At 38.8% G+C, this 72,089-nt stretch overlaps 1 protein-coding gene across 4 annotated transcripts; it reads right to left on the bottom strand.

Annotated features, from left to right (window-relative positions):
- Nucleotides 1–1,506: 1,506 nt before the first annotated feature.
- Nucleotides 1,507–52,465, bottom strand: UGP2 (UDP-glucose pyrophosphorylase 2). 4 transcript variants are annotated; one of them, XM_060169384.1, is made up of 8 exons: nt 52,380–52,465; nt 36,776–36,903; nt 35,825–35,932; nt 6,163–6,348; nt 4,709–4,842; nt 3,701–3,998; nt 2,368–2,565; nt 1,507–1,818 (listed from the first exon to the last, which is right to left on the bottom strand). In XM_060169384.1, exons 2-8 carry the CDS (start codon nt 36,887–36,889, stop codon nt 1,522–1,524), a joined length of 1,335 nt encoding a protein of 444 aa, XP_060025367.1. In that variant the 5' UTR covers nt 36,890–36,903; nt 52,380–52,465; the 3' UTR covers nt 1,507–1,521. The 4 variants fall into 4 exon arrangements, with proteins under 4 accessions (XP_060025367.1, XP_060025368.1, XP_060025366.1 ...); XM_060169385.1 differs by having other exon boundaries at nt 52,366–52,454; XM_060169383.1 differs by lacking the exon at nt 52,380–52,465 and adding an exon at nt 52,234–52,359.
- Nucleotides 52,466–72,089: the final 19,624 nt, after the last annotated feature.

Genomic DNA, 72,089 nt, shown 5'->3' on the forward strand with positions numbered 1-72,089 from the left:
ATTCTGCTCCCCCTAAACCTACTCTACCCAAAGCCTTCCTGTGTCTCAGTAAATGGCAATTCCATGTTGCCAGTTGCACAGGCCAAAAACCTCAGAGCCATCCTTACCGTTCTCTCTCTCTCACCCTCCTACCTAGTCCAACAGCAAGTTGTAGGTACAACTTTCAAAATATAATGTCAACATTTTTTCACTATTTCTCCTGCAAAAACCCCTGGTCCAAGCCAGGATTCCAGCAACAGCCTATTCCCTCGTTTCCCTGATTCTACCCTTGCCCACCAGATTGGTCAACTTGACCCCTCAGCTCACACTCTCCAATGGCTTCTCATCCCCCAGAAAAAAAAAAAAAAAGCCACACTCCCAATATTCAATTACAAGGTTCTACACAATCTGGCCTGTCATCTCTCTGACCAACTATCTCCCACCCCCATCCCTCACTTGCTCACTGTGCTCTAGTGTCCGTAAGACATGTTCTTCCTCAGAGCAAGTAGCCATTGCCCACTCAGCCCCTGTTCTCAAATTGAGGCAGCTAAAGTTCTTATCTCCTGCAGGGTATGGAAGAGGCTAGAAAGAGTAGGAAGGGAAGATGAGGTTAGGTGGAAAATGATTAGGAATCTTACCTCAGGATGTGGGCAGATGGTGGGTCCTTGTAGCACCAGGATTTTCCCAGCCCAACCCGGCAGATGAGGGAGGCACGAAAGACCAGGGAGACTTCTAAAATGCCTGATGCTATCTTGGAAATTCTAGCCCAGCCACAAGACCCAGAATGATAGCCCCGAACATATAAGGGCAAGTACACACATCCACACCAGGTGACACTAAACCACAACCAGGACTAGAATAGACTTGCATAGCAGGACTCTATAGGCCAGCCACAAAAGCTCACCCTGTCACTTCATTAACCTCACAGCATTTTATGTGATTAAATTTTTTGGAGTCCACTTATCATGTTAGGGTCGGTTTTACTATACTTGCTATTCCTCCTGCCTAGAATGCTTTTTGCCCCAGATACCTGCATGGTGTACTCAATTTCTCAGTGAGGCCCTCTGGCCACCCAATGTAAAATGACACCACCACTGCCACACCCACACATTCCCTACTCCTGCTTTATTTAGCATTTTCCATCATTCAACGTACTATACATTTGTCTTACTTGCTTATTATCATCCTTCCCCACTAGAATATCCAGGAAGGCAAAGATTTTAGTCTGTTTCATTTACTGCTAAATACCTGGCACCTAGAACACTGCCTTACACATGGTAGAGGCTCAATACATTTTGTGAAACTAGAATTAACATTCTCTCACTGATGAAAACAGTAATGGTCTTAAACGAGACATAAGATAAAATGTCTTAAAATGTAAACATTCTTTTCTACTCTATAGCAGTTGGTTAAAAAATGAGTTACATTTTCACCTTCTATGATTGATTCCCTTTAAAAGACAATAGAGCTGGAGGAACATGATAGATCAGCAGCAAAGACTGTAATTAGATTCCAATTCACACGTGTATCGTATCTTTATAATTACACATTTAAGAAATACAAATCTACACGTATATCATCTTTATAATTACGTACCTTTGTAAAAGAACTGCCTAATTTAACCAAGGGCACTGTAGGAAATTCCCGCTTTTCACTCATTGTCAGAGATCCTGCATTAAGGCTGTAGAGGTTTGACATCACAAGCAAGAGATCTGATGTGGTTTTGACAGGCAGAAAACGGCTCCTAGGAACATTAATACCTAGAGAGTTCTCAAAACTTTTAATGGCAGCCCCTACTGCAGTTTCCAACTGAATGACATTTAGGCCTCCATCCAAAGTCTGTAAGAAAGGAAGCAGGAGAAAGAAACAGAGATTTCAGCAACTTAGTTCCACATGGGCTAGTTAATACTTGGGGAGTGGTTTCAGAGATCCATTGAAGAAAACAGAATTTTGAGAACTGACATTTCTCAAGCCCCTACCATACGCCAGATGCTTATATATATGTGATCTTTTTCAGCTTCATAACTCTTCTCAGTAACATTTCTATTTTATGAGAAAGAACCGAAGGTTCAGAAAACCCACACAGATGCCTGTGACCGAAAGGCCTATCAGTACCAGAGCAACAGGACTGAGGTGGGCCCTTTACTTTTGGGCCCAGTGCTCTTGCCACTGCCACAGCCCAGGGTCAAGTAAGGGCACCATGGCTTGTCTGGCACACTAAAGGGATGGGTGTCGACTCTGAAAGACAGGGCCAGGAACTGAAGAAACTAACTAGGCGAAAAGCAGTGACCCATGGACTAGATGGGCCAGAGGGAGTGGGCAGTGGGTCTGTGTGTAGCATGCTGTGATCAGAACCAGGGAGTCTGATGGCCTGCAACTTTGGCTTACCTTTGGATTTACAATGATTTCCATGTCAATAGCATTCTGCTCCTGCAGTCTTTTAACTGCTGCAAGAGAGATCCATAGGTTGTTTGTATTAAATATTTTGAATTTTGATACAGATTTGAACTCATCAACATGTGCTTTTGGCACTTGAGCAATTTCCACCAGTCTCAATTTGCCTTCATACTGAGTGAGTGTCCCACCCTAGAAAGGCAGAGAAGAGTGAGTGCCTCCACATCTCTCCCAATTACAGCCATACTACATTGTTTACAGTCTACGAACGATATAGAAAAGACACTCGTGACAAAATGCCCCAGAAATAAAAAGAATTGGCAGTGATTTGATCTGTGATACAAAGCAACACATGTATTAAAGTAGAACCAAAGAAAATAATTCAGGTTGTCTGTCATCTTATACTGTATACACGCCCTCTTGTCCACAATAAAAGCCCTGGGAGTACATCAGAGTCTTCCTCACTTTCCAAAGATCTCCTACAAGAACAGACATTCCTCTTATTCTCAAACCACGGACCATTACCAAACAACCGATCCTACCACCTCACAACCCTGCTCTGACTACCTCTAAGATAAGGGGAGTAAAGTCAAGACAGGCACAAGTGGAGGGGAAGGTACCTCTGAGTGGCCTTAGCCTAGAGGCCATGGCAGTGTGGGAAGAGGGAAGGGACGTCTACTCATGTGTGAAGGGGTCATTTGCAAGAGGCATAGAACCCAGCCCCGGGACCAACCATATTAGTATTCACACATTGCCCACTTTTCTTACTCCCTGAGGGTGAGGAGAAAACCTTGTGTACCATTCCATCAAAGGCCAAGTGTCATCACCACTAAACATGCAAAGTGAAAAAAACAAATTTTTGCTTTGTATCAAACTGCTTTCTTTTTTTACAACAACAGATATTACAGTGATAAAAAAATATACAGAGAGAAATACATATTATAGAAATAGTAAATTTTCATTAAAGGAATAATTAAATAAAAAACACTTAAGCACCAAACTAGAAGAATATTAATGGTTTGAACAAAGTTACTGAAAGTGTTTTCACATATGTTTCAGATTATCCTATAAATATATGTGGAATTGTTTTCAGTTAAAATTGCCCATACAGATTATTCAAAAAGTAAAGATGATTTTACTACTATTAAACCTGGATTTATATACACACTTATATCAGGTGGAACTTAGGGTACTCTAGAGTACTATCCCACTTTGGCTTACAATGATGTTATCAAGTTTCTAAACACAGAAACTTTCCAATAAAAAGTTTGAAAAAGTATGAAATGTGAAGATGTGAATCCCCAAACTGCTTCCTCTCAGTATTTACCTTTACATCTGCACGTGTTTTATTTGTGACTTCCATGACAAATTCACAAGGTTTTCCATTGGGTGGGTTCATTAGATGATTAAGAATATAAAGATCCACGGTGGCACCCAGATTATCTATGTTGGACACAAAAATATACTCTTTGCCTTCTCCTATAAAGGTATCGAGCAAACCAGAGTTGTAGAAACTGGCGTAAATATCTCCATGACCCGGAGGGTACCAGGCTTCTGTATTTTCCCCTGAGAACGATACATTCTTTGCTACAGGTAGTAAAGATTCTTTATTAATCCTCGGGTACCTTAAAAAGAAAAAGTTCTTTTTCAGTATCAACTCTTTAGAGCATTCCAGACCTTCAAGTAAAATAATGCATTTAAAGTTAAATAAAACTTCCCTCCCTTTCAGTCTATCAGTAGTAATTTAATCATAAGTGAATCCATTTAAGAAAATCTCTCATTATCTGTGTTGACCCAAAAAATCAGCTTCCTAGATAGTAATATTTGCTGCAAAAAGAAAAGTATTCCATGGTCATGCAGATGGGAGGACACCCCATATTTTTAAGACATTAATATGTTTTATGACTTCTTAAGAGAGGAGAGACATATTACGTAAATTTTCTCAAACTTATTTGGTGGTGGGATTGTTCTTTTCCCTGAAAACCTATTTGGGAAATGGTGTCCATTCTTACCAACAGATATATTCAGAAAATCAACAGCAGGTTAGTACTTTCGCAGAAAATCAACAGCAGGTTAGTACTCAGGGATGTCTGCTTCCTACCACTGGCGAGAACCAGAATCTCAGGCAGGTTCTCTTTTAAGAAGTCCAAGTTACATAACCAGAGTGATTGCAACTATCACATATCTATTAACAAATGTTCAGCCTTTAAAGGCATTAAACACTTGCAGTCTTTGGCACTTGTACATCTTGAGGCTGCTCTGTTTAAACAAAACAAAGAAGTCCTTCTTTCCCAGGAATAACATCCCCCAGAGTTAATTCTTTTACTCCTTGTACCTGCTTTGATTAAAAGTGTAGATTTTCACACGACAGTGATTATACTTCTGTAGTATTTTTTTTGTATCTTCATCCGTGTTAAAAGAGTTCATTAGAACAAGAGGAACATCTGTATTGTAGGTTTTGTTCAAATGCTAGGGAAGAAAACGACAATCAGACTACCCAGACTTACTTTTCTTTTGCTTCAAAGTGTAAAATTAACTCTCCGTGGTTAATCACAAGATGTCCAAAACATCATCTATAAGTAGTAAAATATATAGATTTGCAATAAAACGTAACTATTTAGCATAAGACATTTTGCTAATCAATTCACCATGTACTTGCTCATTAAGTCACAACCCTATGAGATAGAAACTACTGTCTGCATTTTATGGATGGCTAAACTGAGGCCCAGAGAGGTGGCAGGTCGGTGGCAGAACAAGGACACCGCCCCCCTCACCCCCGCAGTCTGACTCTGCAGCTGTGTGCCCAGCCACAATGCCCTATGGCCTTGCTGGATGGGCAAACACAGACTAAGCATTTACTCTGTGTCCAAAGCACTGTGGAGATGAAAATACAAATGTTACAAAGACACGTCTCCCTATTCTCAGGATTCATGTTAAGAACTGTAATTTCACCCCAACTGAAATCTTTTCCATCTCTAGAAAGAGCTAAGAGGCAACAGAGTGAGAAGAAAATAGGATATTAGAAGTCAGACTGTCCTATGTTCAGAGTTTGATTCTGCACTTACTAACTAGGTAGGGAAACTTGGGCAAGTAAATCAACCTCTCTGTGTCTTGGTTTCCTCATCTGTAAAATGGGGATGATAATAGTGCTTATCTCACAGAGTTGTGGAGAGGAACAAATGAGTCAATTCATGTAAAGAGCTCAGAATAACACTTGGTGTACAGTAAGTGCTGGATAAACGTTAGCCACTGCTACTGCTATTATTATTGTGGTTGATGGCACCGTATGAGACACTAGGGATAAAGAGATGAAAAAGATAGGGCCACTGCCCCTGAAGAGCTTATGGTCTATGATTAATGACTTTATGGACTATGATCAAGAGAGACGCCAACAACAGTTCTTAGCATCCACGGTGCCCAACCAGATACATGAAATTTTCCCCAGCCTCCCAAAAGAGGTTAATAAAGCCAGATCATCCCAGCTGTGATGAAGGCTAACAGAAGACAGACAGCGGGGAGAGAGGTGGGGAAATGAAAGGAGAATCCGAAGAGATCCAGAGATTTCAGCGCCACAAATGCTATTTAAAGATCAAAAGCTTTTACATCACCCTAAGGCTTTGCTCTTAGAACACCAAACCTTTTCTATACACTAATAAAGAGACTAAAGGTAGCAAGCTCCTTGACTAGTTCAAATCCACATCTGTTATTTTATAAGGTAACATTTACAATACCCTAAAAACTAAAAATGATTTTGTTAGCTCGTGAGAAAGGCTAACAGCTACTACTCACTTCGATTTGCTGAACGGTCAGATCCAGAAAGGTATTCTCATTCCTCACACCAATCAGACTCTTCGGGCCTTTGCAGCCCATGCTGGTTCCCAAACCACCATTGAGTTTCACCACCACCAGCTTGTTCAGCACAGAAGATACATTATCAGGTAAGCCCCTGGCCTTTATCTTCTCATAGGGTTGAATCTGAAATTAAAAAAAAAAAATTATAGAATAATTCAAACAGCTTTATAAAAGGTTAAACCAAATCAATACCAAGGTTATTTCCATGCTTCCTTAAAGAGGTCTGCTTTCTCTGTAGAAAGTTTCAACTACATTTCCTTTAATGTCCAGGGCCCTTCTGGTTCAAAATCAAGTTCTCATCGGCAACTTCCCTTGCACAGAGAAGTAGTTCAGCAGTTCATTTACAGTACAATGGAGTACAAGAGGGGGAAAAGTTACAGTCTACAAATATTTGTCTGGCTGGTGAGAACACCCAAGTCTCGTGGACTACCTTCAAAAACTCAGAATTCTCAATTTGCATCAACATAGCAAATAGGGTGCACAAAACTCATCAAATCTGTGACTATTTCTGGTACACTATGAATCTACTTCAGTTCTGGAGAAGTATATATACGATCACACAGTTCTTGGTAATATATTCATGCTATTCCTGGAGACAGTGCCAAATACTCAAAACAAGCTAACAGTACCTGCTCTATTATGGTTCACAAGGGTGTGATTATTGCAATCTGAAAGTCTTTTTTTTTTTTATTTTTTTAACAAAAGCAAGTTTGCCTGAAAGAAAATGAGTTGTGTAAACAGTAAAACAAGTTCGAAATGAGCATAGAACCTTCACCTTCACCTTCGATTCATTCCCTCACAGGGAAGGAACAATGACACGGTGGAAGCTCAAATTCTTCTCTTTAAAGAAGAGGCACAAGCAAGTCTAAACATCTTATAACAAGAATGAAAGTTTTTAAAAAGATCACAGTATATTTTCTATCCATTTACAGAAGAACATTTGTTGTTATTTTTCTTTAATGAAATAAGTCATCAAATGTACTCTTTGGTTACATGATGGTGGAGGATAGATAACACTTGAGGGGACTGAAAAAATAAAACCCTATCATACACTTTGCTGTTTTCATGTTCTACTACATGTAGGTGTGTGTGATGGTGTGTGTGTGTATGATGAATAAAATCTATGATTGGAAAAGGAGTTGATGGGCTCACATTTCAGTGATTAGGCTGTGAAGGCAAAAATCCCTTTATACTTGGTCAAAAATACATACATGTCAAATGTGGATTCCTGGCCATACACTTCAAGTATCTATTATTGAGAATTTCTTAGGCACATTATATCTACTCAAAAGAGTCATTAGCGGGTTTCCCTGGTGGCGCAGTGGTTGGGAGTCCGCCTGCCGATGCAGGGAACACGGGTTCGTGCCCCGGTCCGGGACGATCCCACATACCGCGGAGCGGCTGGGCCCGTGAGCCATGGCCGCTGAGCCTGCACGTCTGGAGCCTGTGCTCAGCAACGGGAGAGGCCACAACAGTGAGAGGCCCGCGTACCGCAAAAAAAAAAGAAAAGAGTTATTAGCAAATGGGACCAAGCCAATTATTTTCCAATTATCTTTTAAAAGCCAAGAATTTCCACTTCCATTTAGCAGTTTTTTTGTTTTTTTGTTTTAATTGGCTGTGTTGGGTCTTCGTTGCTGCGCGTGGGCTTTCTCTAGTTGCGGCGAGCGGGGGCTACTCTTCGTTGCAGTGCGCGGGCTTCTCATCGCAGTGGCTTCTCTTGTTGTGAAGCATGGGCTTTAGGCACACAGGCTTCAGTAGTTGCAGCACGTGGGCTCAGTAGTTGCAGTGCACGGGGCTCAGTAGCTGTGGCTCAAGGACTCTAGAGCGCAGGCTCAGTAGTTGTGGCGCACAGGCTTAGTTGCTCCGCAGCATGTGCAATCCTCCCGGACCAGGGCTCGAACCCATGTCCCCTGCATTGGCAGGCGGATTCTTAACCACTGCGCCACCAGGCAAGTCCCTAGCGGTTACTTCTGACTTCCCAGAAAAGAGTCTGATATTTACAGAAGCCTCACAAGGGTGTGAAAATCAATTTAACTGAAAACCCCTAGTTCATGTATTCATTTTAGGTAAAACTGTTTTAGTACGGAAATATTTTTACCTATTTAATGTTTCTTTGAATACACTTTAAAAAGAAAACAGAATACACAGAGCAAATTTTTTTTCTACATATGGTGAGACAGGCCTATGTTTTCCAATTTCACCTAAAAATACTTTGATTGTGAAATATCACACATACAAAAGTTTATAAAATACACATACAGGGTAGAAAGAATAACCTAAATTTAAAAAGAATACTGCCATAGCGTAGAAGCCTGCATGCATCTGTCCCTGATCATATTCCTCTTCCACCCCTAGTGGTAACAACCACCTTGACTTTGGCTCCCTGTAGTTTTACCACCTATGTATGCATTCGTAATGATAACAATATTTTACTTAATTTTATTTGTCTCTAAACTTTTAAATAAGTTGAATCATACTATAAAGTATCCTCGTGACTTGCTTCTTTAATTCAATGTTATGTTTTAAGAATTATTCACATTAATGCATGTAGCTATAATACATTCACTTTTCACTGCCATGTAGTATTCAGTTTATGTATCCACTGAGAGACAAAATTGTCATTATTCACAGATGATATGATTTTACATGTAGAAAAATCCAAAGACCTCACAAATAAATTGTTAGGATAATGTAAGCATAGCAACATTGAAGATACATGGTCAGTATTAAAAAAAACAACAAAAAACACTGCTTTTAGGGACTTCCCTGGTCAAGCATTTGTTAAGAATCTGCCTGCCAATGCAGGGGAGATGGGTTCGAGCCCTGGTCCAGGAAGATCCCACATGCCGCCAAGCAACTAAGCCCGTGTGCCACAACTACTGAGCCTGAGCTCTAGAGCTGGTGAGCCACAACTGGTGAGCCCACGTGCCACAACTACTGAAGCCTGTGCGCCTAGAGCCTGTGCTCCACAACAAGAGAAGCCACCGCAATGAGAAGCCCGCGCACCGCAACAAAGAGTAGCCCCGACTCACCGCAACTAGAGAAAGCCCGCGCACAGCAACAAAGATCGAACGCAGCCAAAAATAAAAATAAAAAAAAAAAAAGCCACTGCTTTTGGAGCCCTTGTGCACTGTTGGTGGGAATGTAAAATGGTGCACCTGTTAAGGAAAAAAATATGGTGGTTCCTAAGAAATTAAAAATAGAATTATCATATGATCCAGCAATTCCACTTCTGGGTATATCCCCAAAGAATTGAAGGCAGACTCTCAAGAGATGTTTGTATACTCACCTTCTTAGCAGCAGTATTCACAATAGCCAAAAATGGAAGCAACTCAAATGTCCATCAACAGATGAATGGATTAAAAAAAATGTGGTATATACACACATGGAATACTTTTCAGCCTTAAAAAGTTAGGAAGTTCTGATACATACCACAACATGGATGAACCTTGAAGACATTATATTAAGTGAAATAAACCAGTCACAAAAAGACAAATACTTGTATGATTCTACTTACATGAGGCACCTAAAACAGTCAGATTCAGAGACAGAAAGTAGCAGGATGGTTAACAGGAACAGGGAGTTGCTGTTTAATGGGTTGAGAGTTTTAGTTTTGCAAGACCAAAGAGTTACGGAGGTTGGTTGCACAACAATATGAATGCACTTAACAATACTGAATTGTATGCTTTAAAATGTTTAAAGGTGGTAAAAAATTAACTGCTTCTATATGTAAAAAAATTACAAAATAAAATTGATTTAAAGTGTCTTTTATAATAAAACCATCAAAAATAGCAAATAGCAAATATCTAGCAGTAAATCTAACAAAAGATACGTAAGATTATACACAGAACACATTTTTGAGAAAAATTAAAAGACTTAACTAAATTCAGGGATTTATTTATCATGTTTGTAAATTAGAAGACTTGCTAATGTAAAGATGTTAATTCTCCCCAAACTGATCAATGCAATCCTAATAAAAATCTCAAGAGTTTTTTGTGTGGTAACTGACAAGCCAATTTAATGTATGTATGAAAACACAAAGGGCCAGGAAGAGCCAAGACACTCTCAAAGAAAACCTTAAGTCGGAGAACCAGCTTTATAATTTATAACATTCTTTTTTTAAAAACTGTAGTAAATATGTATAGCATAAAATTTGCCGTCTTAACCATTTTTCAGTGTACAGTTGAGTAGTATTGAGTACATTCACATTATTGTGCAGCCAATCTCCAGAACTCTTTCATCTTGCAAAACTGGAGCTATACTCATTAGAAGACAACTCCCCACTCCCTCCTTTCCCCAGCCCCTGGTGATCACCCTTCTACTTTCTGTCTCCATGAGTTTGATTACTCTGGGTGCCTCAGACAAGTAGAATCATACAATATTTGTCTTTTTGTGACTGACTTATTTCACTTAGCACAATGTCCTCAAGGTTTATTTAGCATTCTTTTTTTAAAGTGGCTTATATGTTTGAGAAGATTCCAAATTAATGCAGGTTTTTCCAGAAACATGTTTTTATTTAATAAAGTTGATGTGTGTGTATGCAACAGATCTGAGAGAAGGCAGGATTGATATGAAGAACTGGAATACAGGTACAGGTTGGCAAATTCTATGGCAAATTGAGCCTTATATAAGTTATTTATTCCATTTGCAGGTATTAAAACTGGAATAGAATACATGTTCTGAAGTCTTAGTTTAGTAAATCAGAAAATGGATTCTCTTTATTTGAATTTAATGAACGTAACAATACTCTCTTAACTTTGAATTAAAAGAATGAAAAGAAAACTACAGGTGTACCACAGTTCTAAAAGTATAAATCTAAGAAAATGCTGATCTTTCGGATACATATGAAAACAGGACAGAATGGCAGGGCTTGGGATTTCAGACACTGCTCAACCCCTGAGTTGTGAATTTACTAGTATCTCTGAGGGATAGGCAGCCTGTCATTTCAAGGCAAAAACTTTACAAAAATGTAAACAATGTAAAAAGAAATTTAAGTATGTAGTCAAAAGATCAATAGTATGGCATTTTTTTCACTGTCACTCTCCAGACAGTGCTAAATGCAGCTGAGGAACTGAAGTTTTAATTTTATTTAATATTAAATGTAAATCAACACACATGGCTAGTGGCATGTGCAGTTCTAGATGGTCTGTTAAAAAAAAATCAACTGAGGGATGAGAATTATGTTTCAATTCGTTTTAATAAAACTCTGCCAAAATCCTTCTTTGTTCAATACAATCTTTTTTCTTTCACTTTAATGACACTGACATCACATCACAAGACATTCAACCAAACACATAAACACAACGTTTGAGTATATTAGATATCTTTAGGAAGAATATAATTTCCTTTTTGAGCCAACAAATGTTTACACAAATTTAAATAATAATATCAGGCAGAATAATGTAAGTTGGATTATATCTTAATTCTACTGTTTGAAGAACTGTTTGGTATACTAACACTCACAGCATTAAACAAAGTGAGGTTTAGGAACCATTTTTAGAAAACGTACTAATAGGGATTTTTCACCTCCTGTGCAGATGAATTAAAAACCAAATGTCAACCTTGTTGCCTTAAAGTTTCACCAAGAGAAAAAAACCCTCCAAAGTCATGTATGTTCATGATAAAACATCTTTGATCCACATACCATAAAGAATATAAAGTATTTAGAGAAAAAATACGTTTTGTTCCCACTAAACAATCTTCAAAACATGCATTTTACTAGAATGCTTTAAGAAGACAATTCCTTATGACTGAGTCTATGGAGGCTAAACAAATTTTTTCTCGTATCTCCCAAATTTATTCTATAATGGTGATAAATAAAAGATCTCAGCCTCATAATGATTTTAACACTAGGCCACTTGGCCTTCAGCCAAAAGGTATATTAAGTATACTTTTAGTTTTAATTCAGATCTTCCCAAGACTGGTATCTTAACTTGAGTTTAAATTTAAAATGTACTTCTGAATTACTTTTCAAATATTTGGAGTGAAATAAAACAAGCTGATCCAAGCATAACACTAAATTCCAAAACCGAGCTAATGAAGACTTTTGGGTACAGGCCCAGGCAACTCACAAGTAGAAAGACTTGTTTACCATTCAGGTTAGGGCCCAGAATTCTCTGTGAAGTGCCATATTTAGAACCTTGTACCCCAAGTTAAGTGGGCAGGGAGTCACCCTACAAATGTCAAGGAACCATGGTTCTTTAGATGGTGCTTTCAGTAACACCTACTTGCCTTGCTATATCTAATTCTTAAAAGCAGCTAGCTAATTAAATACCAGTACCACTGAGGAATTGACTGTTAACAAGAAAAGGACTATGGAGAGAAAGGGAAGAAGTCACAAGGTGTGAAGTAACAAGGTACAGCCAGGGGAAAGATGTCCAGAGTCATCAAGTTAGTGTTGCTGTTCGAAGGCTCCACTTTTACTTAGGTTTCGACTTACACCCACAACACTCCCACACGCAGACACAGACACACAGAAAGGCACCAATTGTGTGAGTCCAGGAAGCCAGGACACTTTTGGTCTACAGCTTATTACAGGTTAAATTAGGTGGTAAGCTCAGCTTCCCATCACACAAATCACCCTACATGCCAACACAAGTTCTCTCTGTTGGTGATGCTATCCACACCCTCCACCAGGGACCTCACCAAGCAATCCCACAGAGCTCGGTTTATTTCCACAAGTCAAGGGGACCTGTGTTAGAAGGTTGCTTGGTAACAGCTGAAGCTTTGCTGGACACACCTAGTCACAGAAACATTATTAGACCTGTGCTCCACTTTCTCCTCCTCAGCTCCCCCAGGAGAATGCACAAAGACATCCACTCAGGCAAAGATGGAAGGTGTTGGGAGACAACAGGGAGTACCATGCACTGCCGGATGTGGCCTTGATATTACTCTGATTGAATCACTTTAGTCAGTGACTAGTGCTATCTTTGTGCTTTCAATCCTGATCACCCTGTTTCTCTTTCATGTCTCTATTCAGACATGAATAGAATTCAGTATTCTAAGAAGACCTCTGCTGCACGTAAATATACAGCAGGGCAACCCCTACAGGTGAGGTGGGGCAAACCGCATGAGACTCCCTCAAAATACGCAGCGGAGACGAGGCCACTCATGTTCTCTTCTCACTGGGAGAAAAGAATGGGTCAAACACCCAACTTCCTCTGGGGAATGAACAAAAGAAAGTAGTTGGCAATCTATGAAAGAACATACTTTAAACAACATTCTTCCCTCTAGGATGTCAATCTAGTTTTTCTGCAGAAACAAAGATTTTTAAAAAGATCATTTAAAAACTGTCTAACGTGATCTGTATCTTGCCAAGTCTGCTCACAACTTACTTTCCAGTTATCAGAAAAGCTGAATTCCTCAGACCGTCATGGAGACATGTTCCCATTAGCAACAGTATAACCTGGTTCTTGGTAGCATATTCGTGCTATTCCTGGAGACGGTGCCAGACAAGCTAACAGTGCTGCCCTGTTACAGTTCACAAGGGTGTGATTATTGCAATTCGAAATTTTTTTTTCCAACAGAAGCAAGTTTGCCTGAAAGAAAAGAGCTGTGTAACAGTAAAAAAGAGTTTGAAATGACGCTCCATATGTACAGGAAGTGTTCCAAGAACATCAGCTTATTCACCAAACCCTCACTGCACAGCCTTTGTGTACCAAGGCTCACATTGGCCCTTTACTTCACATTTCTAAAGGTAATGACCAAAATCTGGGTCATTTGAAAGCTCCTACCAATTAATTTAATGACAGAAAAATCATACCTAATCCAGAGATTTGTTTTCTCATTCAGGAAAAGCCGGCAAATCATGTACATTATCACATACTCCACCAACACACTTGCCAACACCCCCTCGGCCACCAAGATACGCTCAACTGCTATTCATAGAGCAAATAAAGCCATCCTCTATGGGGAATGCCCTCGACCTTCTGCCACCAGATCAGATCCTCGGGACCTCCCTGCATCTCCACCTCTGCTGCTTCCCCTTCCTTCTCGTCACAGGAAGAGCTGTCCCCCACCCTAAGGCAATCTCTCTGCCAGTGCCCATCTCAAGATCCCCGTTTCATCAATCTTCCAGTCTCAGCATCAACCTCTCCTTCTCTATTCCTTTCCATCAGCATGAACAAATTCAAATATTTGACATCTAAAAAGCAAAGAAAACAGCAATGCATACACTCACTCATCCCTTTCCATACTCACATCCCTCTTTTCTCCATCTTCTTAAAGGCAAAGCTTCTTGAAAAAGTTGCTGCACTCACCTCTACTTCCTCACCTCCCTTTCACTCGCTCACCTGCTGCAATCTGGTTTTCTCCATAGTTCAATGACCTGCTCTTACCAAGGTCATCAACATCCTTCTAATTGCTAAATCCTATCCATAACATCAGTACTTCTCTAACTGTGCTCTCAGCTGCATTTGACACAATTGACCACTCCCTAGATCTTGAAATGCTCTATCCTCCTTGACTTCTGAAACAAGGCATTCTATTTTCCTCCTCTTTCTTCCTGTTCCTTTTCAAGCCCCTTCTCAGTAGACCTCCTCTTTCCAGCAATCTGCTCCTGTCTCTACGGCACCAAGACACACCCAACTGCCAAGCCAAGAGCTTGCTTACATCTGATCAATGATCGAGTCCTGTCAGCCTCAGGAAACTGTCTCTGTTGTCACAGCCGGCATCCCACCCACCTCTCACCTATGTTACTGCAGTGGTCTCTACGGTCTCCTTACCTCCCTCCAACCCACCCTCTACCTTGCAGGTGGTGATCTTCTGGAAAATAAAATTTGAAGATGTTTCTCTCCTGATTACGTCATTCACAAAACAAAGCAATGACATGGCATGGCAGAGATCATTAGCTGCCTACCCCAACATCATTTTTCCCCTTCTGTTTCAGAACCCTGATTGTCAGCTGGGCACATCATCACCCCCCAAAAAAGACCACATTTCCAGCTTCCCTTGCAGCAGGTATTTGTGCCAAAGTGCTGGTCACTGTGATTAACTGGAAGTGAGTTGAAAGATTTCCAGAAAGTCTCTGTGAAAGGGCAGGGGTTGTGCCCTTCCTCCCCCTTCCTGCTGTTCGGAACGAAGACACGATGACTAGAGTTCATTCAGGTGGCCACCGGGGACCATAAGGAGATATGGTGAAAACAGCAGAGTGGCAAGACAGAGAAGCGCAGGCTCCTGATAACCACCAGGTTGCCATACTAGCTCTGGATTGTGTCTCTCTACATTTACTCTATTATTTTGAGTTTCACCACTAAATGTAGCTGAATTGAATCCCAAACAGAAGACGTGGTATACAAGGTCCATAATAATTTGGCCCTTTTTTCCTCTGCTCTCCTACTCTCCCTACACACTGTTCTCCACGGACATGCAGCGTTGGGCTCTCTAATGTGCCACATCTCTTGCTTGCAAGTCTCTGCACTTTCCCCCTCATGCAAACTCACTTCACCAAATGCCTTTTCTTCATCTTCCACATCTCAGTTCAGAGCAGTGATTCTCAGGCTTTATGAGCTATCAGTCACTTGTGAAAATCAGACGTTAATGGACTCTCAGGAAAGTGCAATGCCATCCCCCCAAAAAACAAAACTTCACTACTGTGGAAATTTCACAGCATATAAAAATAATCTTTATAAGAGATGCTGTTTATTTCCCAGTGAAAGTTAACATGCAAATAAAGCAAAAAATAAACTAACTCTCCAAACTGAATTTCAATGAAAAGGCTTCTGTTTGGCTTGAATTAGAAGTTGACACTGTAGATGGACTTTGAGATGCCTGCCATCTTTAACTGCCATTCAATTTTGATTTTCTTTTTTGATGATTTTGAGTACTAAAAACCTCAACTCTCTCCAAGGCAAGCTCTCACAGCTTGCTCTGTCAGTTGAATGCAGGCTTATGCTACGAACACCAGAATTCTCCAAGACTTCGAGAACTCAATGGCTCGTACATTTTCTGTATCTTCAAAAGTCAGTAAGGTCATCTTCGGTGAAGTCTGCCTTACTCATGCAGGATTGCACCATCTTTGATGCAACGCTCACAGATGCAGAAGAGGATGAATGCCAGTGTATGTGGTGCTTACTCTCCTCTGCAGTAGCAGGACCAGAAGTGCTGGCTGGCATCACAGATACTACTGTGTACACAGCACCAAGACTTTTCTTCCAGCACAAGTTTTGTTTGGCTTGGAAACTTTATCATTTTAAAAACATTTCCAGAAGAGGTTCATAAATAACAATTCCTCTTTGAGGGCACCAGCAGGCACATAATGGATGAAAAACAGTACTCTGGCTGCCCTGAGAAATGTCTGAAATTGCAAGGACATGCTAAAGGGAAATGATGTAGCTGCTGTTTCCTCCATGACCTGAATCAAATCATTTTAATAAACTACGTCAATTCCAGCATGAATTTTATCATTTGACAAAAAGATTGCTCCAGAACTGAATGAGGCAGGATAGTAAAGTAGCTGAGAGCACAGGCTTTTAGCCAGGCTGCCTGGGTTTGGATCCTAGGTTCCACTGCTTATTATGGCAAATTATTTTTCTGTTCAAAGTCTTTTTCATCTACTTCATTGATCTGTTATGAGGATAAATGAGACAATATGTGCGAAGTGCTAAGCAAAATGTGTGGCCCACAGTAAGAACACAGGTGCTGGCTGTGCTATCACTACATCACTAATCCAGACACACTCTCCACCCCACCCCACACTTGAACATTTCTGAAACCAGGATGCATCATACAACCAACGGGATCTGAAAATTAATGGGTTGCACTTTTTTCTTTCTTAGTTTTACATAAAAGGTACAACTTATAATCAATGGCACAAATTTGATAAAATATGGCAAAAAAAATTTGATAAAACTGAATTTCTCTCTCTGCTCCAGGTCACAAGCCAGCTCAGTGATCTCCCAGGTATGGGTTCCACCCCGTCTCTCTCCAGTTATGTGTAGCTTGAGGATAGTTTAAGACAGAGGCCAACAAACTATAGCCTGTGGGATAGTCAGACCTGCCACCTGTTTTCAGAGGGTGTTGCTGGAACACAGCCGCTCTCGCTAATTTACATGTCGTCTATGGCTGCTTTTATGCTACCATGGCTGAGGTGAGCTATCATGACAGAGACTACACAGCCTACGAAGCCTAAAATATTCATCATCAGACCCTTTACAGAAAAGGTCTGCCAAACCCTGGTTTAAGACGGTCTTCTATGGTTTTGATGATATCTCTGCCTTTCCAAACTTTGCTCCTCCTAACCTGGCTCCATGCTGCCTGATGACTTCTCAGGATGGCCAGAGAGCAGGCGCTCCCTCAGGCCGTGTCAGCTTGCGGTTCCGCTGGCAACAATGCTGCCACAGAACAATCCCCCAGGCTTTTGTATCCCCGCTTATTCATCCAAGAAAGCAAAACCAAGGATGTGTAGTTGGTAGCAGAACTCAGCAATTTTCAAAACAACAGAAGGAAAATCTAAGATTAAAAAGTCTTTTATCTACTCATATGAGGTACCTAGAGTAGTCAAATTCATAGCGACAGAAAGCAGAATGGTGGTTGCCACGAGCTTGGGGAAGAGGGAAATGGGAGTTGTTGTTTAATGGGTATAGAGTTTTGGTTTTGCAAGATGAAAAAGTTCTGGAGATTGGTTGCACAACAATGGGAATATATTTAACCCTACTGAAGTGTACACTTAAAAATGGTCAAGATGGTAGATTTTATGTTATGTGTATTTTACCACAATTAAAAGAATTTTTTAAAAAGTTAGTCTTTTGTGTGGGTGTATATGTGCAGGTACACATATACACCCTGTCAAGGTGTCAGAGAACCACATAGCAAAATCGCTTTCTGTGACACTCATATGACCAGGAGGGAGTCTGACAAAGCCCCCACTTCCTGCTTCAGGTACTACCAGCTTCTACCAGTAATTATTACACTGTCTCCAAATTGTCTGTTCAGTGCTCCGTATCTCCAGGAAGGCAGTAACTGCCATATGGTACTCCCCCTACCATATCTATCACCTTTAATTATGTGTCATGCTCATTAGCGGCACTCACATATTTGTTGAGTAAATAAGTGAATAAATGAATGGAACAAACAGCTATTAATAAATGAAATCCATTCTCTGGAACTTATTTCTTGTCTTACTAAATACTAAGTTTCAAACAAAAGTGGTGTCATCACTAATTAGAAACCTGATTACAAACATCATTATTTTAATTTAAAAAAAAGTACTGAATTAGCCAACACTATATACAATTCTGATAAAGAAAACCTAAATCTAAGACTTTGCGCTGCATAAAAAATAATTTTTACAGGCCATAATATTAGTGTAGTAATTATAAAATGATCCCTCTGTGATAGGAAACAAACAGAACGATCACATACTAAACATTATAAGCTAAGCCTGGAAAAGTACATTTCCTAAGAAAGTTCTTTCGTCTTCTTTCACTTAAGAAATTATAAGAACACAAGACAAACTATCAAATCAAGTACATATTTTAATTGTGCCAGCTACTGATATTAACTCCCACATCTTTGTTTCTTTTTAAATTAATTTTAATTATTCTAAATTACATGTCAACTAGACCTTACAGACAGGAAAAGTGGGTAATTTTTCCAGTAGTGGAGGAAATCAACTGTCCTTTTCATACACTGAGTCCATACATGTCCAAAAGCAAAAATTTGTAAGACGGAGTAAGTAAACAGGTCCTTTCAAAGAAAAAGTCAGAAATCTTGGCAACAACACTGCTTTCTAAACAATTACACTCATCAGCACCAACCCAATAACTCATGCACAATATCCTTCACTACAATCTGCTACCTCAGTTACTAAAGTCAACCTTAATAAAAATCTCAGAAGGAACTATTACCAGGAGCTAGAATCATAAAAATCACTTATTTTCATCTTAAGTCTCATATTGCCCTCTCAGGGGAGCCAAACTTGAATACTGTGCCTTTTTGTTACATAAAGGTAAGGATCATAGCAATTCAAAGTCCAACAACCAATTATTACAAATAAAAGGATGGCTCCATATTAAATTAATACAAACAACTAACATAACGCAAATAAGCCAAAGAAAAAATTCAACCTAATAATCAAATTAAAATTTTAAAATGTTTCATCTCAACTGGCAAATATTTTTTAAAACAGTAATACTCAATGCTTTAATAAATGTAGCAAGACTGACAATAGACTGTAGGTCTCTACTCAACGCTAATTCAGAGAGGCCTTTCCTTTCTCTGCCTACCTTCTCTAAAATATTACCTCTACTCCCTCATTCCCTATATCCTTACCTTTGTTTTTTTCATGTCACTTATCACTACTTGAAATTACATTACATATCTTTTACTGTCCACACCTCCACTAGATTATAAACTAAAAACTAGATGAGGGTAGGGCTTTATCAGTATGGTTCTCTACTAATATACAGTTGGCACTCAAAATACAGCTGTTGATCCAATAAATTAATGTGACTAGGAGTGCAAACCGGTATACTTTCTGGAAAGGAATTTGAAATGTCTAATAAGAAACTTTAAAAACTTTATATCCTCTGAACACAACACCATTTCTGAATATTTATTCTTAGAAATAATTCTGAGATGCAAGGATTTATATATAAGTATATTCATTTGAAATGTCTAATAAGAAACTTTAAAAACTTTATATCCTCCGAACACAACACCATTTCTGAATATTTATTCTTAGAAATAATTCTGAGATGCAAGGATTTATATATAAGTATATTCATTACAGGGTTTTTATAATAGGAAAAAAATAAGAGTCAACCTACATGCCCAACTACAGGAGACTTTCCAGAAGTAACACACACTGATACACTTGTACAAACTCCCAACTCTCACACTTCTGTCAACTGTTTTTACTACTATATTTCCTTCAAGTGATGAGTTAGATTCATTATCTTATTTCCTACCATCAAAAAATTAAGAAAAGGGGCTTCCCTGGTGGTGCAGTGGTTGAGAGTCCGCCTGCCGATGCAGGGGACACAGGTTCGTGCCCCGGTCCGGGAAGATCCCACATGCCGCGGAGCGGCTGGGCCCGTGAGCCATGGCCGCTGAGCCTGCGCGTCCGGAGCCTGTGCTCCGCAACGGGAGAGGCCACAACAGTGAGAGGCCCGCGTACCGCAAAAAAAAAAAAAAATTAAGAAAAAACATTTGAATTCCCAACTTTTGCCACGCCCAATGATAGATGATCAAAGAATCTTATAACGGTCATCCATCAACCTTCCTACAATTTCACCTGAGCTTTAATGATCCAATGCCAAGAACGCTCTGCAAAACTTCCCCTGCTCACTAAACCTGACACCCCACAATGAACACACAAATCCTTTAAATACCTAAATGTCCACACAAAATGAGAATGGGTGCCCAATCTTTTAATAGCTAAGATAGTCCTCTGAAACAAGGCTTCACATCTATCTTGAGTTTAGTAGATAAAAAAATCTATTAACATGGATGGAGCTGCTGGTTAAAGACAATCTACATACACCACCCTGGAGCTTTCACTACGTGGATCTTCAATAAAACTCATAAAACAGTACAGCTAATCATCTTCATAACAGAGAACATTATGTTGCTTATCCTCACTGGCCTTACAGCTACTAAGGAGCACAGACTTCCTGTAATCCAGAAAGTTAAAGAATTTCCTAGAATTTATCTCTGCAATCAGAAAAAATCACTAGAGATAGATGAGCTTTATCTATTACAGCAAAAATTGCAAACTACCAACACATTTGATACAAGAGAATTACAGGGATGTAAAGTATGGCTCACCTACCTGGTGGAATATTTTACAAAAAATAAGATACATAGAAAGAATTAAAGTATTCATGACCATAAATGAAATAGATATCAAATTAAATATACTGATAACAAATAAATATATATTCATAACCAAAGACAAAGAATATTTAAATAAGAAAAGTTACAGAACTTAAAAAAGAAATAACATCTGTAACCTTAATACAATTCTGTTGTTTTCACTGTGTCCAGGATAGCACCTGACATCTAAGAGGTACTTAGTAAATATTTGTTGAACGTATAACAACAATAATAAACATTTACTGAGTCTTTATCAGAGTGCCTGGCACATAGTAAATGCTTTACATGCATTCTCAATAATACTCTTTAAAATCTTACTTTTATTATGTCTACTTTTTATGAGTGAGGAGACTGGGATTAAAGCAGTTAAATAACCTGCCGAATGTTACGTGGCTAAGAAGTAATGAAGCTGGGATTTAAAACTCTGGAGTGTGTATTCTTGACCTCACTGCCATTACAGGTAAACTGGAAAAAAAAAAAACCTGTTAAGTACACTGAAGGCAGAATGAATTCAGTATACATAGGGAGGTGGTTTTGTAATGGTGGAATATATTAATGATTGACACTGAGCATGAGGTAATTTCTCACATACCTGTTGAATAAGTATATGATTAAGAATATTATAGCTCAATATCATGAGATCAGAGACTTTAAACTACAAAAAATTGCTCAATACACATCATTAATGTATAGAAGCTAAACTGCAAGAAGTCAGCTAGCCCTGATAAAGGGTGTTGAAAAAAGAAAAACAAAACAGGAAAAATTAAAAGTAGCCATTTCTTCAGTGGGAACCAAGAACTATAAGAAATCGGAATTTCCGGGCTACCCTGGTGGCGCAGTGGTTGAGAGTCCGCCTGCCGATGCAGGGGACACGGGTTCGTGCCCCGGTCTGGGAAGATCCCACATGCCGCGGAGCAGCTGGGCCCGTGAGCCATGCCCGCTGAGCCTGCGCATCCGGAGCCTGTGCTCCGCAGCGGGAAAGGCCACAGCAGTGGGAGGCCCACGTACCGCAAAAACAAACAAACAAACAAAACAAACAAACAAAGAAATGGTAATTTCCTATGTAACTCAGAGTGACAGAGCCACTCCTCCACTTACCTCCTAAAAACACATTCCAACTAGCCTGCTATATAAAGCCTGCTATATAACCTCTCATCTCCTATATTTTCCAGCATCTTCTTAGTTCAGCCAAATGGATCCCTCCAAATCGACAATGAACTGCAGACACGGTCCCTACTTACCTTGTGTAGACTCAGTTCTAATGTCACCTCTTCATCCCTAACTTGCTTAGGACTTTCCAACTCCCCAACTGCTCTTTCCTGCTATACTTGCTACGTGTACCAGAAACCCACTTATCTAAAACGTTCTAGATAGGTAGACAGTAGATTTAAAAAACAAGTTCAAACACAGAACAATGAAAAAGTTTTAGATACACAAAATATTTCGACTTTTGTACAGTCGTTCACAGAGATCTTTTCTTTTGGTATGGTATGGATCTGCTGACCAGAGTTCTGTCAACTTATGTAAACCACACCAATAAGATACCATCTGTGATTTTCCAGTTTCGTTTCTTCAAAGTGGACCAAGATCTTGTGCTGAAGATTCATACTTATCTCGCCCTCACCTAATTTAACAATACTTTTTTTCTTTTTGGCTACTCATCTTTATCCAACTTTCTCAATGGATTCAACTCAATTTTCATGGAAATAAATTTTTTAAGCCCATTTCATTCATAAAATTTAATTTCATTATGTCATTACAAAACTATAACTAGTATGAACAGGTTTGGGAACAAACACTATTAAGTTTTGGTGAACAAACCACTCCACTTAGTAAGAGAAGAACTTAGGATGATTAAGAGTAGACCCAAGCATTCAAAGAAAAGGGAGAACACCAGTTAATCGCTCTAGGATGGAAGTGCGTTAGTGAACTGTCTCTGAAACTACCTTCATAGCTATTATCCCATTGTACTATAAATGTAACTTTGTGTAAACATCTCCCCACTAAACCAAAAATTCAAAATTGGTTTGCTATTGCATGCTTGTGTTGTTTATTCCTTTAGCCCTCTAGGCAGCTACACAGACCCTGAGGCGGCCAAAGCCCTCCTCCCAGCTTTAAACAGCCTCTTGTATTTACCCCATTCATTTTCTGTGTATGTTATTACATGGGAAAGGTTGGGAAGCATTGCACAAAGTTGTAAGGTGTTTAAGAGCAGTGATTGTCTTTATTTTTGCATTCCCAATAATTAAAACAGTGGATATTTGATAAATTTGTAGAGTAAAAGTAATGAGGAAAGGAGACCCTTGTCTTCAGCCAGGGAGAGAGATGTGACTGCTGAGGTAAACCTGGGCCAGCACAGCAGCGATGGGAAATGAGTCTTTTAAAATAATCTTATTTCTTTACACATTTATGTTTTCTCTCTTCTACCAGAATGAAGCTCCACTGAGTGTCAGGCCCTTGTCTATCTTGTTCACTTGTATTCTGATGCCTAGATAAATGCTTACCCCACGGTACCCATTTAATAAATATTTGTTAAATGTGTTGCTGTTAGAACTTCAAAGTCAAGTAAGAATATCTGAAGCTCTACGGGAAGGAGTGGAGCCTACTCAACAGTTCTACTCAAGGAAAGGTGGAGAAATGATGGAAAAGCCACGCTTTAAAGACTTTCAAGTTCCTTTCAAACATGGATGGCAACTGGTGATTGCTCTATAACATACCAGAGTGGTTAAGAGCCTGGTCTCAGGCAGATCTGGGCCTAAATTCTGGTTCTTCCACTTACTTAATAGTTAAGTAAACCACTCAGTCTCAGAGCTTTCAATTGTGAAACAGAGAAAACAGCGAGCTCCTAGACTCATCTAAGGATCATGTAAGGAAATGCATGTGAAAGCTGAGAACATGCTTGGCACATCAGCGCAGAATAAATGTCTGCTGTTATTGCTCTTACTACTGTTGCTGATAAGCACATAAAGTAGGCCCCATTCTGTGCGCTAGAGATGAAAATAGGGCTGTACTCCTTGAAGAGCTCCATTATTGTTACTAAAGGATATGAAAGAAACAGGTCTTTGGAGCCTGCCACCTGGTTCATACCAGGGCTCTTCCTTTTAGATGACTTACTAACTGAACTTCAGCTTCCTCTTTTTAAAATGAGCATAATAATAGCACCTATCTTCCAGGTCTGTTGTGAATATTAAATGAGATAACAAACACAAAGGATTCAGTACATCTGACATAAGCACCCCAACATTGAAAATAAGCATTAACTACAGAATACAGAGCTGCACATACACAGGGTTTTTTTTTTGTTTTTTTTTTTTGCGGTACGCAGGCCTCTCACCACTGCGGCCTCTCCCGTTGCGGAGCACAGGCTCCGGACGCGCAGGCTCAGTGGCCATGGCTCGCGGGCCCAGCCGCTCCGCGGCATGTGGGATCCTCCCAGACCGGGGCACAAACCCGCGTCCCCTGCATCGACAGGTGGACTCTCAACCACTGCACCACCAAGGAAGCCCCATACCTAGGTTTTTATGAAATTTTTAAATGAAAAATCCTTAATGCTTTGCTTCATTAAAAAACCAAAAATTTTGGAATAGTGTTTGTTTCATGCTCTTTTGAAATAATAGAAAACTTTCCAATCTCCCAAGGGCTTTAGGACTATATACAATGAAAACACTTGTCTTTCACAAGCCTTTCTATTAAAAGAAATCTTTGTTTAATGGCTTACTTCCGCCTTTTTCCATATTTAGTCTAGTTATAGGTACCCCTCTGGCATTTCTATGTTTCTTCTCAGCTATCTTTTTTTTTTCTGAGCATGGAAGAAACATTCCATAAGCATTTTTAGCAATTATTTTGTGCTTCCTTTGACTCAGCAGGAAGTTTAAAAATTAATACGTGTAACAAAAATCAGTTTAGATAGCTTGATAATGTTTCTAGTTAAAAACACAGTGAATCTCTGCAACTTTTTTAAAAATCGAACTATTCTAAAATTAAAAGCTTATTTAAACACATATTGTAAATTGTTAACTTATTCAATTCTCATGTGTTTACCTACCTATAGCATTTTGTTTCTTACCCTTAATATTTTTGCCTCTCAAGGTCCCATACTTACAGCCCTCCCAATTAAAACTTGTAGCAACTTCCAGGACTTCCTTGGTGGTCCAGTGGTAAAGAATCTTCCAATGCAGTGTACGCGGGTTCGATCCCTGGTCAGGGAACTAAGATCCCACATGCCGTGGGGCAACTAAGCCCTTGAGCCGCCAACTACTGAGCTTGTGCACCTCAAGGAGAGAGCCCGTGTGCCACAAACTACAGAGCCCAGAAGCCCTGGAGCCCACGCGCTCTGGAGCCTGCGCATCACAACTAGAGAGAGAAAACCGGCACGCCACAACGAGAGAAGCCCACGCACCGCAACGAAGAGCCGGCATGCCTCAACAAAGATCCTGCAACTAAGACCAAATGCAGCCAAAAAATAATAATAAAATAAATAAATTAAGAAAAAAATTGTAGCAACTTCCAAATTGCTGAAGAGATTTAAAATCATAATAGTCTTATTACAACTGTATACTTTAAACCTGATAAACTAGAGAAGACAGTAAAAGAACTGACAGAAAACCTAAATGACAAAAACAAGAAACAGAGTGATTACAGATGGCAAATGATCCTACAAAGTAGGTGGTAACTGAAGAGACGTGCCAACTGCTCCCTAACCCTTACAATAATTGAGAATTTTTTTATACACACTCCAGGAAGTTCAAAGACTTTTTGATATTTTTTTTAACTGTTAAAGTCAAAAGTAATATATACAAATGGTAAAAAAAAAAAAAATTCAAATACTACAAACAGGTACATGTTCATCACCCCTTTATAGAAGTGAGCTAAAATCATAAAATTAGTCAACCTTGTGAGACATTTGGCCCATATCCTTATCAGCTAGGGTGGTAGTTTTCAAAGAACATTCCACTTCAGTATGGATTAGAAAGGACAAAGGGTGATGACCAGAGTTGGAAAGGAATTCTAACAGAAGAGATAGGAAGTCCAAAAGCCAATCTGCTTATGTGACTAGGACTAGCTCTTCACTAAAATCACCGTAAATTTCCCCTATAAGTCAACCCTCCTGTTAGTCTAACTGTGGACAAAAGATGCTTCAAAATAACTGTGACAATCCTAAATTTCCTAAAAAATAACACTGAAGCCTCTAACATCAAATCCTATTTATGCTGCATACTAGCTTTAAACTCTAAGGTACTAAATAGCAGTGTGATTAAAGTGATTAAAGCAGTGTACATTGTTAGTTTAATTATATAATTCACACTGTTGGAGCAGCCCTGGAGAAATGAAGGTGGGGCAGGGGGGAAAGGCCAGAGGCTATTAAAAAAAAGTTTTACGGAAGATTAAAGAGCAGGTGGAGGGAGCTTCCCTGGTGGCGCCATGGTTGAGAGTCCGCCTGCCGATGCAGGAGACACGGGTTCATGCCCCGGTCCGGGAAGATCCCACATGCCGCGGAGCGGCTGGGCCCGTGAGCCATGGCCGCTGAGCCTGCGCGTCCGGAGCCTGTGCTCCGCAACGGGAGAGGCCACAACAGTGAGAGACCCGCGTACCGAAAAAAAAAAAAAAAAAAAAGGAGCAGGTGGAGGAAAACAAAGGCTAAAAGAAAGGCCAGATATAAAACTGAGGAGGAGATATGGGGATATATGTATACATATAGCTGATTCACTTTAATATACAGCAGAAACTAACACAACATTGTAAAGCAATTATACTCCAATAAAGATGTTTAAAAAAAAAAAACTGAGGGTAGAGGCTAGACTGACCTCTTCTTTGGAGAACTCTGAATGAAGGAAAAGGCAGTACTTTAGAAAGATACGTATTTGCTTAGCTTGTGTGTTTAAGGAAAGCAATAAAGTGGGAATCAAGCCCTACAGCTGCACAAGGAAACTGTTGGGGATAATGGAAAAGTTCTATATCTTGATTATGATGGTAGTTACACGGCTGTATGCGTTTCTGAACTCATAAAACTTACACTAAAAAGAATAAATTTTACTGTATGTAAATTATAACTTAATCAACCTAACATTAAAAAAAGCTATTAACAGCTAAAATGCTGATTAACCTTATAAAGTTTATCACAAGTGAAGAAACAAAAACAAGAATAAGCATCTTTTTTTTACCTTGAACTTATTTTTTTTAATTGTAGTTGATTTACAATGTTGTGTTGGTTTCAGGTGTACAGCAAAGTGATTCAATCACATGTACACACACACACACACACACACACATACACGCATGCACTTTTTCAGTTTCTTTTCCATTAAAGGTTATTATAAGGTACTGAATATAGTTCCCTGCGATATTACAGCAGGACTTTGTTTTTACCTATTTTACATATAGTAGTGTGTATCTGTTAATCCCAAACTCCTAATTTATCCCTCTCTCCCATCTTTTCCCCTTTGGTAACCATGTTTGTTTTCTATGTCTGTGAATCTATTTCTGTTTTGTAAATAAGTGCCTTTGTATTTTTTTAGATCCCACATATAAGTGACACCATATGATATGTGCCTTTCTCTGTCTGACTTACTTCACTTAGTATGATAATCTCTAGGTCCATTCATGTTGCTGCAAATGGCATTATTTCATTCGTTTTTATGGCTAATATTCCTGTGTGTGTGTGTGTGTGTGTGTGTGTGTGTGTGTGTGTGTGTGTGTGTGTGTGTGTGTACCACATCTTCTTTATCCATTCCTCTGTCGATGGACACTTAGGCTGTTCCCATGTCTTGGCTATTATGAATAGTGCTGCTATGAACGTTGGGGTGCATGTTGTCTTTTCAAATTATAGTTTTCTCTGGATATATGTCCAGGAATGGGACTGCTGGATCATATGGTAACTCTATTTTTAGTTTTTTAAGGAAACTCCATGCTGTTTTCCATAGCAGCTGCACCAAATTACATTCCCACCAACAGTGTAGGAGGGTTCCCTTTCTTTACACCCCCTCCAGCATTTATTATTTGTAGATTTTTTGATGATGGTCATTCTGACCAGAGTGAGGTTAAATCTCAATGTAGTCTTGATTTACATTTCTCTAATAATTAGCAATGTTGAGCATCTTTTCATGTGCCTGTTGGTTATCTGTATGTCTTCTTTGGAGAAACGTCTCTTTAGGTCTTCTGCTCATTTTTTGACTGGGTCGTTTGTTTTTTTTTTTATATAGAGCCATATGAGCTGTTTGTATATTTTGGAGATTAATCCCTTGTCGGTCACACTGTTTGCAATTATTTTCTCCCATTCTGTAGGTTGTCTTTTTGTTTTGTTGATGGTTTCCTTTGCTGTGCAAAAGCTCTTAAGTTTAACTAGGTCCCATTTGTTCATTTTTGCTTTTAAGAATAGCATCTTTTAACTATTTGGGTTGATGTTTTACAATGTTGAAAAATCTAAGCAAACTGTTTGAGGTATATAATGAAGCATGGTTTTTAAATTCTGTTCCCATCTTCCACCGTTAGTGTCTCTCTTAAATGGAAACTGTAGTTTCTGACATTTTTCCCGTGTAACCCAGTGGCTGAGGTTTTCAGCCAGCAACAGGAGCTGCAATGTCACGCAAAGAGACTCAGCACCCAGCTCTCTCAGGGCCTTTCTTCTGGCTCTAGACATAGAGAAGCAGACACATCTACCATATGCTCCACAACCAGAGAACAAGCTAAATGCTATAAACCTGTTTATTTCTAGACTCCTATTATGTTCAAAGCTTTTTTCTCTTTGATTTTCCTCCCATCCTCAGAGAAGTCTTGCCTCAAGGTTACCCCAAGAGTCTACCTTAATGCCAAGAAGTCTTTCCAGAGCCCCCATGCCAGTTAGATGCTTCCATAGCACCCTACGGATTGCTTCTCACACTATTCCATAGGTAGCTGTTTCTGGATCCATTTCCTCTAAAACTCAAGGCCAAAATGCTGAAGAAGGGCCGAGACTTATTTTTTTGTAGTCCCAGCATGCAGCTAGTTCCTGACAGAGAAGAAGCACCCAATACAAGTTTCTTGAATGATATTCTAAAAAAGTACTTCTGTCCACTCTGAGAAAATGTACATCTATACAGTTTTACCTATAAGTTCAAAAAATCTATCTAGGGCCTACAATCCCTGCAGAGACTTCCTGGGTTCAGATGCCTAGTTTCATCTTGGCTATACAATGGGATGAGCAGAGGGTCAGTTGTCCACATCTGATCTAGAATAAGGAAAAGGAATTAGTAAAATGTCCCCAAGGAATTACAGGGCAGAAAGGATTATAGGTAGGTATGGGCCACCCACTCTTTTTTTTTTTGTTTAATTCTTCCAGTGCCAATCTTGCAGGTTCAGGGTTGTCCTGTAGTAAATAAAAATAATGGAAATTCCCTCACAGTTGTACCACAGATGAAGATGTGGGATAGGAGAACTTCACAGATGTATTGTTCTTATCTGATTATAAGACACAAAATGCCTACATAAAATATACACTTGGAGAGTATAATAATAAATTAATCTATATTAGGCCTTGCAACATATGGGCCAAGGTCCAAAAAGGTTCTCTATATGGTGGGGGTTGCGGAGGGGGGAATGGTAATGTTCAGAGGAGTGGTACTACTACCTATATCCATGCTATAATTTTCCCAAGACACTCGATTCTGTGGGATTGGACCATCCCCAACTCTAGACACAGGGGGTGTGGTTAGAGACCCTTGTCTAACACTATCACCTAGAGTCTCTCAGAGTCAACCATGGGATTGATGTTAAAGTGGCCATATATTTACTATTACTATTTCTAAAGTGAAATAATAAATAAGTAACCAGAACAGAAGTAAGACTCATAGGCCTGTGGTCAGCCCCCTTAGTCACATCCCCTTCCTGAAATAAGTTTCCTGTATATAAAGGCATGTGAAGGAAGGTAGTCCTGGAGAAAATTAAAAACTGTTCAATTCATCATGGAATCAAAAGGCAGGGAATGAGTTTTAGCAATATTTGCCAAATTAGTATTAGTATTTTTAATTAGATTAGTAATTCTACATATTACCATTTTAAAATTTTACTTCAAGGAAAAGATGAGGCTCTCTGGTATCCACCCATGTCCCCAGGACCATTTCCTTAAATGCTACTACTACCTATTTCCTTTTTGTGGAATACTTTTACATTCAGGATCTAATGTTATCTTTTTTTTTTAATTAAAAAAAAATTTTTTTATACAGTAGGTTCTTATTAGTTATCCATTTTATACATATTAGTGTATATATGTCAATCCCAATCTCCCAATTCATCCCACCACCACCATCACCCCCCCACCCTGCTTTCCCCCTTTGGTGTCCACATGTTTGTTCTCTACATCTGTGTCTCTATTTCTGCCTTGCAAACCAGTTCATCTGTACCATTTTTCTAGATTCCACATATATGTGTTAATATACGATATTTGTTTTTCTCTTTCTGACTTACTTCACTCTGTATGACAGTCTCTAGGTCCATCCATACCTCTACAAATGACCCAATTTCATTCCTTTTATGGCTGAGTAATATTCCATTGTATATATGTACCACATCTTCTTTACAGGATCTAATGTTATCTCTACACACACGCAAAACAAGTCTCTAATGACTTTGCCATTAGCTGCTGACTACAGTTGGGAAATCTTCATCATGCTCAAAGCAAACCATCCTGTGTCATATCACGGCAGATCCTTGGCCAAATTGCCTCCAGTAAGTCTTTCAAAAAAGATGTGCAAACATTAGCTGCACAATATATTATAATTCACCTTCCAAAAGACAAATTAAAAAAATCTGTATTTTTACTCTGTACACGTATACTGTAACTTTCTCAGAATGCTTTATTATTATATTTAAACACGCTTTAATGTGTTTGTACTGATAAGACTAAGAGTAAGAAAAGCTCTCAGTTGTTTTGTGGAACAAAACAAAAAAATCTGTTGAAGCTAAATACCACATTGATACGATATTTTTCATGCCAATTCTCTATCTCAATCAAACAAACAAAAAGAGTTGACCCTATATAACTCCTCCCCATTCACAAATACACCCTCACCCTTTTGAGGACTATAAAACAAGAATGACAATCATAAATCAACCAGGGACTTTGTGTTCCTATCTAAATGAAAAATTTAGAGAATATTTTTCATATAATTTTCATATAAATGATAATGTACTTTATTGTCACCAGAGGTCATGGCCAGCCAGGTGATAACAGGTTTTAAGTTAGGGCTCAAAAGAACCCGTCAGTCCCAATACCTTCTTGAGTAGGCTCTGTATCTTCCCATATCTTTTATCTACTTCCCATCCCTCTCCATCCTCAACACTTAAGCTCAAACATTAAGCCTGGCGAGGAAAAAGACACTCTTACGGCCTCTCTAGAAAGCAATTAAATGGTCCAATGAAGCTGTACATGCTGACTGGTCCCTCCTTGCTAGTCAAAAACATTAACCTTATTTTTTTAAAAACTTTCCTTAAGTAGCTAAATATCAAGATAACTAAATGAATGTAATAATCAAGATTAACACTCACAAAATGGGGGCAAAGCATTATCCATGGCATAACTCCATAAATTGCGTTCTTCTTCTAAGCATAATTCAATAAAATATGGGCTCAATAGGCTTTTCAAAAACAAAACACGTATGTCAGAGAACAGACTGGTGGTTGCCAAAGGGGAGGAGGAAGTGAAATGTGTGATGGGGATCCAGAAGCACAAACTTTCAGTTATAAAATAAATAAGTCATGGGGATGTAAAGTAAAACATGGAGAATACAGTCAATAACATTGTATTAACTCTGTATGGTGACAGATGGTAACTAGACTTACAGTGGTGATCATTTAGCAATGCATACAAATGTTAAATTAAATCACTATGTTGTACATCTGAAAGTAATAAAATGTTGTATGTTAGTTATACCTCAATAAAAAATATATATATATATATGTGCTCACTGACAGAGCTAAAATGAAGTATTCAACACAGTAGGCAAGAATGAGTAAGTAAAACTTGACAACATAAAATTTCAATGTCTCTCTATAAGTATATCCTCCAATCTAGTATTTACAAAAAAATAGTTTTACCTAAAATGTAATCATCTGAATTGAAAAAGGCATTTGAGGTCAGTTTTCTGGGAACCAAAGAAGTAAACTACTGAAGATCTTCTAAAAATAAATACACTAAAATGGGGTCAACAAACTTTTTCCATAAAGGTCCAGAAAGGAAGTATTTCGGGTTTTGTAAGCCGTATAGTCTTCATCACAACTATTCAACTCTGCCATTGTAGTATCACAGCATTGTAACAGCTATAGACAATATGTAAATGAGTAAGTGTGGTTGTGTTCTGAAAACTTTATTTACAAAACAAGGTGGCCAACTCCTACACAAAAATATAGATCCTCTGTCATAACAATGTTTATATGCAAGGATGACATGAGAAATGTCACTCTAAATGGCTGTTCTCTGACAATAATTTCTTTTTAGTTAAGAGGGTACAGTATCACCTGCATTTAAAAAATAAAAACCTATGTTCAGGCTTCCCTGGTGGCACAGTGGTTAAGAATCTGCCTGCCAACACAGGGGACACGGGTTCGAGCCCTCGTCTGGGAAGATCGCACATGCTGCAGAGCAACTAAGCCCATGTGCCACAACTAATGAGCCTGTGCTCTAGAGCCCTCGAGCCACAACTACTGAGCCGCGTGCCACAACTACTGAAGCCCGCGCGCCTAGAGCCTGTGCTCCGCAACAAGAGAAGCCACCGCAATGACAAGCCCGGGCACTGCAACGAACAGTAGCCCCCGGTTGCTACAACTAGAGAAAGCCCGTACGCAGCAACGAAGACCCAACACAGCCAAAAACAAATAAATTTTTTTAAATGCTTAAAAAAAAAAAAAAGAACCTATGTTCACTAAATAATGTGTTTTGAAAGGAAAACTGACCTCTATATAACCTCTATGACCAGAGAGTAAAAAGCCTGGGGGTGGGGAGGAAAGGGAGGGAGCCGGAGGAGTGTAGGGGAAGCAAGGTGAATGAATATTAACCTATAATTTGTATTCTCAGAACTACTTGCCAAAGCTAATAGTTAACAGAGTATGTAAGACACATTTGTGCCCTCAAGAAGCTCATAACATAGTTAAAAGAGCAAACTTATTTTTTCCCTCTGCATTTCAAAACCCTCAACATTAAGGGCACATGGGATTATAAGAACATTTTTTTAAAAGATGCTCACAACCTAGACTTTAAAATAAAGACATATATATATATATATATATATATATATTTTTTTTTTTTTTTGCGGTACGCGGGCCTCTCACTGTTGTGGCCTCTCGCGTTGCGGAGCACAGGCTCCGGACGCGCAGGCTCAGCGGCCATGGCTCATGGGCCCAGCCGCTCCGCGGCATGTAGGATCTTCCCGGACCGGGGCACGAACCCCTGTCCCCTGCATCGGCAGGCGGACTCTCAACCACTGTGCCACCAGGGAAGCCCCCAAAGACATATTTTTAATGGAGACTTACATTTTTATAAACAGAAAGAGAAAAGACTTCATAAAATCATATTACATCCAGAATTCTATATTTCTTTCTTTTTATTTTTCTATATCAATTCAGCATTCCTATCAGTAACTACAGCTCACTGCAGGGGCATAGCCTCCTGAAAGGATTTGTCAAGACCTTGTTTGGAATGGTGGCGCTGAACTGGAAAAATCCCTAGGTGGTTCTGATCCCTCTACTTGCTTCCTCCCCCCGACTCCAATCCCCATGCCAAGAAACCCTACTATGTATCATAATCTTCTCTCAAAATACACAAAGGCAGATTTCTCCATTGTGAAAGCAGAATCCTGAATCATAAAATATACTGAAAGTAATCAATTTTTGTGCCTTCCTTCAAGGTAGGCTCTATCATCAAAAGGTTAAGTTTGTGTAACGAGAAAAAAAATTCCCAAGTCTGCAAGAATTAAGAAGAAAACCTTTATCCCCAGGTCTGTCATTAATCAGAAAAGTAAAGTCATTTCAACTAAGAATAAATTCCTAGCAAAAATATTAAGTATTTAAAGTGGGAAAATACATAATGTATAAATTTTTTATTATAATTTTAGGCCTACTCCCAAACATTCTTTTTTTAATCTGACTGAATTTACAACTAGTTCCTTTTTAAAATTATATACCTATCCAGAAGATTGCTCTAAATAATTTTTCAGGAGAAAATATCATTAATTCTACCACTTAAAAGCAGAAAAATAAATCACAGTACATCACTAGAGCGAAGGAAATCAAAGACTAAAATAGAAGACCCTAAAGAAAATATATATATATATATATATATATATATATATGCACACTGTAATTGGCAAGCACTACAGACAAGAGGAATTTTAACTTCAACATCAAAAATGAGAGTCCTCAAGGTGAACGCTTAGGTGGGATTTTTTTTTTTTTTTGCTTTGTTTTCTTTTTTTACCATGAACATGTAATTTATAATTTTTAAGTTTTATAACTGAAAGACAATTTTGACATATAGGAAAAAAAGTGCTCTTCACCAGGAACTACATTTAAGATTTTCTCATTAGAAGAAATATGAAGGACTCCATTAGCTTAAGCCACCAGATATGGTATACAAATGAATGCATGCAGTTATGTCCCAATAAAACTTTACAAAACACAAGCAGTGGTACAGCCCTCAGACAGTAGTTTGCCAAACTCCTGCTTAAAACAGCCCTGTTTTTAAACCAATATTAGATTATTTAAGATTACAGATACATAAGAGATAAACTATCTACATGCAATTATTCCACTCCATCAAGTCTTTTCTACCTTCAGTGAAAAATGCCACAAGCAGCAGTAGTCAAAACTGCTGACAGGAAAGGAAAGAAAGGTCACTGTGTTAACCAAACCTGTCCCTGAAACAATCACTTAATTTAGATCAATCATTCAACTCAGGATACATGGTCTCCTAGCCTCAAAGACTAGTAAGAAGACAACACATGCATACAAACAACTGCTACTAATTAGGCTGGCTTACTACCTCAGCATGATAGAAATAACCACGAACATCTGCAAAATGTTTCATGGTTTAACATGTTTCCATATGTTTTTTAAGAGAGTCTCATAACAACCCTGTGAAGTACAGAAAGCACTTGGTATCATTCTCATTTTACACAAAGCTCAAAAGCAGTAGAGCTAGGATTTGAACCTCCGATACTACCGCATTACACCTCTTCAGTGCAGCTTTCTGCTAGGAGCTGACAACAGAGGTGGAGGCATTTAGACTGAGCTTCAAAGAATGAGCAGGATTTTGATAGGTGAAGAGCCCGTAGCATTCCAAGGAAACAACATACACAGAAGTCTAGAAGCAGGGAAATACTATGCGTGTGAAGGGAATGCTGGGTTGGTTCAAGAAAGGCAGGCAAGGGAAATACAGCTAGAAAGATGGGTTGAAAGCATAGGGAGAGCTATAAGTACCTGACAGTGACTGTACATGACCCTATAGGCAATGAGAAATCAGATGGTTTGGAGATGGAAGAAAACATAATGAAGCTCTTACCATGTGTTTAAACAAAAGAACTGCCTCATATTCAAGGATATTAAGTTATGAGGTAGTGTTATAGGGAGATTAGACTTTCATAAGTGCTCTGCAGGACTGGATAGATGGGTCTAAAAGAAAGGAAAGTAGTAGCAGGCTATCTCTGTAGTTTCAATGTCTGAATTGATGGTTCCTACAGGTACCCTATAGTATCCCACCCCCAAAAGTTAAACCAGTGTCTGAAATTACCTTAAATTTTCCTACATTTTATCCAAAACTTACCGAATCTTCTGGAGGTTTCTGGATTTTTCCCCAATCCACAGAAGGTCCCTTTTCTTGTAAAAATCTATGAAATAGCTTCCGAAATCCATCAAGGTCTTTTTTAGTGTGCTATGAGAATAGAAGTCGTTGTTATAACTAGCAGAATGCTTAATATTTAATAAAAACAGACATATATTGTACATTTAAAATACCTTTCAGTGAAATTCTTATACGTTTAAAACATGGAGTACAGCAGAGACTTTTTTACACCCCAATTTAAAACTAAAGAGGAAAAAAAGCTAATAGGAACCACACTTAAAGGAATACAAGTAAACTCGCCATCTCCCACCTGTATCATGTAATCTGAACACCATTTGGCCTGTGGGAATTCCAACTGGTTCTCTACATTTACTCACCAATGTATTTCTTTACTTCTTTTAAGTGACAATTAATCTTCACCAAAAGAACAAGGAACAAAAATCAGCTAACCTCAAAACATTAAGTATAAATTGAAATTTGAAAATGAAAAGGATAATCTATTGATTTATAAGTAGAAAAGTAAACACCTACCTATTCTGGGAAACCTCTATCATAGCTGTCAGAGTAGCATAGTTCTGTTAGAACTGGCTCTTTGGAAAAGGCATGCAGGATATAAGGTTGATCAATTAACTTCTCACAATTTTAACTGAACACTGGTATCCATTTTTCCATCCAATGATACCAAAACACAGATCACATAAATTGTAATTTTGTTCTGATTCTTTCAAACTTTAGAAACTTACCAGAATTTAAAAAATAAAAAAGACAATGGTCTTATAATGGGCAAATATTGAAAATTCTTAATTATTGAGCAATCCTAATTTTTTAAATATATCACTACATCTTGTGCTTATTTCAGGCTAGATGATCAGTAGCAGCAATAGCAACTCAGTATGTAGATGGATGAAAGCAAAAACAGTGTAGGGTCCTTACTTCAAACTCATGTGATGGTGCTGTGGTGAGTATCTTTTCTAGTTCCTTCTTCACAGATAATTCTAGTTCTTGTCGAATGACTTCTTGGAACTGAGAAGCGCCATCTTGAGACATTGCTTTGCTGAGATCTTAAAACAAAAATATAAAAACCACAGACTGAGAACTCAGACAGCCATTCAAACAGCTGGTAAACCACAACCAATTTATTTCTGGTGTGCCAGCAAATGAAAAGGGCTCAATCTTCTGGTCCCATCAATCTCCAGGAGGATTTTAGCATTGTCAACTAGTTATGACTCAGTAATCATATGCACTCAAATTTGACTGTTTGGTACATCTATATGCTTTACAGGTGTATCTAAAATACTAAACACTTTGGGGGAGATGAAGCAGGTGGAAGTAAAATGATTAATCTTCATTTGAGCATATAGTTCCATCTCCGCTGATGTTTCCGTCCTAGCTGTCAAAGCTGGCAAAAAATGAGAACGCCTGGAATAACATTAATAAGGGCATATTTTATAGAACCTGTCCTTATGGAACTGCTGCCTCATAAGAGAACTGAAGGGTTTGGCAACTGAAGCCAAACTGACTCCTTCCTCCTCCAGGACAGATGAAAAATTTAAGGAATCCTTTCCATTTTAGAAGGGGAGCCACTCTAGTTCATATTCCTCCCTAAAGAAGAACCTCTTGAGAGATACTGGCTATTCCAAAGTGCCTCTACTTTCCTGGCATCAAAATTTTCATTTTAAAAGGAGAAGGGCACAGGGCTGCCTCCCTGTTTCTGGTTCCTAATTTCAGCCAAACTTTTCAATGCTCATGTGTGTTGGACAAGACTATCAAGACTTCTGGCATAGCTGGGCACCTCTATGACAGATGGATCTCACTAAAGGTGACAGAAATGCCCCTTAGATGAAAACAAACAAAGAAAAACGCAGAAAAAGAAAACATCCCAGGCCCAAGTACCTTAGGAGAAAAATACCAACAAGGTTGTTTTACATACTTCATTATCTAGACAGAAATTATCCTGTCTACTTCTTGTAAAATAAGGAACAATCGGATTATTGTTCACCCCCTCTTTATCCTCAATACCTAACTCAATCTTATTTTATAAATGTATTTTTGAAGCTTATGTTCAAACATTTCTTTTGATAGCTAGTTAGTTCTACAAATGTTGGTTAATTTAGCAAAACCATATTTCAATATACCTAAAAAACACTCCCACATACCATAAATTCCTTCATTTGTTATCTGGGCAGAAGGAAGCATATAGACAGAATTAAAGGCAACATAATCAATATTTTAAAGATAGTTTTGAGAGCAGAAATTAGTAAATTACTATTAAAAATTAGTAAATATGTAATTCCTGACATAATTTAATGTAGACAGCCTTTCCCAAACACCGAAAAATGTTAACAAATGAGTTATTTATCATAGCTCTTCAAAATAAAAAGTATACACACAATTTCCAACACATTAAAATTTTTAAAAATACCAGGGAGTTTGGTGAAAGCACACAACCTAATCCTAAAATAGTGTTTTCTAACTGTGCTTTTCTTAAAGGCTTAAGTTTATGGACTCTAGTAAAACTACCAAAATGACCCACACTGTAGTTCATAAATAACTTCTTTGTGAGCTAAGAAACATCATAAGAAACACACACCTGTATGTTCCATAAACAACATAAAGATATGTTTCAACTCGTAAGTAGCAATTTGATTATAATATGTAAAAAATGATGATAATGGATGAACACGTTAGCATAACTTTTTTTTTTTGCACATAAAGGGTTTACTTTAAATGTTTTAAGGATAGGATAGAGTTACATAATTATAAAATTACAGAATTAACAAATTGTTTATACTTATAAATGCAGAGAACAGGTAACTCTCTACACATTGTATGAAATAAAATTAAAATTAAAAATGAATTCAAGCTTGAAAGTTGAGGTCATTTACCTAATTTTAAAATGCAAATACGAAGACCTCTGAACTACATACATTCACTCAAACTGCACTAATGATGTAAAACACAAAAAGCACAGCATTCCCAAGGAACCACATACATTTCGACCATAATTATTTTCTGTTATAATAATTGTTCCTATTTTGTCTTCGGAGAACTTTTTTTTTTTTTAAGACAATCACCTCAAGAATGTTTTTAGACAGTACAATTTGTGACAATCAAAACATAGTCTTCCAGGGCTTCCCTGCTGGTGCAGTGGTTGAGAGTCTGCCTGCCGATGCAGGGGACACGGGTCCATGCCCCGGTCCGGGAGGATCCCAGTTGCCGCGGAGCAGCTAGGCCCGTGAGCCACAACTACTGGGCCTGTGCTCTAGAGCCCGCGAGCCACAACTATTGAGCCCTCGCAGCTAGAGCCCGTGCTGTGCAACAAGAGAAGCCACCGCAATGAGAAGCCCGCGCACCTCAACAAAGAGTAGCCCCCTCTCGCAGCAACTAGAGAAAGCCCGCGCGCAGCAACAAAGACCCAACGTAGCCAAAAAAAAAAAAAAAAAAAAAAAACTCGAGTTGTGACGAATATCCCTAACTTTGATTGGTTTGATATAGCACCAAATGCAGATGAAGAACAATCTGTATTCCTTCTACCCCTCTACAAATCTTAACTGCTTTTACAACAAAAAACGTTATAAGCCTATTTCCTCTTCCACCTCATTCCACTGCTGTTTCCTTCCCCTTCCCCTGGGCAAAGTGCTACTATGAAGTTCTGATTTTAAGTGATTAAAGAATAAGGGCTTTTAAGGAATAAAAATTTTCAATCTTAAGCAGCTGGCACAGACTAGGAAGCATGGAGCTAGAAACCATTTCCCTTTGCAGTGACCTCTTTTATCCATCCTGAATTTTTTAAGAAAGGTCTGGAATTTCTGGTAGGAAAAGAAGTATAGAACTCAGAAGCTTTCTTGGACTTAACATTCTCAGGTTACACTTCTGGCAATGGCAGCTGTGTTTCTAATGGAAGGTCAATTAAAGAATCCACTGAATAATGCAAGCTTTCTAACCTCCTAAGATGTTTTGTACCACCTCACTTCCTAGCAATAGAGAATTGATCCCCCTCCACTTTAGACAGAGCGTTTTAGGAATCAAACATTTCATTACCTCAATCATAAATCAAAACATTTTTAGACACGAGATGGAGCATTTAATCTACCCTCAACATTTTACAGATGACGAAACTGAGGGTGAAAAGTTAAATGACCTACCCAAAGTCACAGAGCAGGCTAATGCTGGAAGCAAAGCCAATTTATTCTGAGCCCAATTCCACCACAGTGAGGTAGAAATATCCTGCTCATTATTTCCCTCCTAGTCTGGCTCTCTTTAATCTTTGGCGCAAAATCCCCAAATAACACTCTCCTCAAAGCATGTCTATCAGAATGTCTTCTTATGCCCAGTTGGAACAGACAGGAAACTCCCTACCACATGAAACTGGATTTACTAGAATTGTCTTAGTTGACTTAATGACAATTTAGTAAATTGGGGATAGAACAAGCAGTAGGCCTTTCGAAACTTTTCCCGTACCTCAATTTCCTAATTCTTTCCTGTTTACGAGAACTAAGATTTCAACACCATTGACTTTCTCCTATCCAACTGGAGCCAAAAAAGGAGGGAGGGGAAGAGAAGAGGAGGAGGAAAGGAATAGAATTGAGAAGTAGGAAACAGCAAGTGATTGTTTTCATTTCTTAATTCAGGTATTTCATTTTATCCATTTCAGCAACTAAGAAGTGTACATAATACCCTTCCCTGACATCCTGATACTGGCAAACAAAACAACTTCACATTCCAAAGCAGAAAGCTAGCTTCACAAGGAGTAGGCCAGAGATAACACCTAGAGCAACGAAGAAGGTGAGGAGCCCTCCCTCCCAGGCCACCTCCCGTTAGATCTGATTAGTCCCAACCTTCCTTGGAAACCCACAATGAAAGGTACCCAAAGTCATAGAATTGGCAAGCTCACTTAATCTTAAACCAGGAAATGACCTGTGAGCCAAATAAGTACGAAACTCTAAGAACGTAATGGCAACTGGAAATAACCATGAATAAAGCCGAGGACATATGTTGAGTAGACTTGTGACTTATTAAACCTAACCAGCCTCTCCCGGGCTCTTACTGCAGTCCTTTAAACCAGTTGTTTGCGAATATTCCTCTAGAAAAGCTCTTATTCTTTGGATTCAGCTACCCAGTATTATCTTACATCTTCTCCTACCTCTCTAACCATACCTCAGTTTCCATAACTGGCTCCTTCTTTCTTCTCCTACTTCCTGGGTTTCCTAAGATTCTGTCCTCAGACCATTTTCGCCCTCAATTATTTCCTTATCGATCTCTTTACTGATAACTCCCAAATACATCCTGATCTTTTTTTCCTGAGCTCCAGGCTCACATTCCCTACTGCCTTCTAGACCTTTTGCACCTGGATACCCAGCTGGGTACCTCAAGCTCAACATGTCCAAAACAAAACTCATCATCTAAACTAAATTCATCTCCCTGCCTCCACCCCTCCCGCCCCGGCACCCCATGGCATTAACATTCTCCTAGTCACTCCGAGGTGACCTAGAAATCTCAGTCACAGTTGGCTCTTCCCTCCTTTCCCCTCACATTACATCCAATCCAATACCAAACTTCCTAATTGAACTGCCACCATTCCATTCATTGCTTTCCATTCCCACTACTGCTACTTTAATTTCACTCTCCTGGTCATGATGACAACAGCTTTCTAACTAGTCTACCCATCTGTCACTCTAATCTGGTGGTACCAGGCAGAATGGATTTGTTCCCTTAAACTGCAACTCTAATCTTGTCACTTCTCCATTTGATGGGAAAGAAATACAAATTCCTTAGCCAGGCATACCTTAAAAGCCAAGCTGAAGTACTTTTCTGAGTAGCCAAAGAAAGTGCTCAAGCAGAATGCCTAAAGGCTCCAAGTTCCTGTCTCAATAGTACTTCTAAAACTTCAATATGCATGCAGATCACCTGGAGGGCTTGTTAAAACACACGATTCCTGGGCAAGCTCCCAGAGATCCTGCCTCTGGGTCTGGAGTGAGGAGAATATGCATTTCAAATAACTGAATGCAGCCAGTATTGCCTTGAGTAGCTCTGATATAGACTCTACTCCATTTATTTGAACATGTTTGTATCAGCCATGCATATCAATCATCTTCCTACCCCATTGCTATTCTGGTCACCTATTCTCTGCCCCAAGGCCTTCAGAAATGGCACCAGGCCCAGATTGGTCTAAAGCCTTCCCAGGGACTGGTTTAAATGTGAAACATAAAATGATTCTGGCCAGTGAGCAACAAAGATATAGTTTGCAAAGACCTTTGGATAAAGGTGTTCCTCACTGAAAAAAGAGACACCTGAGAAAAAATAGTACCTTTTCCATCCCTGGCCACAATGAGTACGTGTCCACCCCTCACCTTCAGTTTCTTCTGCCATTTAGTGACTTTGAAGAAAGCTGACCCAATAACGAGACAAATATACTTAAGAGAAGGAAGAAAAGACTGATGCAGTCTTTGCACGGAATCAACCAACCCTGGAACATCCTACTTCAAGATTCATGTGATGTAAGTAAGTCCCTCATTTTTTAAGCCAACTGAGTTGGTATTTTTCTGCTCTATGAAATTAAAACCATCCTATTATAAGACTGTTCCAAAACACAGGAGAGAAAAATAGAAATTAAAGGCCCAGTTGTGAATTCCAAAGTCATGAGAATCATCCCAACACCCGGGAAACTCCCTGATCCCTCAGCCCCCAAAAGCTCAAACTCTGTGAGTTGAATAGCATCTGCTATTGTGGAGGTGGCATTCCTTGTGTTCTAGGTGGTGGCTTCTGAACGTTCAAAGAGGCCTTCCTTTCTACCACAACTCGGCTATGTGGAGGTTTTAATCTGCGCTGTATCAGACACATATCAAATACCCCCAAAACTTTAATTCTTTGCTGAGATGTCTGTCTGTATCACCTTACGGGCACAAGCCATATAGTGTTATTCAACTTTTTTTCCTATACCTACCTCAACACCTGGCACAGTACAGGCACCTGATTTGGAGATCAAGACTTAACTTCTCATGTTAGTGGTTTTAACAGCCAGGAATATATTATTTGTGTGTCCAATTTAAATGTAATCTCTTCCTAGAAATCTTTCTAAACTAAGCACAGTTGCCCATTACATGCTCATATGGTAGATCCTTGAACCTCCCCTTTGACATCATACTTTCTAAAATTTATTCAATGTATATCTTACCCAACAATATCCAAGAATATATTGTGTCTATTTTGTTCACCACTGTATACCCAATGTATTCATAAAACAGAGCTTGAAACATAGTACTCAAGTAATGTTTATTAATTAATGAGGTAAGCCTATTAATTAATGAGTTAAGCCTATTAATTAATGAGTAAGAGCCTATTATGATACTGCAATGTGCTGGGTATAAAGAAGGTAGAGTCCTGTCCAGTGGAGGTTGTACCCGGTAAGGCCAAAGAGAAAGTGTTCAAGAGCTATGATTTCCAGTCATGGAGAAATGGGGCTAAGAAAAGTATGGTCCGTGTCTTGAGTACCTGAAGTACCTAAGGCTTCTCAAGCAGAGGCTGATTTAACAGTCAAGTATCATGGATGTGGTCAAAGAAATTCCAAACTTGTAGGCAGTTTAGACAAAATGACCTCTAAATTTCCTTTCAATTTTTATTACTATGTATAAATGTCACCATAATGTTTTCACTAACTTTAGAAATTAAACAAAATTGGGCAATTTATATATTCAAATTTAGCTTCATTTAGGAAAAACACAGAAAAATAAAGTTCGTGTCATTCAATCATAAAGAAAAATCAATTAGTTGGTCTTATACAATTTTATATGATCTTTCAGTATTAAAGTCAATATTATTTTAGCTTATAAACTATAGTATGACTGTTTACATTTACATAGATTTTTAAATGACTCAGCCATGTACATCCTAACACTTGCATGGGTCACAGCCATATGAATGCTTAATAAATGATTTTTGATTAACGAAAATTAAAAGGTACCAGGCTTTTGAGAACTGTTCCAGCACTGAACATGCAGAGCGACTTAATAATCAAGATTTTTGCTAATCATGCATTGCTTGCTTAAAAAATATTTTTAACTGTTAGAATTTATACATAAACCAGACTTCTCATTAATAATTAACCTTGCTCTCATACAACAGACTAGCTCTTAAAACAAAAACAACAAAAACCAAAAAAACAGAAAATATCACTTCTGGAAAACAGAACATTCAGGAGAGATGTGCCAACTAGTTAAATAATATCACTCTGCAACAAGTTTAATGGATGGTAAGGGACCTATCACACCCATTTCCCATTTGTTGAGAGGAGAGAAAAGGGTTACAACATAAAATCACCATCAAGGACCAAAAAATGATTTGACAGGCCTGCCGTGTAATTTCATACATGTGCATTTAGATAAAATTTTTAACCTTGGAAAGGCTTTAAGGTCAGTGAGTCTAATTCCCTTATCTTGGAGATGAAACAGAGCCTAGAGATGCTGACTTGCCTAAGGTCACAGTGGCAGCCAAGCAAGAATCCCAACCCTGCTGCGTGGCGCCCTGCCTCTCCTTCCTGGAGGAAGTTCTCCTTTTCTCTGTTACAGTGGTGCATTACGTAGTTTACCACCTCCAGGCTGTATGCCACCAAATCTGAATGAAAACTGCAAAAACCCAAATATGTCTATCAAGTGAAGTTACTGCGTGAAGTGGAAACTACATATCAGAATAAGCATTCTCTTGTGCGCTTCAACTTTTCCTTCTATATTGTTTATTTTCTGGGCAATGAAAAATTAAAGAAAGCTTTTATGTACTCTATAAATATTTTATTACCAGGCCTAAGCATTTTACCATCGGCGTAAATGAACCCACAACAGTGCAGAACTGTGTTATTTGGTTTTCCTACACTCTTTGGAAGCTTTAAAATTCTAGTCAGGGTTATAACATAAATGAAAAATCACATCAGTCTTTGCCAGGGCAGCAACCAGAGAAAAACACAAACTTCAATTACCTTTGCAGCCAAAGAGCAAGTGGAACTATTGTTAAAAGGAGTGTCCCCTAGAATAGTCTAACAATTAAAAAGTAGACTAAGCATAACATGACTATTTCATGTACATGAATATAACGAATAGTGGGTTTTTTTTTTTAAAGATACAAGTAAAGATCACAGAGAAACAGGGAACTTTCTTGATTTACATAAAAAACTAACAAATATCTAGCAGTGGTTTGGAAAACAAACCATTTTGTTGTTTATATAAGTTAACTAAGACAACATAGCCAATTTTCCATGGCTCTCAAAAACAATTCTTAATTGTCAAAATGGTTTGGGGGCACAACGGATTTCATTTGGCAATGATGGAGAAAAGTAAACAATGGGACTGTTGGCAGAGGCAGAATTTGAATCCTAGACAATTACTTTGCAACGAACTGAAGGAGATGCTTGCTTACCAGTTAAGAGAACTGGAAAACAGCTTTCAAATGGAGTACTATCCCCTTTCTCACACATAAACCCAACCAAAACACACATAAAGTTTAATTTTCTTTCAATAACTTAGCAAGCCAACTTGCAAAGAATTTAGTAAGTTATTAATAGGAAGATGCATGCCTGGTAGTACAATTTTAGAGACCTAAGACATATGGTTTCAATTAATAGTCACTGTGCCTGGGACAATCCATCAAATTATCCAAGACCAAAATGTCCACAATTCAAACACTATTACACCAAGTTCAAAACATGACAGTTTAGAAAAGAAACTGTAGGCTGTGTAAAAAGGACACCAGTCTAGAAAACCAAGGTTCTAAAGAGATCCCAAGCAATCAAAAGGGTGGTAAGTGAATCATATTTCCACATTCACTAAATCCCAAACCTTCAGAGGATCTCCCCCACAATTTTATTCTAATATTGCTGGGATTTTCTCCACCGGCATAAATTCTGGATATCAGGATGAATCATATTACATAAAGTTAATAGAGTCAACTCTTAATTATTTATTTTTACAGATAATCCAGAGTTAGTTTAACTTTTAAATATTTGTTTATATTAACTTTTCAGTAATGGATATATCTGACTTTTTGGGAACTCCTAATACCTGCACTTCCACCAAATTCAACATGGTGGAAACTGGAAAATTACAATATATTATTCTTTGACCCAGAATATTTTCATTATTAGGCCAACTAATTTTCCTCACACAAATTAAGTATCCCATTCTTTTGATTAAAGTCACTACAATTCATAAAGTTACTACAATTTTCTATGAAGAAAAATAAATACACAGAGAACGTGAAGTGAATGTTAACTGATATTACAACACCTACTGTCCAAAATTAACATCAATTTCCTTTTAATTTTTCAATTTATCTTCAGAATATTAAAACGGCACTTCCAAGAAGTGTACCAATTAATATTTCTTATTTCTCTAATGTCTAATTTCTTTTTTCCCTGAGTGGGCTTTCACAAATGAAAATCATCCATTTTACTAGAAGACCCAGTTATGAAGAACAAAGACAATTTAACCAAAGAGATTACAAGATCCATGTTGGAAAACAAAGTTTTCATCAGCTCAACTCTTTGAATTTCTTTTAATTTTCCATTTATAACTGTGACTCTGAATTTAACTAAATCCCTGTCTCTCTAGCAACACAGTGAATCCTAAGCTACATCTTTAAAAAATGAGAAGTGTGCCTTAGTCATTGCTTTGCCACCTCTAGTCCTGCCTCAAATCCATGCCACAACCTTCCTGGGCTGAAAACATCCTAGTCATCTAAATAATCAGCAACAGGCTAAATTTAGTCTTAGGATTTGAGAACAACCAGGCCTAGGCCTGACCTCTACAACCAGGCCCCAGAATGCTTCTCACCCCTGTATTCATATGAGACCCCTCCTGTTACAATTAGTTCAGCTAATCTTCCCTGGCTACGTTCCACTGACCAAACAAGAATCACCAAAAAAAAGTCACTAAAAGAGAATTCCAACAAATGGAAAATCTGAAATACTTTTTAAGTGACACAGAGGTACTCAAATGGCTTCCCTTGTAATATAAGAAAGTACCTCAATTTAAGAATATTAAGGGACATTTTTATATAATTTAAGTAGACAAACAGTTTTTTAAAAAGTTCCTCCAGAGACATTCCTGGCGGTCCAGTGGTTAAGGCTCCATGCTTCCAATGCACGGGGGCGTGGGTCCAATCACTGGTGGGGAACTAAGATCCTGCATACCATGTAGCCAAAAATAATTTTTTTAATAAATAAATAAATAATTTCTAAAAGTTCTTCTAAATTACAGTATAAGTACATAACACAGCCTTAGCTGGCTAGATGACAGCAGGCCCAGTGCCATTTATAAATTTCAAATCATGTAGGGAGATTGCTCCATAGCTCTCACAACTTTTGAAAAGCCAAATTCCAAATGGCACTGACTAACATACCTGGCAAAAGTCACAGCTGCTGATGACCCAGCAGGGTCACAGGAGGAGGTGTCACCTCCAACTGTGACAAGGGGCCCTTTCTCATTTAAGTAGTAGTCACATTTATTTAGAAAAATTGTGGGCCCTGCAACAACCCCTGGGATGGAGAAAACTAGCAAATGGAGATGTAATTTCACAGGCAGACAGAAGGTGACCTGAGGGCAGAATACACCAGCAAGGGAATTAAGCCAGAGATCCAGTAAAGAGTCCTCCTATGAGAAGTAATTCTAAGTGCCTGAGAAACACAGACTTGGGAGATGCCCAAAGCAAGTTGAACCTTCTTTTGGCCAAGGAATACATACTGGGAATTCTCCTGCCTATTGACATTAACTATTTTTATTAATTAAACATTTCTACCTAGTAACTTACAAAGTGCTTGAGAATGGACATGCCTAGCTTTCCTGTAAAGCAGGGGTCCCCAACCCTGTTAGGAACCGGGCGCACAGCAGGAGGTGAACGGCAGGCTAGGGAGCAAAGCTTCATCTGCTGCTCCCCATTGCTCACATCACCCCCTGAACCATCCCCCCGCCCCCATCTGTGGAAAAACTGTTTTCCACAAAACCTGTCCCTGGTGCCAAAAAGGTTGGGGACCGCAGCTATAAAGCACATTGCCTAGATTTGAGGGAAGAGATTCAAGCCGAGAATAGCAACCCCAGGTTCCAGGACATTCAAACACGTGTACACAACACACAGGTATAATACGCAGATCTGAATTTCAAGTGCCAACCATAAGGGATACAGGAGAAATCCCAATACAGTACATTGCGTATTGTAAGAGCTCATAATTTTAGTTGTTGATTGGGCTGAAACAAAAACTGTCACCAATTATGTATTCACATCACTGTTCAAGCTTTCCCCTCCAACCCCATACTTTAAAAATATATATATATCAACTTCCAAGTTGCTGGAGGCCTGAACACCAAACCTAGAATAGGAAAATAAAGAACTGTCATAGGTGCATTGTTTCTGTTTGTGACATGTGGTTATACTCATAGTGGCAATGCTATCCAAAAAGCTACCATCATTTTAAGAAAGGAAAGTAAAATTTACTGGCCATCTAAATGCATTCACATAATTAATCTCATTTCAGCTTCTCAAAACCCTTTGGCATAAGTACTAATACCCAGTGTTTATATAAATAGAAACGGAGGTTCAGAAAAGTTGTCTATGATCACCTGTTAGTAACAGGATTCAAGCCTAGGTCCATCCCTTTTATCTTTCTCAACATTTATGTTAGAGGTGTTAATAAACTACAACCAAAAATGTAGGCTAGGAGCTTCCCTGGTGGCACAGTGGTTGAGAGTCTGCCTGCCAATGCAGGGGACACGGGTTCGTGCCCTGGGTCCGGGAAGATCCCACATGCTGCGGAGTGGCTGGGCCCATGAGCCTGCGCATCTGGAGCCTGTGCTCCACGGCGGGAGAGGCCACAACAGTGAGAGGCCCGCATACCGCAAAAAAAAAAAAAAAAAAAAAAAGTAGGCTAAACTACTAAAAAATACATGGAAAGTCTGCATTTCTCATTTGTCATCCATGACAGATTCTTTCAGAGCATCCACCACTTCAAGACATTGTATTTCCCTCAGGAATATAATATTATCTTTGCCCACAGGGAACTGATAGTCTAGCTGGAGAAAGAAGCCATTGTTCCTGATAACAGTCAGGACTGGCTAAGCCCACCTGCCTTTCCTCAGCCCTCTCAGTTCCCCTTCCCGTCCGCACCCAGAGTTACCTTGACTTCGACCCGGAAAAGAGAACAGGGATTAATCAGCAGCCTGATAAGTTTTTTAACATAAGAGGCAATAAAAGGTACTGGAAAGGACAAGGATTTAAGACACATTTATATATGAATTTCAGTGCTTACTAGCTGTGAACTTTGGATAAGATACTTAAAGTTTCTCACCTGTAAGGTCATGATTAAAATCTACTACCTCTTAGGGCTCTTGTGAAGCTTAAATGAGACAACATATGAAAACAGTTTAGAGGCCTAATATTTGTTCAATCTTTTCCTTATGAAGTGGCACAAGCTAAGTGTCAATGAGTGGAAATATCAATAAATGCTACAGCAAAGATCAAACAATTTGATCTTTGCTACCAAAAAAAATTCAAAAACAAAAATCCCAACGCTTACACTTAAAAACTGATCTGTGGAGACAGCAGAATCATTACCCAATAAAGTTTATCAATGATCAATGCAGCAGAGTTAATTAAACATACAGAGAGTTTACACTTGAAGTACAAATTTAAACAATGATAAACAGGAGCAAAATCGTGTTAAAAAAATTTTGGAGGGGAGAGGTGTCATCTTTTTGTGCAAAATTGCCAATTTAAAAAGAAAACTACCACTTAGAGCAAACTGGATGGCAATTAAATGCAATGTTGGACTGAATCATGGAAAAGTAGTCTAGGTCTGTAGCTTAGTTAATAGTAAGGTACTTGTGATAATTTCTTAGTTTTGACATATGTGCAACTTTTCTAAAAATCTCAAGATAAAAAGCTGATTTTTTTTAAAAAGTGGATGACAAGGGAAAGGAATAACAACATACACAGGTATTGCCACTTTATTTAGAATCTCCTGAAAACAATTAGCCGTTAACAAACAGCAAAGGATACGACATTAGTCAACATGCACCATCTCTGTAGGCTGCACTAAAGCATAACAACGAGGAACACCTGGAGTTTAATATTATTTTTAACTTTTAAAGAGAAGTGACTTGTCCACTTTTCTCTAGCATATTATTGCAATACTGGCTTGCTGGTAATTAAATATTGTTGTTACAAAGTCCAGCAAACTTCTGACAGTTACCTCTACTTTCTATTCTTGACTAAGACATTTATTCAACCTGAACAGAAGCATCTCTTACCACATACAAGGCATAACATGAATTTAAAAGTCTAATGACAAGTGACATTTCTGAGCTTAGTGCTAAAGGCAGACATAAGTGTCCCATCTGTTTTCATAATAATGCAGGCAAATTCTCTTACTTTATTATACAAAACTCAAAGAAGAGTTAATAAAGTGATATAAAACCTACTAGGGCATTTTTATGCGCAGGGCCAAATGATGGCCATTACTGACACAATTTTTTTAAGTACATTACATTTATTGAGAGCCACATTAAGTGGTTGTGAACTTTATACTAGCTGTGTGTTCAGCAAGATGGCCGAAGCTTTCACACTCTGGGGTCTGCAAGAAAAGGGTTTACTTTTACCAGAAGGCAAATCCTATGCTACAAATTGATGACAGAGGTTTAAAGTAGCACCAATTTCAATGTGTACACGTTACACACACACATACACACAATGTTACTGCTTAACTCAGTTGACAGGCATTCCCTAAACCTTTAACACACATATAGAACTTAGAGAACAATTTTCTAATTTGAAAGAAACCTTAATAATATTTACAGATTTCAAAGAAGGGGAAAAAATAAACACAGCAATGCAGCAAAGTCATTTCTCCTGCTGAAATGACCTCCAGCTTCTACGAGCTATTCCCGGTTTCGCAATAAATGAATCTGAGACTCAGACCACGTACACACAAACGGAGAAGCTGAGAACGCTAAAGCTTCCCCAATAGTCCTGGCTAAACCCACCTGCCTTTCCTCAGCCCTCTCAGTTCCCCTTCCCGTCCGCACCCAGAGTTACCTTGACTTCGACCCGGAAAAGAGAACAGGGATTAATCATCAGCCAAAGTCCTGTTTTATCATCATTTACAGCCCCTATCCCAGGGAGCCAGAGTGCTACTAACCTGATTTCAGGGAGGCAGAACTAAATGCAGCAGAGTACAGGGGTATAAATTATATGTATCTGAAACGCCAACCCAGCAGCTCAAGACAGCTCAAATGTCAATTTAACGAAAAGGGTTTCGCAAATTGTATCTCAAATGAACATTTCCACTTCCAAACCACCCACCAACCTCTCGACTGCCAGTACCCAAATTCGGCACTGCTAAAGCAACCCGGGAGAAAAAAGAAGCGTGTCTTACCTTGTACAAATCTCGACATTTTAGTGATTTATTAAAATACCCTGGCCTATATATATATGTGTGTGTATATATATTCAAATACCTAGAGGAGTCACCTGCTATGGGCAGGTCTCTCTTCCACCCCTGCTTTAACAACCGACGAGTTCCTTCTCCTCTTCCTATGTTTTGCCACTTAAGAGTGTATTCAAAGCGGCTAAAACTACCTCAAAAAAAAAAAAAAAAAGAAAAAAAAACACCCAGGAAAACCTTCCGCACTTCCAAAAGGCAGAAACTTGGTGCGACCGAGTCGGCTCGGAACTCCAGGCTACACTAAACCCTTGACGCAAATGAGGGCCAGCTGGAGGCTCCCGGAAAAGGTAATATCACACGAACTTAAATTTCATCAATGAAAGAGGCGTATCTAGAGCGGCTACTTCACTGCCCTCCGGAGCTGCACGGCCGCAGGCACAGGCGGGCCGCACCCCCTATTCCTCCTCCCCTCTCTGCCGTCCGGCCTCTGGACAGTTCCCCGGGAAACTCTGGCCAACGGCGGTCCCCGCCCTGCAGGGATCGCGAGGCGGGGAAGGCAGGCAGAGGGGAGCGATTCAACCCTTTCTACCGGCCCATCCACGTCCCGGGACTAAGAGGCGCTCGGCGCGCGGGCGGGCGGGGGCCTCCAGACCAACGCCTCGCTGCTGGGAGCGGCGGCAAGCTTGCCGCGGCTTTTTTCCGGGAGGGGCCGAAGGCTACACGCCCTCTCCCGCAGCGGACGCTGGGGGGCCACCCATGAGGGGAGAGGCGACTCCGAGGGACAGGAGCCCGGGAGGGCCCGCCCCGACCCTCACACATTCTAGTTCCTCCTGGTCGAACCCCAAATTGGGCCTCCGGGGCCAAAGCGGGTCAGGCAGAGGGGCTCTACACGCCTCAGAGAGGGAAACACACTCGCCCAAGGGGTGGTGGGAAGCCCGCCCCGGCCCCTCCCCGAACCGCCACAGAGACCCACCTTCCTCCTCTTCCTTTAGTAGCTGGGAAATTGGGGGCGTTTATGGCGCGCCTGGAAGAAGGCTCGCAGGTTGAGAGAATGTCACCTCTGAGGCAACCTTCTCTCTCCCCCTCTCCCCTCACACATGCACACCTTGAACCCCTCACCAGTGGTCGCAGCCCAGCTTCTGACCTCCTTCGTCCAGCGGGCTGCGGGATCCCGCAACCCAAAGCCCCCACTTTCTCCTAAACACCTCCCCTCCCCCTCCATTTGGAGCAGCCCCCCTCATGGCGGAAATGTCCCCACTGCGCAGACAGACAGGAGAAGCCGCCAGTCAGGAGCCGAGGCGGATTCAGGGCCTGGCCAATGAGGCGCGCGGGAGTGGCAGGGGGCGGGGCGTATGCGTCCAGAGGGAGCCTGGCGGAGGTGGGCTCTGAGCCGGAGCCGCGGCCCAAGCCCGAGCCCGAGCCTGAACTCGGATGCAGCGCGTTGGGGCTGCGACTCCAGCGGCTGGGCCAGGGATGTTTCACCAGTAGAACTCCCAGTCTTCCACAGATACTTCAGCAAGGGAGACAACCTGAAGCACGAGTGGTTATTTTTGTCGTGCTTAAAAATGTTTCCGCTTACCAGAGACTGAAGCTAGATATCTATCGGGCGAGTAGAGCCAGAGCACCCCGCGCAACTACCCCGAGAGAGCCCAGGCCCTATCTCGGTAGACACAAACTCTACCCACACATCTGGTCTCCGAAGGGTGAAGCTGCGTTAAAGAGTAAGAGTAAGCAGTTGGATGTGTGGGACTTAACTAACAGGAGGAGGAATTTAGGGCATTGAAGAAAACGCCAAGCGAAGGCTCTCACATCAGAACCACCACCCCGGTTCCTATTCCTGTAGAGATTTCCGCAGTGTTAGGCGTTTACTTTTCTGATAAAAGGGGAAATGACTTAAGTTACCCCTCAAGAGGTGCTTTCCTTTTAATAGATTTTTGAAGCCCTCAAGGAAAGAGGATGTTAAAAGAACGTTTGCAGTGAGTCGGGGACTACAAGAGGGCCAGCGCAGCGCCCGCTAAATCACACCTGATGTTGCCAACCCCACCTACCTGTATGACCCAGTGCGCCGGTCACTGGGTGTATCTCAGACTTTACAATTCAGGACTAAGGCGCCTGCGTCAGGACAAATGAATTGTCAGCGCTCTGTTTAGGTGCTGGAGGTAAACCATGTCATTCTAGAAGAGTTTGAGGCCTTGGACAACACTAATCAAGGTAAAGTGAGAATTTTTAAATGAATCATTCTGTAAACAAATTATTTTTTTAGTGCTGTGTATTCGTATGGAAATGTTATTGAAGTAACACAGAAAAGGCCAGTGATTCATTTGTCATGCTGGAGAATGATAACCCTTGGTACTATATTTCTTATGTGAAATCCAAAAGGATCACACCCAAAAACCGCTCAGCAATAAAACTGATTTCCCCAAAGAAGTGTGTAAAATCCAAATGTCTACATTTTAATAGCAGCATTTGGAGACTGAAGATCTTGATCAGAATCTCTACATTCTTTGTGTACAGTAGAGAAATTGTTCCAGCACTGAATAAGCAGTATTTATCCATCCATCAGCGTTAACACCAAAATAAAATACTACCAAAAGATTTGAGCCCCATAGGGTTGCTTAGCCTACAAGTGATAAAGCTGAAGAGCAGTGAAGAGTCTTTAATTATACAAGGTTTAAGAAGGATGATCAGTTATTTCCTACCTACACAAAAGATTAAGGGAGAGGAAGTAAGTTTTAATTGCAGCAAGAGTATTTGGTAAAACCTAAGAATGACATCTTGATTTATGAGCGATTATATATTGAGATAGAGTACCAAAGGACGTTGTACATTTGCTGCCTCAAGAAATCTCCAAAAAGTAACTACCTGTCTTCAGTGGTTAGGTCTATATCAGTTCAGAGGCTGGCTCTTAGAGAAGTAGCACTCTAGAAGCTATATTCTCAAATATTATTTCAAATGGTGCCCTGTAAAGTGGAATTTCTTTACATAGTGATTTACATTTAAATTCTGAACCCCCAAACATTTTGTAAAAGAACCTCCCACTATCTCAGAGCCACTAGAAACAATCTCACTTGGCAGATCACGTGGGATTAAGGAGGAAAGATCATGGCCGTGGAGAAGTTTCAAGTGTGCTTAAAAGGCTGTTGTCTATTTCTGAAATATATTTACACATTTTAATATCTGAAAAATCACTTTGTGTGTGTGTGTGTGTGTGTGATCCCTTTTTTTCATAATACACTACAGTGGAATTTTCCTTCAAGGTGCATGAAGTTGATATCTGTATCATTAGAAATTTGTAATGTGGATAGATAGATTTACAGATGAAACTTTTGCAGAAACTTGCAGGGGGACAGAATCTAAAGGAAGATGAAATGGGGGCCTGGGAAGGAATGTGTGTACAGTTATGAGTTGGAATGAGATGGATTGTAAACTAAAAAGAAGCCTGAAAGCCAGTTTTTCGCTGGTACTATATATTACCATCCAAGGATGATATACATTCTGCCTATAATTTTCTCATTCCTTCTTTATACTTCCCAAAAGAAACATGAGAAAATTCAGTTTAAGTTAACCAGTTCCATGTCCTGGGATGTATAACAACCTTGCCATATCTTTTTCTTTAGATAGGAACATTCTAGCAACACAAGGAAACGATGGCTACTGCCCTATTTCTAAGCATCCTTTTTGGTGCCTTTTTAGATTTAATGCTTGGCACAGTGTCTGGTACATAGCAAGCACTCAATAAGTGTATTCTGAATGACCAGTTTAGTGCCACTAAATCTTTTTAACTTGCAGTGTTGTATCCTGTTCGCTACTCTTTGAGAGCTGTAAATAAGATTAAATTTATAATTTATATTTAGAGGTAAATAATTTTTAAGTTTCAGTTATTTCCACCTAGAATGTGAACTTGGGCCAAGTATAAGAGTAATAGCAGTAAATGCAACGCCGTGATGACTTTACAGTAAGCTTTGCTGACTACTCACCATGAGCATTATCCAATACAGGGTCGTTTAGAAATAACTAAAGTATGAAATAAGTGTACAGCTCAGCAATGTGTGTGGTCTTTTAATTTTTTCCTTGTCTATCGTACCCCCTTTTCCCCACACACAAGAAAATAAAGCAGTGCAGTTTTGGAGAACACGTCAGAGACATAAAAATTTCTATGTCATGCACAAAGTGTTTAGCCGAGAGACCAGGCAACAACTATACACTAAACTGTTGCCCATGCTCAATATTGGCTTCCATCTGTATCCATCTAAATCCTAGACCACCCACTGAAAGAAGAAAAAGGGGACTACTATTAGTCAGAAGTTGCCAGTTACTGACTAGACCTAACAATAGGGCATTTTATTTGAGTCAGAAGGTAACCAAACCGGGTTAACTGGAAAAAGATATCGAGTAATATCTGTGAGACAGACTACTAATGAATGAGTAGTCTAAAAAATGAATGATGTTTCCAAATACTTGAGAAAGAGAAAGACTTCATTCTTTCGTGTTGCCAACACTCTGTTGTTAATGAATCAGGAAGTTTTCCGAAACAAGTTGTGAATTTCAGTTATTTCAATTATATCCTTCCATTTATTCACAGTATGATTTTTTTAAATTACATTTGAAGGTTATTTAAGTTTATATCAAAACAGTAGCAATTATTTCAAATAAGGTGTTTTAAAAAACAGGGTTGTCTCACATTACAGATAATTGTCTAATGAGTTGATAAACCAATCTTCTGAGTAGTCTTAAAAGTCATTAGGCTCACAAAAATGCAGTTTAACCACATGTGTTATCTTGTTCATGCTTATCAATAATTTCCCTGTGGGTTCTCCTTTGAAAGTTGCATAGAAGGCAGGTCTTTACTATGTTGTCTCCTGTTACTCTTGTTCTGCACTTGCCCAGAGGAGAATGTTGGTCACAAATGGTGAGGCCCATAAATTGTTGTATGTCAGTCACATGCCAAACTACATCTACAGACCCCCCCGCCCCGATTATAGAGGCAGAGTGAGTAGGCCTAGGAATAACCATAAAGAAACAGTCTGTATTCCCTCAGAGTTTCTAATAAACATAGATCATTAAGTAATCATAATTTGGAAAAACAAAAAAAACTCACTGTGAAATAATACATCTCTTGCTAAACTCATAAGATAGAATAAATACTATACTGCTTTTCTAAGGTGACATATGCATAGATGATGACGTTACTTATTCTTAGTGACTTTGAAATCCTCATAGAGAAGAGCTGTTAAATAGAAAAGTATTCAGTTTAATCCTTTTTTTTCTTCTTCTTTCAACCATATTAAAGATTCCCTGTTGTGCATTCCATCAAACATCTTTTGATGGTTTTCCAAACATCTTTGCTTGGGTCTAGCTTATTAAATTTCCTGCCAGTGCCACCACTGGGAAGGAAGGAATAAAGAACTTCTGTTCCCTAACTTAGTCTCAGGAAATTTATTTTAAGCACTTCATACCCACCACCCTAACTAAATATTAAAGAGAGGATCCTCAAGATTATTCTTTGGATGAAGCCTAAATAACTGGGTAATTATAGGTCATTAAAATGGGTAATATGATTAGCAAATAAAAAATAACTTTTTTTCCTCCTTAGAATGTAAAGGAGGAGGAATGTCATATTAGAGAAAAGACCAAAGGAAAAAATGTGGTATATTGCTGTTAAGTTCTGATACCCTTTTTAATTGAACTTTAAAACAAAAATTTCAATAATGATGCACATCTTTAAAAAAAAATCTAGCAAATACCAAAATGCCCATAATGAATAATAGTTCTCTCCTGTTCTGCCCCTCTTTATTCCAGCCCTGTACCCCAGAGGCAACCATTTTTCTTCTGACAGTTACCTCAGTTATACCTGATTGTTATTTCTAAATGCTTATTTTGCTATTTCTTTGGTTTCTGGATTTTAGGCATTGTATGTTTTGACTTCCTGTTACAATAGATATGGACTTAGCTCACTTACACCACCGGCATTCTTTCCTCCATTGTATTAGTTTCCTAAACTTTGTAGAGCTATATTTCCCAACCTTTTCCTCATCATGACACAGAGAAAAGAAGATAATATTTGTATGGCATCCTGGGGTAACGTGGAGGGAATTTGTAGACCTCTATATTGGACTTGGTGAAAAATTAGCTGCTTTTTAAATATATATAAAGTAATGAAAATAAAAATAAATGCAAAGTAATATGGGAAATATTAAACATTGAATTTATATAAAAATATGAGATGATGGGGCTTCCCTGGTGGTGCAGTGGTTGAGAGTCCGCCTGCCGATGCAGGGGACACGGGTTCGTGCCCCGGTCCGGGAAGATCCCACATGCCGCGGAGAGGCTGGGCCCATGAGCCATGGCCGCTGAGCCTGCGCGTCCGGAGCCTGTGCTCCGCAACGGGAGAGACCACAACAGTGAGAGGCCTGCGTACCGCAAAAAAAAAAAAAAACTCTGAGATGAAATCTTTTCAAATTTTTGAGTCAGAAATTTGAACTTGCCTGCATGAACACATTTTTTTTTAATCAGGTTTTATGCTTTAAATAGCTATACATAGTTTCTGATCAAGACTGTCAACTGATAATCTCTTCAGATTCTTGATAGTCACTGTGGTAGGCTGGGTAATGCCCCCCAACAATATCCAGTTCTTAATCCCCAGGACCAGTGAGTGTTATCCTGTATGGTATAACAGGATAACTTCAAAAATATGACTAAATAAGGATTTTCAAGTAGAGAGATTATCCTAGTTTATATGGGTAGCCCTAAATGTAATCACAGGTGTCCTTAATTAAATGTAGACAGAGAGATTTGAAAACAGAGAAGAAAAAAGCATGTGATGATGGAAACGGAGAAAAGGTGATGATTCAAATCCATGAGCCAAGGAATGAAGAGCCACCAGAAGCTGGAAAAGGTAAGGAAATGGTTGTCCCTTAGAGCCTCCAAAGGCTGCGTGGCCCCACTAACATCTTGATTTCAGCCCAGAGAAATCCATTTGGACTTCCAGAACTGTAAGAGAATAAATACATGTTGTTATAGACCACCCAGTTTGTGGTAATTTGTTTCAGCAGCCATAGGAAACTAGTAGAGTCACCATTCATGAGGAACATTGCATAAATAGGTGATAAAAATTATTTTAAACTATTTCTTTTGCAACCATTCAAAAATGTATAATGGTTGATATTCTATTCAAAGAATCTAACAGCTCTTTTTATTGACAAACACAGTGATGAAACATGACATGATAAGGCAAATGGATTTTGAATCCAGCTGAACTTTTTTCTACCAAGTATTTTAAAATAATGATGAAGCTTTAATTTGTAAAACACATGTGCATTGTTGGATCAATCAGACCAAAACTACTTTGGATGCCATTAAAGAGCACATCAGCTGCAAACAATCAGAAGTATCTGATGTCTGTGAAGTCAGAGTTTCAGAGCCATCAGAGCTGCACCATCCAGGAGCTCCATGCTGGCTGCAGTGTGCTGAGCACAGCCAAGGACGTATTTTACCATCTGGACATCTACTTCAGCAGCCAACTGCCAAGCATACTACTATGCTTGGATAAGAGGCCTGTGGAACTACTGGACATTATTCATCATCCATTCCACCTGTAGAGACTGTTCATCTTGGGCCATCCTCTGACAAAGCCTGCAAGAAGCTGGAGGCAACCAGCGGAGGGAGTCCCAACTGCCTGCCCCAGGCCTGAAAGGCTTAATATCATGCTTCACAGCTGTAAGCCATTCGAAGCATAGAATTAGAAAATTCTGGTCTATATTACCACCCCACCACTGCTGGGCAGCACACCAAGAAAATGAGACTTTGGAGCAGAGAGCAGTGCTGGGAGGAAGAGAGAGGCTATTCTCAATTATCAATGACTTTTGAAAAGAATTTTACAGAGAAAACGTTAGAGGTTGACAAACCTACTGAAGTTCTGGCTTTGCATGGATCTGTTCAGTAACAAATTAAAAACTAAGATTATTCAAATAATAGAAATAAATTTATTGAAGACTACTGTCTGAATTTTGAGCATCACAGACAGATTCAGAGACTTTAAGTTGTTTGATATGTAAGCCTTTCTAACACAGACCAGCATGGGATGGAGACCGGATAAAGGCACAAATGGAGTAACAGGATAAGCAAAGAAAGAAGGATCCAGATAGACCAAAACTTTCCTTAAACCATGTTAACTTGAGGGTTTTACCATTTTCCTAGTGAGAAGGAATAAAACAATACTAATTATTTGAAATTTTTGTGTGTATGTGTGTGTGCATATATGTATATGTACACGTATATACATATATATGTGGGTATACATTACATATGTCCATGTTTACTTATAATTTATATCCTTTCTTATTCCAAAAAGAATTTGAGGCCAAGACATGTATATTCTTGATTAAGTTAATTGCTTAGTAAATTGCATAATGTATAATTCATTCTTTAGTGGAAATTCAGTTTTGTCATTTTCATCTAATCCTTTTTGTTGTCTGTAGATAGTCATGTTAAAGAACCGCTTTAGGCATTATTTATTTATTTATTTATTTTTAATTTTTAGCCTTTTATTTTTTTTAACATCTTTATTGGAGTATAATTGCTTTACAATGTTGTGTTAGTTTCTGCTTTATAACAAAGTGAATCAGCTATACATATACATATGTCCACATATCTCCTCCCTCTTGTGTCTCCCTCCCACCCTCCCTATCCCACCCCTCTAGGTGGTCACAGAGCACCAAGCTGATCTCCCTGTGCTATTTGGCTGCTTCCCACTAGCTATCTATTTTACATTTCGTAGTGTATATATGTCCATAGGCATTATTTTTTAAATGGCTTTTTCTCAATATAATGAACCCAAATGATAACAGTCTAGATTCTAGGGTCCAGAGAGATTTAGGAAGTAAGCAGGATTCCTTGTTGTATAGGTAGGTATACTGGATTAGGTATGTTATACATTACAGTTGAGCCTTGAACAACATGGTGGTGGCGGGGGAAGGGGCGCTCACCCCACCTGCGCAGTGGAAAATCTGACTACTGCTATTTCTGCCCCAAAAACAAAGGAGTAGGAAGCTGAAACAATTTAGATAGAATCAGGACTGAAACCCTAGTTCTTAAGATTCTACCTATTATGATCTCTAATTGAACACAAACTCTTCCCCCACACTTAAAGATCTGTAGAATGAAAATAAAGGTACTATATTTATTGAAAAAAATCTATACAAATGGGCCCCTCCAATTCAAACCCCTGTTCAAGGATCAACTGTACAACATCAGTCTCTAAAGCTGTAAATACTGAAGTCCCTTCAGAAGAATCCCTACAAAATATGTACAATCATCCAAGGGTTTTTCTGTTTGTTTTAATTTATTGGTGTTTTTTTTCTGTTTCAGGTTCTCATAACAGTATTGGTTTCTAGGGAGGCAGAAGAGTATATTGGAAAAAGCAGACTTTAGAAAACAGCCTGTTTTTTTATTTTGAGTTCTGCCACTTAGAACCTGAAAACCCTGGATAAGTTACTTGGTTAACTTTATGAGCCTTAGTTTCCTCACTTAAAGATGAGAATAACTAATATCCTGTCTTGCCTCCTACAGAGTTATCATAAAGATCATCTCACTCAGTGTTGGCAGGGTATGAGTGATGATGATGATTTCAACTGATGGTTTCCTGTATTGCCTTGCCATAACATTAATCTCATTAGTGTTATTACTTGATTGTAATTACTTATTAAACATCTATTGTTGCTCCACAGACTGTAAGCTCTTTGAGGGCAAGGACTGTGTCTATCTTGCATCCCCAGAGCATATCACAGTGTTTGGCACATAATAGGCAATCAAAAGAAACTAGTTGAATGAATTATCAGGTGAGATATTTATGAATGAACTTTAAAAGCTGTAGAGTGCTATATTGGTCTATATTAGAGTTTCCCCATTATTTCTTCAGGAAACATGTTTGGGATGGCAAATAGTTGACTTATAAATTTACTTTTAGAACACTAAAGGAGGCATTTCAAAACAAGTTTGTTGTGATAGAGTGTTTGCAAAGATGGCCACAATTCTTCCCACCCCTGTGCCCTGATCCTTTGCAACGTCACTTTGTCACTCCTCCCATTAAGAGGTGAGTCTTTTCCCCCTACACCTTAAATCTGGGTTGGTCTGGTGACTTTCTTTGATTGATAGAATGTGGCAGAAATGATGTTGTGTGATGTCTAAGCCTTAGCCTTAGGAAGCTTTTCAGCCTTTAGTCTCCCCTGTTGGAATGCTGCCCTGAGACCACCATATGAAGAAGCCCTTCTAACTTACTAGGAAATGACAGCCCACCTGAAGTAGAAACAAATTTTTCCAGTTGAGATCCCCTAGACCACCAGCATTAACTGCCAGACATGCGTTGGAGCCCAATGAGTCAAACTGACCATATGAGTGACCCAGATAAGACGAGTAGAAGAATTGCCCAGCTAAGCTATATCCAATACATGTATTGTTACACAGTACAATATAACTGATAGACCCATAAATGTAGTGTCAAGGAAAAATTAAACCATGCTCATTTACTCTTTGTTTAGCCCCAGAACTGCCCTTAATCTTTTCACACTGGGACTGTGTTTTTCAGCCCACTCATTTGTCACCTCTAAACTCTATTCTACAAATCCTGAGAAGAGATTTCCTTTGATCACTTTTCTTTTTCTTTTTTTTTTAACATCTTTATTGGAGTATAATTGCTTTACAATGGTGTGTTAGTTTCTGCTTTATAACAAAGTGAATCAGTTATACATATACATATGTTCCCATCTCTTCCCTCTTGCGTCTCCCTTCCTCCCACCCTCCCTATCCCACCCCTCTAGGTGGTCACAAAGCACTGAGCTGATCTCCCTGTGCCATGTGGCTGCTTCCCACTAGCTATCTATTTTACGTTTGGTATTGTATATATGTCCATGCCACTCTCTCACTTTGTCACAGCTTACCCTTCCCCCTCCCCATATCCTCAAGTCCATTCTCTAGTACGTCTGTGTCTTTATTCCTGTCTTACGCCTAGGTTCTTCATGACCTTTTTTTTTTTCCTTAGGTTCCATATATATGTGTTAGCATACGGTATTTGATTTTCTCTTTCTGACTTACTTCACTCTGTATGACAGACTCTAGGTCCATCTACCTCACTACAAATAACTCAATTTCATTTCTTTTTATGGCTGAGTAATATTCCATTGTATATATATGCCACATCTTCTTTATCCATTCATCCAATGATGGACACTTAGGTGGCTTCCATCTCCTGGCTATTGTAAATAGAGCTGCAATGAACATTTTGGTACATGACTCTTTTTGAATTATGGTTTTCTCAGGGTATATACCCAGTAGTGGAATTGCTGGGTCGTATGGTAGTGCTATGTGTAGTTTTTTAAGGAACCTCCATACTGTTTTCCATAGTGGTTGTATCAATTTACATTCCCATCAGCAGTGCAAGTGTGTTCCCTTTTCTCCACACCCTCTCCAGCATTTATTGTTTCTAGATTTTTTGATGATGGCCATTCTGACTGGTATGAGATGATATCTCATTGTAGTTTTGATTTGCATTTCTCTAATGATTAGTGATGTTGAGCATCTTTTCATGTGTTTGTTGCCAATCTGTATATCTTCTTTGGAGAAATGTCTATTTAGGTCTTCTGCCCATTTTTGGATTGGGTTGTTTTTTTTTTTTTTTTTGATATTGAGCTGCATGAGCTGCTTATAAATTTTGGAGATTAATCCTTTTTCAGTTGCTTCATTTGCAAATATTTTCTCCCATTCTGAGGGTTGTCTTTTGGCCTTATTTATGGTTTCCTTTGCTGTGCAAAAGCTTTTAAGTTTCATTAGGTCCCATTTGTTTATTTTCGTTTTTATTTCCATTTCTCTAGGAGGTGGGTCAAAAAGGATCTTGCTGTGATTTATGTCATAGAGTGTTCTGCCTATGTTTTCCTCTAAGAGTTTGATAGTTTCTGGCCTTACATTTAGGTCTTTAATCCATTTTGAGTTTATTTTTGTGTATGGTGTTAGGGAGTGTTCTAATTTCATTCTTTTACATGTAGTTGTCCAGTTTTCCCAGCACCACTTATTGAAGAGGCTGTCTTTTCTCCATTGTATATTCTTGCCTCCTTTATCAAAAATAAGGTGACCATAGGTGCCTGGGGTTATCTCTGGGCTTTCTATCCTGTTCCATTGATCTATATTTCTGTTTTTGTGCCAGTACCATACTGTCTTGATTACTGTAGCTTTGTAGTATAGTCTGAAGTCAGGGAGCCTGATTCCTCCAGCTCCATTTTTTGTTCTCAAGACTGCTTTGGCTATTCGGAGTCTTTTGTGTTTCCATACAAATTGTGAAATTTTTTGTTCTAGTCACTTTTCTTGTTAAACCAGTGTCCCTATGCTTAGAGATCTGCCTTACAGCTAGAGCTTTAGAGATTCTTTAAGTGGAAAAAGATAGGTTTGGGTCTTAAAATATATTTTTAAACATAATTTTAAATATATTGCTTTGAAGATTCATGGTGTATACAAGGGTATTTCTTGCAGTGTCTTAATAGTAAAAATGAAGATACAACTCAAATGGACTAATAGAAGAGTAGTTAAATTATAATAGATATGTTTAAAATCAATATAAAAGGATACTGTCAGTCATTAAAAGATACTGTCAGTATCGTTGTACTGATATATATGTTGACGTGAAAAAAAATTCCTTTTATCTTAAGTGAGGGAAAAAAATCCAATTTCATATCCCAATTAAATCTTTTTCCCTGCACCTATTATTTTTTCTCAGTCTTTACTTGAGATTCCAGGAACCTGCAGTGGAGGGGGAGGTATGGTCTGCATTTTCATTCATCTTTCCTCTCCTTCTGATGGTAGTTCCCCAGGAGTTGGGAGACTGGAGGAAAAATGGGGAAGAGTGATAAATACCTCTTTAGTTCACTGGGTTTGCTGTTATAGTTCTTTGTTGGTTTTTACTGCTTTACTTCCATATGGCAGAGATGCAAATGCCAGCTTTCTATTGTGGCATTTATATGATTTGTGGGGACAGGAGGGTGCTTGCAAAGCCTTCCAGCCATGCAGTTCCCCGACCCGGGAGATCTGGTGCAAACTTGACATCTTTCACCCTACCTCAGCGCTTACAACTGGTAATACAACCCACAGACTCTTGCTACAAGCATCCCCTTACCCAAAGATTGCTCACTTAGATGCAACTTTAGCAAAATGACTTAAACCCTGCTACCTTCCAAGGAGTCTATTGGCTAATGAGAATATCCTACTTCCTTGCCACACCGCATAGTCTGATAACATACTTCTCCTCTGCTTCCTACTTTCCACCTTGCCATCTCTTTCGTTTCTCCTTTCTCCACTTAAAGTAGTACTGGGCAGATCAACAAGAAGGCTACCTAAAAAATATCCAACAGTTGAGGTTGATGTTGGTCTTCCCTTCTTATGAGAAGTGATTTTCGGTCTTCATACCCCACCTAGTTTGGGAGGTAGGAAATCCACTTCCCTGCTCCCCATGGAAAAGGTGCTGTACTCTGGCCTACAGTGATGCTGACAATTTATGTTTTCAGCATCCTTCCTCAATCTTCTAGTCATAGACACTGGGGATAGGTGGGGAAGGGCTGGGGTTGGAAGTGGCAAAGCTCCAATTATTGAAGCTTTCTCTTTGAAATGAAAGATACTTAACACCTCTTTGTGCTCAGCTTGACATATCACCAACTCCCGAGCAATGCCATAAATCCCACTCAAATCCTATGATGTTTGAAAAAAAGGTTTCAGGAAACAGAAAAATTCAAGGGGTGGAAATAATTAAATAGTAAAATAAAATGTGAAGGAAAATGAGTTTTCAGATGAAATGTGTTTATGAAAAACAGAACTGGATGACTTAAGCCATTTTATTTTTCACATTCATATGAAATTTCAGAGCCCAGTTTCATTCATTTATTCATTCAACAAATATTCATTGAACACCTACATGAACCAGGCACTAGTAGGCCGTGGGTTTATGATAGTGAAGTTGATAGAGAAGTTCCTGACCTAAGTGGGGGTGACAGTAAGTAAGTAAATAAAATAATAATTAGTTAAATATTGCGGGTTGAATGAAAAGCTATGAAGAAAATAAACAGAGTGCTGTGATCCAGAATACGAGGGAGCATTAATATAGTAAGGTGGTCAAGAAAAGCCCTCTGAGAGGTGGCATTTATACTGCTGCCTGTGGGGGCTAATCCAACCCACATGGTGTTCTCCAGAAGGGTACCTTTTCCTAATTAACTTAGAAGCCATGTGTGGGTTAACATGGAGGCTCTGAACATTTAAGCCAAAACCTGAAGGATAAAAAGGAGTCAGCCGGGCTTCCCTGGTGGCGCAGTGGTTGAGAGTCTGCCTGCCGATGCAGGGGATGCGGGTTCGTGCCCCGGTCTGGGAAGATCCCACATGCCGCGGAGCGGCTGGGCCCGTGAGCCATGGCCGCTGAGCCTGCGCGTCCGGCGCCTGTGCTCCGCAACGGGAGAGGCCACAATAGTGAGAGGCCCGCGTACCACAAAAAAAAAAAAAAAAAAGGAGTCAGCCATATAAAGACCTGAGGAGAAATATGCCAGATAGATAGAATAGCAATTATAGAGGCTCTGAGATAGAAAGAGCACTCTGTGTTCTAGGAGATGACAGGAAGCTGGAGGGAGGAAATAAGTGAGTGAAGAGTGGCAAGAGGCAAGAGATGAGTCTGTAGAATCAGGAAGGAATCAGACCTGCAGGGCTGGCTGTATAGGTTTTGGATTTTATCCTATCCTTCATTTAAAGCAGGGAACTGACAGGATCTGATTTACATTTTTTATAGAGTATAGCTCTATATTTTGAAGGTAGAAATAACAGGAATTGGTGATGAACTGGATGAAGGGAGAATCGGATGAGGGAGGAGTCATGAGGAGTGAATTAAAAGGGAAGAGTCAAGGGCAGCAGTTCATCATATCACCAGTCACTGAGATGGTCAAGGCTGAGGGAATCCAGATTTAGAGAGAGAAAATTCATTTTGGTCATGTTCAGCTTGAAATGCCTAGGAAACATACAAGAGGATGTCAAGCAGATGTTTAAAGATGTGAATCTGGAGCTCAAAAAGAAGTCTAGCCTACCAATATAAATTTAGGAATTGTCAGCAGATAGTTTTTAAAGCACGAGGACTGATATAGGGAGAAGGCATAGAGAATAGAAAAGAGGGTATAGGAGCTCCAATATTTAGAGGTCACATAGAAAAAGGAAAAACATGTGAAGGAGAATGAGCAAGAGTAGCCAATTACTTAAGAAAACCAGCATAGTTTGCGGTATAGAGCCCAGGGAAGAGAGTATCAGAAATGGCTAGTTATGAGAGTTTAATTAAACAGCACAGAAGAGACAGAGTCAGCCAAATAGAAGTTGTCAATTACCTTTACAGGAGTGATAGGGAGGTTGAAATAGATTGAAGTTTGCTATTTATCTTAGCAACACTGATTATAAGAAGGCAGTAGAACTTCAGAGTTCTGAGAGAAAATTAATTCTGAACCTAGAATTCTATAGACAGACAAAGCATTCAAGGATGAGAGCAAATTAGGGAATTTTTCACTTTTTTTGACTTCTTATGTACCTTTTCAGGAAAAAAAAAAGCTTAAGTAAATGTTCTAGCAAAGTGAAAAGAGAACTCAAGAAGGAAACATGGGAAGCCAGTAATAGAATCTGCTCTAGGAATGCAATAAAAAGATATTTCAGCACAAATATTTAGACATTCAAGGTGATCAATAGTAATAATAATGGAAAGTTAGAAGGGTATCAGAAGAACATCTTTAAGAAAAAAGTAGATTCATTTTTATGAAATAGCATGATTAAAAACCTTAATAATCTTAATTGTAGGGTGACATATGCTTCTCCTGTCATCAACCAAAAAAAGACAATTAGAATCTTTAGTAAAGGCAAAAAAATTGTATAACCCATGGTCCAAAGATGAAACAAATATGTGTCATTATTATGAGTAATCAATGGACATATGAAAAAAGAGAATCCATTTGACATTGACACCTAGAACATGTTCCTTCAAAAAGCATAGATTTAGCAACATGGTTTATATTTCTCTTTTACAAGTTCACTTATTACTATTCAGCAGTGAATAAGATTTATTAAATTGTAATACTGAAAAAAAATCACTTTTCAAAATAAATTTAAAGACAAAATGCAAAAGTCAGTTATTCTAACAGTGTAAATATTATAAGTATTGACTGTGTAAAAGTACTGGTACAGCTAATAAAGTTGGGAAATGGAGGGAAGTGAAAGGATGCAAATGTATTAAACTTACATAATGGAGGAGTCAAGAGATATTTTCTAAAGTGTGGATGGACACTTTCTAATGGTAGATCAAGAAATAGAGGTTTAAGTATATTTAAAGCAATTAAGTAACAAATAGAACTTAATGTATTATAATAAAAATTGCATAGAAGAGACTAGGGGAAGAAAAATGGAGGCTAATGTAATTAAGCCAAATTCTTATTGTTCTTTTTCAAAGTGTGGAGGCAATTTTACAAATGTCAGGAGTTGAACCAAACTGTGGCAGTATGTGTGTATTATTTTCAAGTATGGAGGTAACTATCAGAAGTACTAAAAACAATTTGATGTAGCTACCTTTAGGGCAGTGTTTTTCAAACTGTGAGACTGAAATCAAGTTAGTGGGTTGCAATCTACATTAGAAGGGAGAAGATGAAGAAAAAGTATGATTAAGTAAAATTGGTGAAACTTTTATCAGATGTGTGTGTGTGTGTGTGTGTGTGTGTGTGTGTGTGTGTAAAATGTATTTCCTACTTGGGTCCTGGTCAAAAAAGTGCTCTAGGAAGTAGAACTAGGTTGTGGACAATAGTTGGGCTGTATTTTTCTCTTTTATTTTTCTGCTCATCTGTTTGAATTTTTAACTTATGCATGTATTATTTTTATCATAATTTAAAATATGTATCTGTTTTTTAATACCTTAAAAATACAAATTTATAAGCTTCCATACCATAATGTGGCATATTTCCTAACAAAAGCAAATATTAGGCAATTTTTCTAAAGAAACAAAATGACAAGCAATCTTACCATCACTTAGCAAGAAAGGAAAAATTAACAGTAAGTTTTAAAGATTACTCAAGGCTCAAGAGAGGGAAGGCTGGGGCAGGGCCAAGAATTTAAGACTTTAGGAGTCCAGGCAATGGATTAAGTAAGAAGAAGATAAAGCAAGAGAAATCAAACAGTTTAAATATCACTGTCACAATGTAAACCAATGCTAAGAATGATCTTGAATCAACAAATCATTTTACCTTATTGTCTCTGTGTGATGTTTCACCTATCAGTGAACACTATAATTGCTTGCATTTCTATGGTGACTTTCAACTTAACTCGGTTTGCCCTTACAGCAAATATGAGACAATTCTTGAGTACCTTCTTGCCCAGATCCTCCCTTTTCTAAAAGCTTCTACTCCATTGGGGTGAGACCTCTGTGGCCACATGCACTTTGTGACCCACCACCTAGCCATACCTACTTTGACCAAGGAGAGACTACTGACCCAATTGGTACTGGTCAGACTTTCTCTCCTAGGAATTTAGAATTAGAACTCAGAAATGCTGGTCATTTTGTATTGGTCACTTGGGGAAAAAGGGTATCATTCTGGGGCAGCCATATTTGGCCCATAGATACACAGAAAAGAATTCATCTTCCTAAAAAGGAAAGAATAAAGCACAGAGGAAAGGCTATTAATTCATTAAGTCAACAAATACTTATGAAGAACCTAGTGTTCTAGGTACTATTCTAGGTACTAGGGATACAGCAGTGAATAAAACCGAGTCTGTGCCCTTGTGGGTATATATTCTTGGGAGAGGGAGGCAGATGATGAACAAATAAATATTTAAGAAAATGTCAAGTAGTATATAAAAGGTTCTATGAAGAAAAATAAAGGGTAAGGGAAGAAAGTTTGACATTGGGGTCAGGGAAGACCTCTCTCAGGAAGTAATTGAGCAGAGACTTGAACCAGTTGGGGAAGCAAGCCAAAAATATATCTGGAGGAATTGCTTTCCAAGCTGCAGTTCTAGGACATGCAAAAACTTTGAGTTGGGAACATTCTTGGGACGTTCAGGAGACATAGTGGCAAGAAGACAGAAAAAAAAATCTACACCTAGATAAAGATAAAGAGGAGATCTTAAAAACATCCAGAGAGAAAAGATAAATTGCCCAATTATTAAATAAATAGGTTAAAGATGGCCTCTGTATATTGGTTCCTATGTTGTTTACTTATTCACAACAGGCTAGGACCATTAGATCAAAACCCACCAGCACCAAAGTCAAATTTTTATACATCCAATTGTTTTAAGCGTAGCCCAAATAAGCAGATTTCTAGCCACTTAGATACTACCTATTTGACATATCCCACAAAACTGTACCCAAACTCTTCTAGCTATAGATAAGACTAACCTTGTAGCTATAAAAGACCCCAAACTGGGCTGCCTTTCAGAGATCTCTGACCCAGAGATTCACCACGTTACCACTGAGTGACATATCCTAGACATGTAGCCCCCTCTCTGATTCCTGTCTCCTTGGGAGTTCCATTGCCCTTTTCCTCTTCTGAGTGGTGGCCCCATGCTGCTGTCTCTGGAAAAATCTCTTGCTGTGAGTGACTTTTCCTTTCATGCAGTTCTGTCCAAGTGCCACCTAATAAGCATTATTATGCAATACTGCCATCTCATTGTTCTGTCTTTTCCTTGATCTCTAGAAATCCTTGAACTCACCACACCAATAGAATACAATTAGATTGAAATTGACTTTTCAGTTGTAACAATATAAGTCAGAAGACAACGGCATAATATATTCCAAGTAACAAGAGCAAATAAATGTCAGCCTAAAATTTTATACCCAGCTAAACTATAACTTGAGAGACCAAAAATTGAGACTCCCTACTAAAGGATATAGTTCATAATTAAATAAATCATACCACAAGGAAGGAATGAGAGACCTTTCTCAAAAGAAAAGAATAGCAGAGGGCAATGGGAGCAGGTAAATATATGGGGAATATCTAAACGGGTATTATTCATATAAAACAATGATAATAATAATGACTCATCAGGGAGTACAAAAATAAGATGAAGCCAAAATACTAATGGTAATAACATGAACAATGGGGTAGAGTGAACACAGGAAAACTATTCCAGGCCCTTGTTTTATTCATGATCAAGGTAGATATATTTAGCAATTCCAGACTCTAAATGTTTATATTAAGGATATAACTAAAGAATATATGTAGAATGTACTATTTCAAAATACAATAGTGAGGTAACTAAATTTTATTTAATGCAGTAGATAGCAGCAAGAGAAAAGAACAGATTTTTTAAAGTAAAAAGATGTTTTTTAATTTTTAAAGAGAAAAGTATGAGATAAAATGATAAGAAGTAAATCCAAATATATCAGTAAATGGACCCAACTCACCAATTGAAAAATAGACATTATCAGGTAAGAAAAAAAAAAAACATACAAAAATATACCTGAATTGAATTTACAGGAACTATAATATGAGGACATAGAAATACTTAAGTAAAAGAAGAAGTTCTGCAATAAGAGAAAAAAAAGTTAAAGGATTGGAAGGAAATGAATAAAACCATCATTATTTTCAGGTGATATGATTTTCTACATAGAAAAATCCAAGGGTCTGCTGACAAATCATTAGACTTAAAGAATTTGTCAAAATGTCTGATACAAGATTTATATACAAAATTTAAATGCATTTTATATGCAATTAGGAAAATAATATTTTAAGAAATAATTTTTATGATAGCAAGAAAAAAGTATAACATCCTTTGGATATTAGGCAAGGCCTTACAGAGAAAATTATAAAACTTTAATGAAAACAGACATATAGGGACTTCCCTGGCTGTCCAGTGGTTAAAACTTCACCCTCCAATGTAGGGGGTGCAGGTTTGATCCCTGGTTGGGGAGCTGGGATCCCACATGCCTCGTGGCCAAAAAACCAAAATATAAAAATAGAAGTAACAGGGCTTCCCTGGTGGTGCAGTGATTGAGAGTCTGCCTGCTGATGCAGGGGACATGGGTTCGTGCCCCGGTCCGGGAAGATCCCACATGCCGCGGAGCGGCTAGGCCTGTGAGCCATGGCTGCTGAGCCCGCGCATCCAGAGCCTGTGCTCCACAACGGGAGAGGCCACAACAGTGAGAGGCCCGCGTACCCCCCCAAAGAAAAAAGAAATAGAAGTAACAAATTCAATAAAGACATTAAAAATGGTCCACATCAAAAGAAAAAATATCTTAAAAAAATATATATTGAGAAATATAATCACACCGTTGGCTAGAAAGACAATATTATAAAGAAGACACGTCTTTCAAAATTGATCTATCCAAATTAATTTCAATTGAAATCTTAGATGGATTTCTTTAACCTGCCAAGCTTGACAGAATTTATATGGAAAATCCAAGACTCAAAAATAGCCAAGATACTACTCAAGAACTGGGGAAGATTTGCTGTATCACATATCAAGACTTCTTATAAATATATATTAAGTAAAACATATTGACAATGGCCCAGCGATAAAAAATTGACCAGTGGAAGCAGAATAGAGTCAAAAAACTGATCCATACATACACAGTAACTTGATTTATGCCAGATGGGTATTATAGATGACCGAAAAAGGATGAACTTCAATAAATGGCACTAGTCTTTGAACTGCTTACCTTCAATTTTCTTGTTAAATGAGATCATAAATGTCTACATTGTTTAAACTACTGTTAGATTTTTCTGTTACTTGCAGCCCAAAGAATTCCTGATACAGACCCTAGTATCCCTTGGCCAAGGACATGTGAATAAAATGGTC

This window comes from Lagenorhynchus albirostris, chromosome 13 (assembly GCF_949774975.1).
Source record: "Lagenorhynchus albirostris chromosome 13, mLagAlb1.1, whole genome shotgun sequence".
NCBI lineage: Eukaryota > Metazoa > Chordata > Mammalia > Artiodactyla > Delphinidae > Lagenorhynchus > Lagenorhynchus albirostris.

Bases quoted from the DNA above. Each gene is read 5' to 3' on its own strand.
- UGP2 (XM_060169382.1), bottom strand. The intron at 35,933-36,775 runs GTAAGGACCCTA...CTATTCTCATAG, and splicing joins CACCATCACATGAGTTTGAA to CACACTAAAAAAGACCTTGA. The intron at 4,843-6,162 runs GTGAGTAGTAGC...TTTCTTCCCTAG, and splicing joins TGACCGTTCAGCAAATCGAA to CATTTGAACAAAACCTACAA.